Source organism: Suncus etruscus, chromosome 6 (assembly GCF_024139225.1).
Source record: "Suncus etruscus isolate mSunEtr1 chromosome 6, mSunEtr1.pri.cur, whole genome shotgun sequence".
NCBI classification, from domain to species: domain Eukaryota; kingdom Metazoa; phylum Chordata; class Mammalia; order Eulipotyphla; family Soricidae; genus Suncus; species Suncus etruscus.
In genome coordinates, this window is record NC_064853.1 from 30,659,977 (window position 1) to 30,732,065 (window position 72,089).

General features: G+C 41.6%; 1 protein-coding gene and 2 non-coding genes across 3 annotated transcripts; 2 read left to right on the forward strand and 1 right to left on the reverse strand.

The window, feature by feature from the left end:
* The first annotated feature begins 904 nt into the window (after positions 1 to 904).
* On the forward strand, positions 905 to 12,926 carry LOC126011409 (cytochrome P450 4A11-like). Its single transcript, XM_049775180.1, has 12 exons — positions 905 to 1,172; positions 3,987 to 4,128; positions 4,811 to 4,855; positions 5,247 to 5,374; positions 7,436 to 7,557; positions 7,843 to 7,997; positions 8,394 to 8,500; positions 8,763 to 8,953; positions 9,039 to 9,172; positions 11,623 to 11,687; positions 11,817 to 11,893; positions 12,395 to 12,926. The coding sequence occupies exons 1-12, from the start codon at positions 978 to 980 to the stop codon at positions 12,561 to 12,563; spliced, it is 1,530 nt and encodes a 509-aa protein (XP_049631137.1). The 5' UTR covers positions 905 to 977; the 3' UTR covers positions 12,564 to 12,926.
* A 20,566-nt stretch (positions 12,927 to 33,492) lies between these two features.
* Positions 33,493 to 33,555, reverse strand: LOC126012439 (U7 small nuclear RNA). Its single transcript, XR_007496912.1, has one exon. It is a non-coding gene; the product is annotated as a U7 small nuclear RNA (small nuclear RNA).
* An 8,717-nt stretch (positions 33,556 to 42,272) lies between these two features.
* LOC126012328 (U1 spliceosomal RNA) lies at positions 42,273 to 42,436 on the forward strand. Its single transcript, XR_007496843.1, has one exon. It is a non-coding gene; the product is annotated as a U1 spliceosomal RNA (small nuclear RNA).
* The last annotated feature ends 29,653 nt before the right edge of the window (positions 42,437 to 72,089 follow it).

Here is a 72,089-nt window from a genome sequence, read left to right on the forward strand (position 1 = left end):
CACACTGACAACTACTATGACAATGGTAGTGAAGGAGAGAAATAGAATGTATGTCTTGAATACAGGCAAGGGGTGGGGGAGGAGGGAGATAAAGGACATTGCTGGTGAGTATTGCACTGATGAAGGGTGTTGTTCTTTTTGTCTTATATATATATAATTATATAGTTATATATAACTAAAACCCAACTGCAAACATGCTTGTAATCATGATGATTAAATAAGTATATTTATTAAAAAAAATCACTCTTGGAAGGCCCAGGGGACCACATGGGATACCAGGGATTAACCAGCTGTGTAAACTCTCTGGCCCCTGTATCATTATTTTTTATAGAAATGGCAGTGATTGGGAATGGTTTGTCTGCATAGAAATATCAATGACTATTTTCCTTTCTTTTTAAGTAACTTCTCATCTCTGAAATGCAGGTAATAAATGAAACCACACATGCCTAAAAGATCTTTGGACAATGAGACTGTGAATTTCTTGAATTCAGGATCCATGACTGTTTTGCTTACAGCTAGAAGCAGACATCTAGAAGAATGGGGAACATACAGTGAGGTTCAAAGAATAGCTGCTGAGTGACAGGAGAGGGGTCAGGAGAGTGCAGGCAATTATCACTGCAACTGGAAAGCTCCTCCTCCACTCTTTCCTCGGTTAGAACTTCCAATTCTTGCTGAATACAGCAATTTGCAACAAAACCAATATTACTATTTATGCTTCCCCTACACTGTACCATGCCCAGCACAAAAGTGTTGTTTCAGTCTTGTCCCTGGGGTTCTTCTCTAGCTCCCTCTCTTAACCTCAGTCCCAGTCCTGACAATAAGACCTTAAAAACCTTTTCCAGCCTGTGAGCTTTGACCCCTACAGTCACCTCCCCAAGGTAGGTGTGGTCACCTTGCCATGAGACTGAAGTGGGCTGAGTGGCCAGGGACAGTCCGGGAGAGTACTGCTGAAGCAGCCAGCCTACAGTCACAGCATCATGGATGTCTCTGTGCTGAGCATCACCAGGCCCCTGGGCAGTATCTCTGGGTTTCTGCAAGTGGTCTCCCTGCTAGGCCTGGTGCTGCTGCTGATCAAGGCTGTCCAGCTCTACCTGCACAGGCAGTGGCTGCTCAAAGCTGTCCAGCAGTTCCCATCGCCTCCTTCCCACTGGTTCTTTGGGCACTCCAAGGAGGTAAGAAAGAGCAGGGAAGGTTAGAGGGAGGGTGAGTGGGAGGGCCAGGGGTGGCTTCAGAAGGATGCAGTCAGGAACTATTGGGAAAGTTTTGTTCAGGGTTTCAGGGGAAAGCCAGCTCACCTCTTAGGTCTCATCACCCCGGTCCAGAGAGCTTCCTTCTTCCAGGAAATGGGCTGGTGGTTCAGGTCCACTGGACTCTTCCTCCTGCATTAGACTAGTAGCTCTGTGCTGTACAGAGTACTGTACTGTGACTTCCTCAGTCTCCTCCTGGGCAACCTCAGCTGTTCCCACAAAACAGGGCTTCTAGATGCTTCCCTGGCCAGTCACTCAATCCATCCTCTAAACCAGATCAAACCAGTCACTGATGCATTGTGGAGTTCCCAGTGTAAGTATGATGTGGCAGAAACAGAGCCTTACCAGGCCACGGAACCCACAAGTCCTGTTTGACAGTACAAAGGATTGAGGTGTTTTCTTTTTCTTTGTCCAAATTATGACCACACATGAGGGATAGGGCACCAGGACTGCCAGGATGAGGAGGACTAATATTTGATTACACAGTATAATTGAATGTTTACCTCCCAGGGTTCATTCACCAGACTCTGTATTTGAAACAGGTAGTGTACTCTTCACCCTCACCTAAATTCTGTGAACTGAGTCCAAGGGTTTGCTTGTTTATGGCTTCACTTGTCCCTGCTTTGCTTCTCTCTATCCCACCATTTGTCTTTCTTCTTCTGATGAACTCACTTAGCATGACCTTCTGCTTTTATTTGGGTGTGTGTAATTTTCACTGTTTGTGTTTCTGGGGATTGAGTCAGTGTCACATATGCACAGCATGTCATCTACCACTGCATCACATTGCTAACCCAACTCTACTCAGACTCTGTCCATTCAGAGCCAGCATCAAATTCCATCAAGTGAGGATTGGTTCAGCTTTCCACAACTGCTCTTGTCTTCAGATGCCAGTCACCAAGTCCAGCTGTGTGTGTGTGTGTGTGTGTGTGTGTGTGTGTACTTCTGAGCAACTGAATGCAAGCCATAAGTTGCCATGACAACTTCCCAGGTTTAATGGATTTTCTAACTTTATTGGGATCACAGGAGAACCATGTTATTGGATATAATCACTGTTTTGTGTATAAAAGAAAACAAATTCATCTTTCCAGAATCAGAGAGGATAATCAAGGGGCTAAAGCTCTTGCTTTCCACTGGTCAACCCCAGTTTAATTTGTGACATCTCAAATTATACCCATGCAATGCTGAAAATGACCCCTGAGCCCTGCAGATAGTTCTGAAGACTGGTTCTCTATTTTCTCTGGGTGGAGCCAGTTATGTGCTGCTCTCAGTTGAGGAAAAATTTCCGTGAAGGTTATCACTTAAGGTTGGAGACAGTACAGGGGTTAAGGTGATTGCATAGGACATGTTTGGCCCTGATTTAATATTCAGCACTACATATGACCCCCCTCCCAATCACCACTAGGAGTGATCCCTGAGCAATACCAGCTTTGGACTCCAAATAAACGGTAAGTAAATACTTTAACTAGCATGCACCTATAGAAGCATGGAGTTAACTCGTGGATAATCTCTAATATAGAAACAGTGATAAGCCAACTAAAGAATTCAAAAGTAGGGCTGGGCGGTGGCGCTAGAGATAAGGTGCCTGCCTTGCCTGTGCTAGCCTAGGACGGACCGAGGTTCGATCCCCCGGCGTCCCTATGGTCCCCCAAGCCAGGAGCGACTTCTGAGCGCATAGCCAGGAGTAACCCCTGAGCGTCACCAGGTGGCCCAAAAACCAAAAAAAAAAAAAAAAAAAAAAGAATTCAAAAGTGACAAGGATTTTTTTTAGACAGACATTATGTTTCCTATATCCTGAGTACATAGGAAAACAGGTTTTGAGATCAGGTTTAATCTTGCAAACATGAGTGAGGAACATGGTGAAGAGCACAGCTCTGTTGTGGTCTGCACAGTTGCTGGCCTCATGCACTAGGCACTGAAACTTAGGCTCCATGACCTAAGGAAATAAATCCTTTCATTCTACTTAATAGATCTGCAAATTCATCTTCTCTGTACCCTCAAATGCAATATTTACAAATGCAAATTACAAAGAATTTTAAAGGATTCAAATCAAATCAACATCCTGCTGAAAAGAAACTGAAGCCCATGTCCCAAAGACAAAAACTTCTGTCTCTAAACTTCAAGCCCTAAAAGAACTCTCATTGCCTAAACTATTTCTGAAGCATACCCCCAATTTTCTTCCCTGCCAATTGGGAGAAGAATAAAAGTATCTTAAGAACTGGCAGGGCTTGGACCGAGGCCTTGTACCAAGAGTTAAACCTTACAAAGGCTTGTTTTGTCAATTCCCTATATACCCCATACAGTTCTTTGTTACCAAGTACTTAGATGTATGCTTGATAGTATTGCAAACAAATAATAACTAAAATTGTAAAAAAAAATTAATTTCAAAGTTGATTTTTTTCATTATCGACCTTACCTCTAAGTAAACATAGAATATAACAAAAATTGTTTCCCAGGTGACTCAAGGGGTCAAATTGTTCATGCAAATGCTGTAGCCATGGCTTCCAAAATTTTGTATATCAGGAAATCAGTTCCTAAGATATATGTCTACCCAGGTTTGTCTCCCAACAAGAAGACTCAATATGGTAAGCCTTGAACAACAATCGAGTATTGACCAGAGTCATAACAAAGTAGTTGTACTATTTAGTTCTGCTGATTTATTAAAAAAAAAAAACCATCTCCTTCGTGGTCCATTTTAATATCCCATCTACTATACATTTTTCTTTGGTTTGTCTTTGACAGTTCTCAGAGGAGAAAGAGCTATCACAGATGTTGAAAAGGATAGAGAAGTTTCCATGTGCCTCTCCTCGCTGGCTCTGGGGCACAAGGCTCCAGTTTATTATCTATGACCCTGACTACATGAAGGTGATTCTGGGGCGATCAGGTGAGAGAGAGCAAATCCTCTATTCACAACGAATGATGCTCCTCCTACATAGCTGCGAGGGGTTGAAGAGATAGTAAGGGGGTTAGTGTTGACTTGAACATTGCTGATTCTGGTTTGATCGTTGCACCATATAATCCCAAAACCAAACAGGAGTAACCCTAATCACAGACAAGTGTGACTAGCAAAATTCTGTGCGCTCATAACCTGGAATTTCAGGAAATAGTAGAGGATCAGAAAATAAAGCCTGAATCTCTATAAATCATCCTCCATGTCTGCCTAAACCAACAATATTTCCTAAAATAAATATAAAATTTGAGTGGCAATTTACTATTTTCTTTCCTTTCTTGTTTAACTAAAGTGACATCATTTATTATTTAAATTAGCAACCTTGATCTGGAACTTAGGAAATAATTAGTCATGGTGGCAAAGCCACCACAAATTATATAAAAACCAAAACCTTGTTCTTATTTTCTGAGTTATCTCTTGTCCAGATGTTCTAATGTTAAATGGAGTCTGAGTTCCAAGCACTATACATACCAGGACAGGAGCATTAAGGGTGATGAGTATAGCCTAAAACAGTCATTGGGAATGCACAAACTTCTAGTCTGAACCCCAACTCTGTCTGGAACTCCTGCTTTGTTGGTGCCTTAGGTAACTTATAATGCTCTTCCTTACCTTTCAGATCCAAAGTCTACTATTCCCTACAGATTCTTGGCTCCCTGGATTGGTAAGTGCATCTAACTTTCAGAAATACAGTCCTCTTGCTAGTCAGGTGCTAGAACTCTCTCTGACTCAAGAGAACAGCAGATGTTATGTACCTTGACAGCAGCCATTCTACTAAATCAAACCTCATTTCCATTTTCTAATAAAACCATTACACTTCTAAGGTACCTTAGCATTCTGCAAGTTTAGTTTTTCATGCTCAGTCCTCTCCAACACCATTAACCCAATTTTTGTTCAAATTCTTGTCCGAACTGACACATAATATTACTTTAGCCTTTATCCCTCATGATGTGCTCATGATGTGCCTTCTTGGAACACCCTTGGTTCTGCCCAAGGTTCCCTAGACCTTCTAATCACATCTCTTCTATCCGTGTGCACACCCCTGTCTGTTCCAGGTTATGGTTTGCTCCTATTGAATGGGCAGACCTGGTTCCAGCACCGGCGCATGCTTACTCCAGCCTTCCACTATGACATCCTCAAGCCCTATGTGGGAATTACAGCTGACTCTGTGCGAGTGATGCTGGTAAGTCTGTCTTTCTCTCACCTGCTCACCTTCAATCACAGTTCAGAGTCTACCTTCACACATAGTACCTTACATTTCCCTTAGACATGCTTTAGACTCGTTCATGCCGAAAAACAAGCCCATGTGAGTTGGTTATTCCCTAAACTGAATGAGTTGGGAAATTACTCAGGCACCAACTTGGAGAAACACTTGGTTCCTCACCTGCAAGGTTCATCATAAAGAAAAGTGCCTTTCTCTGCACCTCCTCATCTTTGACTTGATGGGTGGGTGATTGTCTATTGATGCTGACTAGATCTTGGGATTTGGTTAAATTAGAGAACTTCTTTGAGTCTTCTTGAGGAGAGTGGATGCACAGTCAGTGAAATATAAAGAAATGTGAACACACAATGTGTGTGGAGAAACAGCATTCTAAGTTTAATGTCTGGAACAGGTATATAAGAAGTAAATTGTCAGTCACAGGTATGAAAAAATGCTTATGATTACAAAAACACAGCTTAAAAATAAGACAATACATCAGGCTGAGTTGATAAGCAGTAAAAATCCCGAGTTACAAGGGAGAAAGTTAAGTTTCATATCTCAAATCAGTTCTTGGCAAGCTAGGTTCAGATGTAAAATAAGGGATTAGTGAGAAGCTGGAATTCTGAAGGAATTCTGTCTTTAATGGCGAGGCTGAATTGTTATAGAGTTCGAAGTGAAGGAGTAAGCTAAGTCTACAAAGATGAAATGATCAATTTCTGGGAAAAGTCAACAGCCCAAAATCTACATCATGGCCAAACCCTTGATTCCCAGAAGCAAAAACTGCAAGGGCAATTTGAAAAGAGAGAGAGAGAAAAAAAATATATATATTGTCTTTAATTTGGTGTCTTTAATCCCCATAACGGTATTTTAATCAAGGCTATATTTTGCCTGCGAATACACAGCAGAAGGGAGAATTAATTTTAGACCAAATATATATGATGGAAATATAATGCCAGTACCATAGCATGAATTTAATAAATATCTTTATGGAATTTTACCAACTCTCCTCGCAGGGGTGAGATTTTCACAGCGGGCCTTCTAGTAAAAGTCCCATGGGGGTATACAAATAACCAATCATGCTCAAAAATATGACATTTTATCTGGCTTTCTGTCCATCCTCTTTATAGAAATATTGAGTGCAACTTCTATCTCTGAATAGCTAGATGTATTGACCTGTACTGCTTTGGCTGTGGCCACCTTCAGTGGTTGGTTGCACTATCATAGAATGTTTTGCATGGGGATGAGCCTAAAGCTTCTTCAAAGCACAGAGCCATCCATGGAGGACCATGGAAATCTTCAGTTTGTATCTCAAAGCCACCCTGTGTTACAACTCTTCCCAGCGATTATGGGTTCTTATGCACCAGATCAACTAACAATAGATGAAAAAAGAAAATAAATCCACAGCTTTTTTTTTTTTTTTGCCAGAAAGCTGGGCTCACCTAACTTGCTCCTTCATCAAGCTTAGCTCTCAGGTCAGAAACGGTTTCCCTTTTGGCCTCCAATAAACAAAAGTTATTGGTTTTCAAAGAGAGAATATCATTATTTGTGTTCTTTTTCAAATAAAATGTTGAATATAACTGTTCTTATTTTATCATATGTTTATAAAAGGGTTAATGCTTATGGTTTGATGAATAGAGTTACCACACCTTACCATCACAAAATGCTCAAGAATCTCCATCAATGGCTATAAGTTATATCCAGTTCACCTCACTATTTTCTCCCAAATCACTGTCCACTTTACTTGGCATTCTCAATTCTATAACCCAAGGAAAAGTTTGCCATCATTTCATACCAACTATACCCTTGTCACACATAATAACTTGTCCTTAGACTTCAAAAAAACTGTAAACAAGTACAATAATTTAATAGACATTTTCAGTAAATAATTATCACATTACCAAGCACATATTATGTGCACATATTTTACCAAAACTTACCTGCTTTAGAGAAATAGAAAAGAGCCATCATAATATTTAGGGATAGGAAAGATGTAGCCTGTCAGTCCAGACCTTACAGGACACAAGAGCTATTTCCATCCTCCAGGACAAATGGGCAAAGTTCCATGAAAGTGACCCCATTGAGATAATTGAATCCATCTCCTTGATGACACTGGACACCATCATGAAGTGTGCCTTCAGCCATTCCAGCAGCATACAGACTGACAGGTCAGTGGCCACCACTATCAGGACCTGCTCTGCCCAGGTCTGGACCTAACTTTGAGGCCAGCAGGGCAGTTTGCATATAAACCAGAAAAAAAAAACAGAGTCTCTCAGGAGTCTTGGTCAGGGACAAGGACCACCGCATGATTCTAGTTCCTAGTCCTGATCCCTGGCTGCTCAAGTATTGTCAGACAGAAAAAAACTGTCTCCCTGTTGTTTGTTAAAGCCTACATTCAGATCGCTACTTCAATGCCAGGATCCTCTCCCATCACTCTGCCCCTCTCCCTGCAGGAAGTCCCAGTCCTACACCCAGGCCATCGAGAAACTGAAGGGATTCTTCTATTCCCGGGCGAGGAACGCCTTCCACCAGAATGACTTCCTATACAGCCTGTCCTTTAATGGCAGCAGTAACTCCAAGGTTTGTGAGGTTGCCCACGAGCACACAGGTGAGACTCCCACATCTGTAATGCTCCCCTCTGTCATCGACAACATATAAGGGATCCACAGCAATGTCCCCGGTATAGCTGGAACCTTGCTGGCCACTCAGAAAAGAATATGTATAGGTGTAAAGTGCTGGGCTGTGAGGATATAACAAGTATCTCCTCATCAGGGAGTATTGAAAGAGACCTTCCCCTAGCAGGACTCAGCAATGTCCCTGAATTCAGCACTGAGGAGAGACCTGAGCAAACATCATGAAGTTTTTGCTTACTGTGTACTCTCACTCCCACATTCCTCTGGTCCACGATACCCATACTCTTGGAGGATGGGTAGCTGGGGCTATTATGGAAATTGACCTGGTCCCCTATACTCCTCAGCTGTGTCTGAACATTCTATCTTGATAGACCACGTGATCCAGCAAAGGAAGATGCAACTGCAGAATGAGGGCGAGCTAGAGAAGATCAAGAAAAAGAGACACCTGGATTTCCTGGACATCCTGCTCTTTGCCAAGGTGTGTGTGGCGGGATGAGTGTGGAGGGGTTGAATAAGGAAGTTGTAACTGTGGAAAGAATAAGTGAGGAGGGAGGGGTTGAGTGTTGCAGGGGTGAGTTTAGGGAAGGATAAGTGTAGATGGGGTGAGTATGAAGGAAGGAAATCATGATAAAATGAGGGTGGAGGAGACAGCAGATGTGCCCACATGCCCAAAGAAGGATGCTGACTCTGTCTCTGTCTCTTTCTCTGTCTCTCTCTCTTTCTCAATTTGATGTCTGCAGACAGAGAAGGGGAGCAGCCTGTCTGACAAGGACCTGCGGGCAGAAGTGGACACTTTCATGTTTGAAGGTCATGACACCACAGCCAGTGGCATCTCCTGGATCCTCTATGCTCTGGCCATAAACCCTGAGCACCAGCAGCTGTGCAGGGAGGAGTTGCAAAGCCTTCTGGGAGATGGCACCTCCATCACCTGGTAAGTGCCAGGCATGGGGGACCCTGGCCAATCAGAAGAAGATCCTGAGCAACTTCGCTCACCCTCGGTCTGGGCCTCTACTCAGGGACCACATGGACAAGATGCCCTACACCACCATGTGCATCAAAGAGGCATTGCGAATGTACCCACCAGTGCCTGGTGTTGGCAGAGAGCTCAGCACACCAGTCACCTTCCCTGATGGGCGCTCCTTACCCAAAGGTAAGCCTATACCTGGCATGCTCACTAAGCCGCTATTTATTGAAAGAGAAGCAGGCCACAGAGCCAAAAACAGCCCTAAACTCTTTGGGGTGCTTCCCCTCAAGAATAAATACTTCAGGGATCAAAAATATATCTCAGTATATAGGGCACTTGCCTTGCACAAGGTTAGAGGTAGGGTTAGGGTTTAATATGTATAATTTCCCAAGCCTTTGGAAAGTCTGAGAACAAAGCCAGAATAGATCTTGAGCACTGTCATAATGCTCACCACCAAAGGACCACCACCAAAAAATATCAACACTCTATAATTAGGATAAGTCTATAAAACACTACCAAAGTACTTATCCCACAATGATCTAGTCAAGTTGTACCTGCCACTAAGTATGGCCTCACAACTTTAAAGCTATTTCCAAAGAATATGGATATTCCTCAAAAATAGAAATTGAGGGGCTAAGTACTAACACAGAAGTAGATCCTTTACCTTGCATGAGGTTGACCTCGATGGACCCATTCAATCCCCAGCATTCCATATGGTCCCCTCAGCTGCCAGATGTGACCCAAAAACCTAACGAACAAAAAAAACCACAAAGAAATTGACCTTCCATATGTCCAGCATTACTATCCTAGGAACACAATATAGAAAAGCCCTCTGCACTTCTATGTTCATCGAAGCACTGTTTACAATAACCAAAAACAGGAAACAACCCAAGAGCCCAAGAACAGTTGAATGGATAAAGAAACTATGGTACATCTACACAATGTAACACTACACAGTTGTTATGAAAAATGAAGTGATGAAATTTTCTAACACATGGATGGATATGGAGATTTTTATGCTAAGTGAAATGAGTCAGGGAGAAGGATAGACAGAGAATAATATCACTGATTGGTGGGATATAAGAAAAAAAAGATAGCATAATATGCAAAGACAATTGAAATGAAGGCAGGAGGACCAGTCCATGGTAGGAAGCTTGCCACAAAGAGCAATAAATACAGTTAGGGTAGATAAGAGTCCTTTATGACAGTGATAGCTGGAATTGATCACTCTGGACAAAAATTGGGTGCTGTTGGGACCAGAGCGGTGGTGCAGCGGTAAGGCATTTGCCTTGCAGGCACTGACCTAAGACGAACTGCAGTTCTATCCCCAGGCATCCCATGTGGTCTCCCAAACCAGGAGCAATTTCTGAGGGCATATCCAGGAGTAACCCTCCTGAGCATCACCAGATGTGCACCCCCAAAAAAAATTTAAAAAAGGAATTGGGTGCTGAACTGGGATAAAATGATATGCATGCTACACTTCATTAACAATACTGCAAAGCACAGTGTTGAAAATGAAAGGGGGGAGTAAAATGCTTGCCCCAGAGGCAGGTGTGGGGTGAGCAGGTGGGAGGGAAACTAAGGACTGGTGGTGGGGAAAATGCACTGGTAAAGGGTGGTATATATTCTATGACAGAAACTCAATCATGAACAACTTTATAACCATCGTGCTTAAATAAAATAATTATAAAGGTTTAAAAAAAGAAATATTAAGATGTAGAGAATTTTCTAGGGCCATATATAGCATAGGGGTTATGTTGTTTGCTTTGCATGGGGAAAACCTAAGTTCAAACCCTGTTACCACATGGTCCTCTACACACAGTCCTGAGTAACCAACACAAGTGCAGAGCTGGAAATAGCCTTCCCCACAGCACTACCCAAAATAAATCAAAATAGTCTTTTCCTGATCTGGCATGTGGTTCTCTTCTCAGTGAGGGAGTGGCAATTTATGCCATGGTCCAAGGGCCCAGTATCTGTGGGCTGATTCCCCTCAAGAAATCAAACTTCAGTGAAGATAGTGTCTATAAAATGCCACCATAGCTCCTGTCCCAGGAAAGTTCAATCAAAACAAGTTCTGACCTCTAAGTGTGGCCTCAAGGATTCAGCTACAAAATATTTGTTTACTAATTCAAAAGAGCTGGGTGGACAGAGAAAGGGAGGGACAGACCTGAGACCTCTCTAACAAAAGGAGATATCTTTCCCTTTCCACTCCCACCTAACACACACACATGCCTGGGGCTGAACCCAGCATTGTCAAATGAGCTGTGTGTTTGGTGACAAGTTGCTCAGACTCTCCTGAGCTAAGCAGCCTCATCTAAATGAAGATTTGTCCTTCTTGGAGACTGAGCAAAAAGTGAATTAATGCTTGGTCCCCAAAGGCTTAGGGAATAATCAGAAAAGTGAATGTTGCTGGAGTTTTTCAAAAGAAAAGCTTGCTCCCCTTTCCTGATCCTCCTCCTAATCTAAACACCAGGTATTTCCCCAGACTGCCTCACCCTCACTTTCCATTTTACATAGGATCTGCCAGGCAGAGATGTCACATGGCACTTCAGGGCACATGCAACTTATAGTTGCTGAGAGACTGGGACCCATTGGTAGGGGATATACTCAGCCTTCTCTCTCTCCCCTGCCCCTAGGTCTCTCAGTGGTACTCTCCTTTTATTTGCTTCATCATAACCCAAAAGTGTGGCCTGATCCCGAGGTATGATGTGGGGGCAGTGGGCTGGCCAAGGTCTCCTCGCTCTCACTCTATTTCCCCTCTATTGGGGCTGGTCCCTCCTAGACTGCAGATGTCTTGACGCTACTTATCTTTTTTTGTGCTTCTCTACAGGTGTTTGATCCTTCCCGGTTTGCACCAAGTGCTTCTCGGCACAGTCATGCATTTCTGCCCTTCTCAGGGGGCTCCAGGTGAGCTTTTCAGAGTTGGTAGGAGAAACATTACTGGGTGAACCCACATGCAGGTGACCTCCTATGTATATGTGGCCCTGAGTTGGCACCAATGATTTTTTTGACAATGACCACTGAACAGGCAAAGCAGTCTGGCAGCAGCAAAACTAACCCATGTATTTTGGCATTTCCCCCTTTCAAATCAACCTCCAGTTAATTGCTTTTTTCCCTAGAACCTCAGGTGGCTTGTGCCCACTCATCAGAGATCAGTGATGTTGGGTGTGTCGCAATTACACTGGGAGCCCTACAGGAAGCTCTCAGGATATTTTGGGGAGAATTTATACCTATGGTGTCTTTCCTCTAGGCTTCCACTAGCCACTTCCAGAAGGCTGCCAGGGAAGGGCAAGGGAGAACTAGAGAACTTGGAGGCCCTGGTTGCAGGTCCCAGAAAATCAGGCCTGATGACTGACTGTTCAGAACTGGCTCTGAGATCCCTTTTCACATGGTTATTCTTTCTCATAGAAACTGCATTGGGAAGCAGTTTGCCATGAATGAGATGAAGGTGGCTGTGGCACTGACCCTGCTCCGCTTTGAACTGGCTCCTGACCCCTCCAGAGTTCCCATACCCAATGCCAAACTTGTGCTGAATTCAAAGAATGGAATCCACCTGTACCTCAAAAAACTCGCCTAAGTATGGTGACAGGAATGCCTACCACCCAGTCTACTGCCACCTACTCTTGCCCTACTCCTGTCCACTTGTCTTTCTTGAGATCTGCTCAAACTGCATGCTCTCAGTGTTCCCATTCCCCATTTGTTTGACTGTTTCCCTGCCTTTGTCCTCTCATCTTCTCACTACCCATGGAACTACTGTCCACCTGCCTGTCCCGCCTCTCTCTTTGCATTTACAGTTTTTATGTCTGCTTGCCTGTCATTCTATGAGTCTCTTTTAGTGCTATAACAAATTACCCACATGTATACTTTTACAATGAAACAAATCTATACTCTTACAACTTAGGAACCAGAAATCTGCATGGGAATTGCTGAAAGGAATTCCTTCAGGGTGATAGTGGCAGATAAGGAGAGAGCCTTTTCTACCCTCTAGAACTTTTGCATTTTCTTTCTTTCTTTTTTTTTTTTAATAAAATCTTTATTTAAGCACCATAATTACAATCATGATTGTAGTTGGGTATCAGTCATAAACAGAACACCCCTTCACCAGTGCAACATTTCTACCACCAATGCCTACAATCTCTCTCCTTCCCCTCCCCTGCCTGTATTCGAAACAAGCATTATACTTCTCTCATTTATTAACATTGCCATGCTAGTTGTTCATGTAGTTATTTCCCTACCAGCATTCAACACTCTTTGTGGTGAGCTGCATATTGTGAGCCAGTCCTTCCAGCCCTTATCTTTATTACCTCTGGGATTATTACAGTAATGTCTTTACTTTTTTTTCTCATTCTTTTTTTATATAATTATCTTTATTTAAACACTGTGATTACAAATATGATTATAATTGTATGATTATAGTCATGTAAAAAACACCCCTCTTCACCAGTGCAACATTCCCACCACCAATTTCCCAAATCTCCCTCCTCCTCACCCCCCCACACCTGTACTCGAGACAGGCTTTCTACTTCCCTCATTCATTCACATTGTTATGATCGTTTTCAGTGTAGTCATCTCTCCAACTGCACTCATCACTCTATGTGATGAGCTTCATGTCATGAGCTGCCCCTACCAGCCCTCATCTCTCTTGTCTCTGAGATACTGTTAAAAATGTCTTTCATTTTTCTTTTTTTTTAATTTTTTTATTTTTAATTATGAGAACAAGGATGCAAAGAAAGAGGACAAGGTAAAGTTACAGTGGAAGGACAATCACCCATAACATAATTCTCAAAAGTCCCCTTGCTGATATCTTAACTTTGAAATTTCAGCCAAAGAACATTAAGATAAATAAGACAGAATCCATGTACAATTACTTTGTCCCTCAAGTCCCCAGATTGTAACACATTATAATATTTCTTCACAGCACACAAGGCAATCTAAAGCCATAAAACTTACATAACTCCTTAAAAATTACAGGCATAATATTTTTTTACATTTCCATATACAGGCATATTAGCTTAAGTTAACCTCAAATTTTAAGTGGGTTCTTTTTAAGGATTAGAGTCAAAGGAGCACAGTAAAAATGGTGTTAGAGTGGCAATTGTTGTTTGCATAGGCCCACCAAAATATGAGGGACATGGAAAGAAATAACCTTGGCCTAAATACAAAGAGACCCGACCCCTGAAGTTTCCTGGCACAAGACCAACTCTAGGCTCCAGGCAAGCTAGATCGCCCAATCCAAGACATTGTCTGTAGTGCCAACACACTTTTATTTTTCACACAGTCTCTGTTGGTATCATGTTTCTGCATTAAAGATCCTGGAATCTGCATATCTTACATTGAAGTCAGGATGTGGAGTGTCCTCTTGTTTCACCTCACAATCAAAGGGCAATGCAGGGAGCCCTGTCCTGTAAGCAGGTCGTTGTTGTTAAGTCTTCTCAGTGTTAAGGGAAGTCTCTTTTGAGCAGGTCGATGTCTGAGCAGTGTAGGGTCATCCGTGGTAGAGGATTGCTTCCAGGTGATGTTATAGACAAGCCTGGATGTTTTGTGGATGGCTTTCCTGGTTCAGGGGTGAATGGAAAATGCCCTTACTTCTGAGGTCTGTGCCAGGTCGTTATGTCAATGTTCAGGGTGTAAGGTCCCTTTGCACTACAAGATTTGTGTGTTCCAATCTCTATTAGATAGGATCTTATTTGTATGTATAGTATTTTCCCATTTTAATGTGCCTATGCAAAAAAGGAGCAATGCCACATGGTTTATTGGCGCATATGGGGGCCATAAGAACAATTCCAATGATTCCCATGATATGGTTCAATCATAAGCATTAAACTGGGGGACTCTTTCACCAAAATTCCTTGCTAAACAGCTCAAAAAGAGAAGATAAAAAGTGGTTAGAATCATCACTGTATAAGACAACATTTAGTAAGAATTATAGCTGTCAGAGAAAAAACACAAAATATTCTAAAGAAATACGTGTCCATTTTATGTATCTTGAAACAGTTTGGGGTTGTTACACACAATGCATGGCTTTGGTCTGTGATTAGGATTGTACACTACTGAAGTTAAAAAGAGTAATGTAGGTTAGTGACGTTTAGGGGAGGTTAGAGAGTTAAGAAGTAAAAAAGAGCTTTGTAGGGATGTGGGAAAGGGCAGAATACAAAATGAACATTCTGGCTACGCAAAACATAACATAAGAATAAGGAATACTCTTAATACATGCCCCACGCGGTTCTGTAGTTTTTGGATGCATAGGGAGGAATTTCTCACCCCCTCGCCCAAGGGCCCGATTAACCAGGCGTGGCCCTGAGGACCCGCCTGGTGTGGGGGGGATCTTGGTCCCCTGGACTAAGTGGTCAGCCCAGGGGGCCTATGGCTAGCTGTCCTGCCCAGAGCCCCCAACATACCAGTCAAAGGAACCCAGAAATCCTGGCATGCGGAGTGTTCTGAGCCCAGCTGTGCCTCTGTTTTCATTTTTCTTAAAGCCCAAGATGAGTGAAACCATTCTGCCTCTTTCTCTCTCCCTCTGACTTACTTTACTCAGAATAATAGATTCCATGTACATCCATGTATAGGAAAATTTCATGACTTCATCTCTCCTGACAGCTGCATAGTATTTCATTGTGTATATGTACCACAGTTTCTTTAGCCACTCATCTGTTGAAGGACATCTTGGTTGTTTCCAGAGTCTGGCTATTGTAAATAGCGCTGCAATGAATATAGGTGTACGAAAGGGATTTTTGTATTGTATTTTTGTGTTCCTCAGGTATATTCCTAGGAGTCGTATAGCTGGATCCTATGGAAGCTCAATTTCCAGTTTGTGAAGGAATCTCCATATCGCTTTCCATAAAGGTTGTACTAGATGGCATTTCCACCAGCAGTGAAAAAGAGTTCCTTTCTCTCCACATCCCCGCCAGCACTGCTTGTTTTCCTTTTTTGTGATGTGTGCCAATCTCAGTGGCATGAGGTGGTACCTCATAGTAGTTTTGATTTGCAACTCCCTGATGACTGGTGATGTTGAGCATCTTTTCATGTGCCTTTTGGCCATTTGTCTTTTTTCTTTTTCAAAGTGTCTGTTCATTTCTTCTCCCCATTTTTTGATGGGGTTAGTTGTTTTTTTCTTGTATAGTTCTGCCAGTACCATGTAAACTTTGGATATTAGTCCTTTATCTGATGAGTATTGGGTGAACAATTTCTCCCACTCAGTGGGTGACCTTTGTATTCTGGGCACTATTTCCTTTGAGATGCAGAAGCTTCTCAACTTAATATAGTCCCATCTGTTTATCCCTGCTTCCACTTGTTTGGAAAGTGCTGTCTCCTCCTTAAAGATGCCTTTAGTCTCAATGTCCTGGAGTGTTTCACCTACATGTTGTTCTATATACCTTATAGATTCAGATCTGATATCAAGGTCTTTAATCCATTTGGATTTTACCTTTGTACATGGTGTTAGCTGGGGGGTCTGAGTTCGCTTTTTTGCAAGTGGCTAACCAGTTGTGCCAACATCACTTGTTGAATAGACTTTCCTTGCTCCATTTAGGATTTCTTGCTCCTTTATCAAAAACTAGGTGGTTATAGGTGTGAGGAACCTTCTCTGAGTACTCAAGCCTATTCCACTGATCTGAGGGTCTGTCTTTATTCCAATACCATGCTGTTTTTATAACTATTGCTTTGTAATACAGCTTAAAATTGGAAAAAGTAATGCCTCCCATATTTTTTCCCAAGGAGTGCTTTAGCTATTCGAGGTTGTTTATTGTTCCAAATGAATTTCAGAAGTGTTTGATCCACTTCTTTGAAGAATGTCATGGGTATCTTTAGAGGAATCGCATTAAATCTGTACAATGCTTTTGGAAGTATTGCCATTTTAATGATGTTGATCCTGCCAATCCACGAGCAAGTTATGTGTTACCATTTCCGCGTGTCCTCTCTTATTTCTTGGAGCAGTGTTTTATAGTTTTCTTTGTATAGATCCTTCACATTTTTAGTCGGGTTGACTCCAAGATATTTGAGTTAGTGTGGCACTAATGTGAATGGGATTGTTCTCTTAATGTCCATTTCTTCCCTATCATTATTGGTGAATAAAAAGGTCATTGATTTTTGTGTGTTAATTTTGTAGCCTGCCACCTTGCTACATGAACCTATTATTTCTAGAAGCTTTTTGGTAGAGTCTTTAGGGTTTTCTAAGTAGAGTATCATGTCATCTGCAAACAGTGAGAACTTGACTTCCTTTTCTATCTGGATTCCCTTGATATCGTTTTCTTGCCTAATCACTATAGCAAGTAATTCCAGTGCTATGTTGAATAGGAGTGGTGACAGAGGACAGCCTTGTCCTGTACCAGAATTTAGAGGGGAAAATTTTAGTTTATCTTCATTGATGATAATATTTGCCACTGGCTTCTGGTAGATGGGTTTAACTATATTGAGAAAGGTTCCTTTTATTCCTATCTTGCTGAGAGTTTTCATCAAGAATGGGTGTAGAACCTTATCAAATGCTTTTTCTGCGTCTATTGCTATGACCATGTGATTTTTATTTTTCTTGTTGTTTATGTTGGGTATTATGTTGATAGATTTACGGATGTTAAACCATCCTTGCATTCCTAGGATGAAACCTACTTGATCAAAGTGAATGATCTTCTTGATGAGGCCCTGGATCCTGTTCGCCAGGATTTTGTTGACGATATTTGCATCTGTGTTCATCAGGGATATTGGTCTGTAATTTTTCTTGTTGGCAGCATATCTATCCTGTTTTGGTAGTAAGGTGATGTTGGCTTCATAAAAGCTATTTGGAAGTGTTCTTTTTTTTTTTTCAATTTCATAAAAGAGCCTGGCCAGGATTGGTAGTAGTTCCTCTTGAAACGTTTGAAAGAATCCATTCGTGAATCCATCAGGGCCTGGGCTTTTTTTTTTTTTTTTTTTGGGCAAATTTTTTATTACGGTTTTAATTTCCTCAATAGTGATGGGGGTGTTTAGATATGCTACATCTTCTTTATTCAACCATGGAAGGTTATATGAGTTCAAAAATGTATCCATTTCGTCCAGGTTCTCATATTTAGTGGCAAGAGTTTCCCAAAGTATTCTCTGAATACCCTTTGAATCTCTGCAGTATCTGTAGTGATCTCCCCCTTTTCATTTCTAATACGCGTTATCAAGTTTCTCTCTCTTGCTTTGTGAGTTTTGCCAATGGTCTATCAATCTTGTTTATTTTTTCAAAGAACCAACTTCTGCTTTCGTTGATCTTTCAGATTGTTTTTGGGTTTCCATTTCATTGATTTCTGCTCTCAGCTTTGTTATTTCCTTCTGTCTCCCTATTTTTGGTTTCTTTTGTTCATCATTTTCTAATTCTATAAGCTGCGTCATTAAGCTATTCATGTATGCTCCTTCTTCCTTCCTGATGTGTGCTTGCAAAGCTATAAATTTTCCTCTCAGTACCACTTTTGCTGTATCTTATAGGTTCTTGTAGTTTGTGTTTTCATTGTCGTTTGTTTCCAGGAAATTTTTGATTTCTTCTTTGATTTCATCTCGAACCCACTGGTTGTTCAGTAGTAGGCTGTTTAATTTTCAGGTGTTATTTTTTTTTCTTCTGTGTCCCTTTGTAGTTCACGTCTAACTTCAGAGCCTTGTGGTCAGCAAAGGTAGCCTGCAAAATTTCTATCTTTTTGATTTTATGGAGGTATGTTTTATGTGCCAGTACATGGTCTATCCTGGAGAATGATACATGTACATTGGAAAAGAATGTGTATCCAGGTTTCTGAGGATGGAGTGTCCTATATATATCTACTAGGCCTCTTTCTTCCATTTCTCTTTTAAGGTCTAGTATATTTTTGTTGGGTTTCCATTTGGTTGACCTATCAAGTGTTGACAAGCCTGTGTTTAGGTCTCCCACAATTATTGTGTTATTATTGATATCCTTCTTCAGATTTTTCAACAATTGTATTAAATACTTTGCTGGTCCCTCATTGGGTGCGTATATGTTTAGGAGAGTGATTTCTTCCTGCTGTACAAATCCCTTGATTAGTACATAATATCCATTTTTGTCCCTTACAACTTTTTTGAGTATACAGTTTGTGTCATCTGATATTAGTATGGCCACCCCCGCTTTTTTAAGGGTGTTGTTTGCTTGAATGATATCCCTCCAGCCTTTGATTTTGAGTTTATGTTTATTCTGACTATTCAGGTGTGTTTCTTGTAGGCAGCAGAAGGTTGGCATCAGTTTTTGATTCATTTCGCCACTCTGTGCCTCTTAACGGGTGCATTTAGTCCATTGACATTGAGAGAAATAATTGTCATGGGATTTATTGCCATCTTTGTGTAGAAGTTTGGTGTGTTTTTGTTCTGTCTTGTCTTTAGAATAGATCTTTCAGTTTTTATTTTAAGGCTAGTTTTGAGTCTGTAAAGTTTTTGAGCTGTTGTTTATCTGTGAAGCCATGTATACTTCCTTCAAACCTGAAAGTGAGTTTTGCTGGGTGCAGTATTCTTGGCGAAGCATTTATTTCATTGAGTTTTGTCACTATATCCCACCACTGCCTTCTGGCCTTGAGTGTTTCTGGTGACAGGTCTGCTGTAAATTTCAAGGATGCTCCCTGGAATGTAATTTCCCTTTTCAATCTTGCTGCTTGCAGTATTCTATATCTATCTGTGGGATTCATCATTGAGACTAGGATGTGTCTTGGGGTGTTTCTCCTGGGGTCTTTTTTAGCTGGTACTCTTCGGGCATGCAGGATTTGGTCACATGTTTTCTTTAGCTCTGGTAGTTTCTCTGTGATGATGTTCTTGACTATTGATTCTTCCTGGAGATTTTCTTCTTGGGTCTCTGGGACTCCAATGATTCTAAAGTTGTTTCTGTTAAGCTTATCAAAGACTTCTATTTTCATCTGCTCATATTCTTTGAGTAACTTTTCCATTGTCTGATCCTTTGATTTAAGGCTTTTTTCCAATCTCTTCTGCTGTGTAAAGTTGTTATGCATTTCATCTTCCAGCGCACTAATTCTATCCTCAGCTGCTTTTAACCTGTTGGAAAGCTCATCCATTATGTTCTTCAATTCGTCTACTGAGTTTTTCAGACCTGTTATTTGACCTGATATTTCAGTGTAGAGTTTTCTGATTTCTATCTTCATATTCTCTTGATTTTTATTAGTGTTCTGATTTATATTTTCTTTGAGTTCTGTGAGCAGCCTCCATATTTATTCTCTAAACTCCATTTCTGAAAGACTGCTTAGGTGGTTGGCCATTGTTGGGTCATCAGAGTTTCCATCTTCATTCTCTATGGCTGAAGTTGGTCTGTGTAGTTTCCCCATTGTCACGCTTATGCTGTGGGTTTTTCTACGTGTTGAGCTGGTATTCTTTGGCTAGGTGGAGTGTGCAGTCGCTCCACTTTGCGGCCGTGCTCCTCTTATAGATAGGCTTAAGGGGGCCAGCAGACACACCTCAGCTGAGGCACACCCTCAAAGGATTAATGCCGGAGAAGATCAAAGTTCCCAGGTTGAAGCACGCTGGGGGAGGCCCCAAAATGTCTGTCGAGCCTAAGTGGCCCAGCAGTCAGCTTTATCCACAACTCCAGCCCAGAAACACTCACCTCAGCTGAGGCAAGCCATCAGGGGATGAATGCTAGAGAAGATCAAAGTTCCCAGGTTGAAGCAAGCTGGGGAAGGCCCCAAAATGTCTGCCCTTTTTTACTTTTTTTTAAACCCATAGATGAGTGTGACTATTATGTGTCTATCTCTATCCCTCTGACTTATTTCACGCAACATAATAAATTTCATGTACATTCATGTGTAGGAAAATTTTATGACTTCATCTCCCCTGATGGCTGCATAATATTCCATTGTTTATATGTACCACAGTTACTTTAGCCATTCCTCTGTTGAAGGGCATATTGGTTGTTTCCAGAATCTAGCTATTGTAAATAGGCCTGAAATAAATATAGGTGTGAGGAAGGGATTTTTGTATTGTATTTTTGTGTTCCGAGGGTATATCTCTAGGAGTGGTACAGCTGGATCATATGGGAGCTCAATTTCCAGTTTTTTTGAGAAATTTCCATATCATTTTCTATAGGGCTGGACTAGATGGCATTCCCACCAGCAGTGAATAAGAGTTACTTTCTCTCCACATCCCCACCAGCACTGATTGTTTTTGTTAGTTGTGTTGTGTGTCAGTCTCTATGACATGATATGGTACCTCTTCATTGTTTTGATTTGCATCTCCCTGATGATTAGTGATGTGGAACATTTTTTCATGTGTCTCTTGGCCATTTGTATTTCTTCTTTGAGGAAGTGTCTGTACATTTCTTCTCCTCATTTTTTGATGGGGTTATATTTTTTTATTATTAAGTTCAGTCAGTACCTTGTATGTTTTTGATATTAGCCCCTTGTCTGATGATTATTGGGTAAATAGTTTCTCCCATTCTGTTGGTGGCTTTTGTATCTTTGACACGATTTACTTTGAGGTGCAGAAGCTTCTCAGCTTAATATATTTCCATCTTAGGGCCGGAGAGATAGAATGGAGGTAAGACATTTGCCTTGCATGCAAAAGGTTGGTGGTTCAAATCCCGGCATGCCATATGGTCCCCTGAGCCTGCCAGGAGTGATTTCTGAGTGTAGAGCCAGGAGGAACCCTTGACTGCTGCCGGGTGTGACCCCAAAACCTATATATATATGTATATATATGTATGTATATATGTATGTTTATCTCTGCTTCCACTTGTTTGGAGAGTGCTGTTTCCTCTTTGAAGATGCCTTTAGCCTCAATGTCATAAAGTGTTTTACCCATGTGTTCTTCTATGTACTTATGATTTCAGGCCTCATATCAAAGCATTTAATTCATTTGTATTTGATCTTTCTGCATAGTGTTAGATGGGGGACTGAGTTCACTTTTATGCAAGTGGCTAACCAGTCGTGCCAACACCACTTGTTAAAGAGGCTTTCCTTGCTTCATTTTGGACTTCTTCCTCTTTGTCAAAGATTAGTTGATTGTATGTCTGGGGAACATTCTCTGAATATTCAAGTTTATTTTACTGATCTAAGGATTTGTTTTTATTTTAGTACCATGCTATTGTTGATAATTATTGCTTTGTAATACTGTTTAAAATTGGGGAAAGTAATGCCTCCCATATTCCTTTTCCCAAGGATTGCTTTAGCTATTCGTGGTTATTTATTGTTCCAAATGAATTTCAGGAGTGCTTGATCCACTTCTTCAGATCCACTTCCACGAATGTCTTTAGTAGGATTGCATTAAATCTGTACAATGCTTTTGGGAGTGTTGCCATTTTAATTAAATTAATACTGACAATACATGAGCAGGGTATTGGTCTCCATTTCCTTGTTCCTCTCTTATTTCTTGAAGCAGATTTTTGTATTTTTCTTTGTATAGGTCCTTCACCTCTTTAGTTTAGTGGACTCCAAGATATTTGATTTTTGGGGGGCACTAGTGTGAATGGAATTGTTTTTTATGCAATTTCCTTCTCTATTATTATTGGTGTATAAGAAGGCCATTGACTATTGCATGTTAATTTTGTAGCTTTCTACTTTGCTATATGAATCTATTGTTTCTAGAAACTTTTTGGTAGAGTCTTTAGGGTTTTCTAAATATAGTCTTATGTTATCTGCGAAGAGTGAGAACTTGACTACTTCCTTACCTATCTGGATGTCCTTGATATCGTTTTCTTGCCTAGTTGCTATGGCAGGTACTTTCAGTACTATGTGAAATAGAAGTGGTGAGAGAGGGCAATGTTGTCCTGTATCAGATTTAGGAGAAAGTCTTTTACTTTATTTTCATTGATAATGATATTTGCCATTGGCTTGTGGTAGATGATCTTGACTATATTGACAAAGTTTCTTTCATTCCCATTTTGATGAGGGTTTATTTTAATCAAGAGTGGGTGTTGGACCCTATCGAATGCTTTCTCTGCATTTATTGATATGATCATGTGGTTTTTATTTTTCTTTTTGTTGATATGGTGTGTTATGTTGATTGATTTACAGATGTTAAACTTTCCTTGCATTCCTGGGATGAAACTGACTTGGTCGTAGTGAATGACCTACTTGATGATGTATTGAATTCTATTTGCCAGAATTTTGTTGAATACTTTGCATCTGTATTCATCAGAAATATTGGTCTGTAATTTTCTTTTTTGGCAGCATCTCTGTCTTGTTTTGGTATCAAGGTGATGTTGGCTTCATAGAAACTGTTTGGAAGTGCTCCTGTTTCTTCTATTTTATGAAAGATCCTGTAAAGGATTGTTAGCAGTTCCTCATGAAAGGTTTTAAAAAAAATTTATTATTGGAAAACCGGCAAAGCTTTGCAAAAGCCGGCTCCCTGTGTGTGACACCAGGCGGGGAAAATCCGCGAAAGTACACCAGCCCAGTGGGGCCCAACTGTGAAAACCTGTGAGTGTGACCTGTCTACGTCTGTCTACTGTCCTCTTGCGTGAAACTCTTGCGAGTGGGGCAAAAAGAGGCTCCAGAAACCTCGCTCGCCCAGACGCCATTTTCAGGGAGGGACTACAGAGCATGAAAACCGGCAAAGCTTTGCAAAAGCCAGCTCCCTGTGTGTGACACCAGGCGGGGAAAATCCGTGAAAGTACACTGGCTCAGTGGGGCCCAACTGTGAAAACCTGTGAGTGTGACCTGTCTACGTCTGTCTACTGTCCTCTTGCGTGAAAATCTTGCGAGTGGGGCAAAAAGAGGCTCCAGAAACCTCGCTCGCCCAGACGCCATTTTCAGGGAGGGACTACAGAGCATGAAAACTGGCAAAGCGACCTTTGGTCCTGGATCGGCTGCTTGCAAGGCAAACACCGCTGTGCTATCTCTCCAGGCACTAGAGAGTAGTTTTGAACTGAACTACTCATTATAGTAGGCATTTGATTGAGGTATATTAATTAAAGTGGAATAATTTTTACCTTTATGAAAGTTTCATTCTAGCAGAGGACTTACTAATGACTGTATTCAAAGTTTACTCCTGAGGAAGGGACTTCAGAGCATAAAAACCGGCTAAGCTTTGCAAAAGCCGGCTCCCTGTGTGTGACACCAGGCGGAGAAAATCCGCAAAAGTACACCGGCCCAGTGGGGCTCAACTGTGAAAGACTGTGAGTGTGACCTGTCTATGTCTGTCTACTGTCCTCTTGCGTGAAACTCTTGCGAGTGGGGCAAAAAGAGCCTCCAGAAACCTCGCTCGCCCAGACGCCATTTTCAGGAAGGGACTTCAGAGCATAAAAACCGGCTAAGCTTTGCAAAAGCCGGCTCCCTGTGTGTGACACCAGGCGGAGAAAATCCGCGAAAGTACACCGGCCCAGTGGGGCTCAACTGTGAAAGACTGTGAGTGTGACCTGTCTATGTCTGTCTACTGTCCTCTTGCATGAAACTCTTGCGAGTGGGGCAAAAAGAGCCTCCAGAAACCTCGCTCGCCCAGACGGCATATTCAGGGAGGGACTTCAGAGCATAAAAACCGGCTAAGCTTTGCAAAAGCCGGCTCCCTGTGTGTGACACCAGGCGGGGAAAATCCGCGAAAGTACACCGGCCCAGTGGGGCTCAACTGTGAAAGACTGTGAGTGTGACCTGTCTATGTCTGTCTACTGTCCTCTTGCGTGAAACTCTTGCGAGTGGGGCAAAAAGAGCCTCCAGAAACCTCGCTCGCCCAGACGCCATTTTCAAGGAGGGACTTCAGAGCATAAAAACCGGCTAACCTTTGCAAAAGCTGGCTCCCTGTGTGTGACACCAGGCGGGGAAAATCCGCGAAAGTACACTGGCCCAGTGGGGCTCAACTGTGAAAGACTGTGAGTGTGACCTGTCTATGTCTGTCTACTGTCCTCTTGCGTGAAACTCTTGCGAGTGGAACAAAAAGAGCCTCCAGAAACCTCGCTCGCCCAGACGCCATTTTCAGGGAGGGACTTCAGAGCATAAAAACCGGCTAAGCTTTGCAAAAGCCGGCTCCCTGTGTGTGACACCAGGCGGGGAAAATCCGCAAAAGTACACTGGACCAGTGGGGCTCAACTGTGAAAGACTGTGAGTGTGACCTGTCTACGTCTGTCTACTGTCCTCTTGCGTGAAACTCTTGCGAGTGGGGCAAAAAGAGGCTCCAGAAACCTCGCTCGCCCAGACGCCATTTTCAGGGAGGGACTACAGAGCATGAAAACTGGCAAAGAGACCTTTGGTCCTGGATCGGCTGCTTGCAAGGCAAACACCGCTGTGCTATCTCTCCAGGCACTAGAGAGTAGTTTTGAACTGAGCTACTCATTATAGTAGGCATTTGATTGAGGTATATTAATTAAAGTGGAATAATTTTTACCTTTATGAAAGTTTCATTCTAGCAGAGGACTTACTAATGACTGTATTCCAAGTTTACTCCTGAGGGAGGGACTTCAGAGCATAAAAACCGGCTAAGCTTTGCAAAAGCCGGCTCCCTGTGTGTGACACCAGGCGGAGAAAATCCGCAAAAGTACACCGGCCCAGTGGGGCTCAACTGTGAAAGACTGTGAGTGTGACCTGTCTATGTCTGTCTACTGTCCTCTTGCGTGAAACACTTGCGAGTGGGGCAAAAAGAGGCTCCAGAAACCTCGCTTGCCCAGACGCCATTTTCAGGGAGGGACTACAGAGCATGAAAACTGGCAAAGCTTTGCAAAAGCCGGCTCCCTGTGTGTGACACCAGGCGGAGAAAATCCGCGAAAGTACACCGGCCCAGTGGGGCCCAACTATGAAAACCTGTGAGTGTGACCTGTCTACGTCTGTCTACTGTCCTCTTGCGTGAAACTCTTGTGAGTGGGGCAAAAAGAGTCTCCAGAAACCTCGCTCGCCCAGACGCCATTTTCAGGGAGGGACTACAGAGCATGAAAACTGGCAAAGCTTTGCAAAAGCCGGCTCCCTGTGTGTGACACCAGGCGGAGAAAAACCGCGAAAGTACACCGGCCCAGTGGGGCCCAACTGTGAAAACCTGTGAGTGTGACCTGTCTACGTCTGTCTACTGTCCTCTTGCGTGAAACTCTTGTGAGTGGGGCAAAAAGAGGCTCCAGAAACCTCGCTCGCCCAGACGCCATTTTCAGGGAGGGACTACAGAGCATGAAAACCGGCAAAGCTTTGCAAAAGCCGGCTCCCTGTGTGTGACACCAGGCGGAGAAAATCCGCGAAAGTACACCGGCCCAGTGGGGCCCAACTGTGAAAACCTGTGAGTGTGACCTGTCTACGTCTGTCTACTGTCCTCTTGCGTGAAACTCTTGCGAGTGGGGCAAAAAGAGGCTCCAGAAACCTTGCTCGCCCAGACGCCATTTTCAGGGAGGAACTACAGAGCATGAAAACCGGCAAAGCTTTGCAAAAGCCGGCTCCCTGTGTGTGACACCAGGCGGAGAAAATCCGCGAAAGTACACCGGCCCAGTGGGGCCCAACTGTGAAAACCTGTGAGTGTGACCTGTCTACGTCTGTCTACTGTCCTCTTGCGTGAAACTCTTGCGAGTGGGGCAAAAAGAGGCTCCAGAAACCTTGCTCGCCCAGACGCCATTTTCAGGGAGGGAATACAGAGCATGAAAACCGGCAAAGCTTTGCAAAAGCCGGCTCCCTGTGTGTGACACCAGGCGGAGAAAATCCGTGAAAGTACACCGGCCCAGTGGGGCCCAACTGTGAAAACCTGTGAGTGTGACCTGTCTACGTCTGTCTACTGTCCTCTTGCGTGAAACTCTTGCGAGTGGGGCAAAAAGAGGCTCCAGCAGAGCACAGCCGCTCCGCTTCGCTACGCGGACGTGCACTCTTTCTAATGAAAGAACTCCATTGCAACAAGAAGGAAAAATCACACTAAGAACGGCGCTATATCACAGAAGCAAACATTTCTCTCCGAACCGTCTTCTCTGTTGCATGCTCGGGCCTAAGATTTGACCCAGAGTGAGGCTTCATCCACGGAGGACTCCCCTCCCTTAGAGGCAAGTCAGCCCATCCAGAAAGGGAGGAGCCAGAGGAGTGTGCTACCTGCATCATATAGACAATGAATACCACCACAACACGTAGAAAAACCCACAATACAAGTGTGACAATGGGGAAACAACGCAGGCCAGCATCAGACATAGAGAATGAAGATGACAATTCTGAGGACCAGATAATGACCAACCAACTAATCAACCTCTCAGATAAGAACTTTAGACTAGCAATATGGAAGATGCTCAACGGACTCCAAGAAACCATGGATAGAGTTGAACAGAACACTAATAAGAACCAAGAAAATATGAAGACAGAAATCACAAAACTCCAAACTAAAATAACATATCAACTAACAGGACTGAAAAAGTCAGTAAACGAAGTGAATGACAAAATAGATAAGCTCTGGGACAGGGTATCAGAAGCTGAGAATAGACTTGGTGCTGTGGAAGATGAGATACATAACAATTCCATACAGCAGGAGAGATTGGACAAAAAACTTAAAGCAAATGAGCAGACAATGGAAAAATTAGTCAAAGAATGGGAACAGATGAAAATAGAAGTCTATGATAAGATCAACAGAATCAACTTAAGAATCATTGGAGTCCCAGAGACCCAGGAAGAAAATTTCCAGGAAGAATCAATGGTCAAGAACATCATTAAAGAGAAACTTCCAGAGCTAAAGAATATATGTGATCAAATCCTGCATGCCCGAAGAGTACCAACCAAAAGAGACCCCAGAAAAACCACCCCAAGACACATCCTAGTCACAATGACAAATCCCACAGATAGAGACAGAATTCTGAAAACAGCAAGATCAAAGGGGGAAATCACGTTCAAGCAAGCTTCCCTGAGATTTACAGCAGTCCTGTCACCAGAAACACTCAATGCCAGAAAGCAGTGGTGGGATATTGTGACAAGACTGAATGAAATGAATGCTTCACCCAGAATACTATACCCAGCAAAACTCACTTTCCGGTTTGACGGAAGAATACATGGTTTCACAGACAAAAAACAGCTCAGAAACTTCACAGACACAAAACCAGTCTTAAGAGAAAAACTGAAAGACCTAATCTAAGACAAGACTACCCAAAAGACACACCAAATTTTGAAATAAAGATGGCGTTAAATCCCAGGACAATTCTTTCTCTCAACGTCAATGGACTAAATGCACGAGTTAAGAGACACAGAGTGGCTAAATGGATCAAAAAACTCAATCCAACCTTCTGCTGCCTACAAGAAACGCACCTGAATAGTCAGAACAAACATAGACTCAAAATAAAAGGCTGGAGAAAAATTATCCAAGCAAGCAACACCCATAAAAAAGCTGGAGTGGCCATACTAATATCAGATAATGCAAACTTTATACTCAGGAAGGTTGTAAGGGACAAAGATGGACATTTTATATTAATCAAGGGGTACGTAGAGCAGGAAGAATTCACTCTCCTAAACATATATGCACCGAATGAGGGGCCAGCAAAATATTTAATACAACTGTTGACAAATCTGAAAAATAATATCAACAACAACACAATAATTGTGGGGGACCTTAACACGGCTTTGTCAACACTGGATAGGTCAACCAGACTGAAACCCAACAAGAATATACTAGACCTGAGGAGAGAAATGGAAGAAAGAGGCCTAGTGGATATATATAGGACACTCCATCCCCAGAAACCTGGATACACATTCTTCTCCAATGTACATGGGACATTCTCCAGGATAGACTACATGCTGGCACATAAAACATACCTCCATAAGATCAAGAGGATAGAATTTTTGCAGACTACCTTCGCTGACCACAAGGCTCTGAAATTATTTGTGAACTCCAAAGGGCCTCAGAAGAAACACTTTAACACCTGGAAGTTAAACAGCCTCATGCTCAATAACCAGTGGGTCCGAGATGAAATCAAGGAGGAAATCAAAAGGTTCCTGGAAACAAATGACAATAAAGACACAAACTATCAGAACTTATGGGACACAGCAAAAGCAGTACTGAGAGGAAAATTTATAGCTGTGCAAGCACACATCAGGAAGGAAGAAGGAGCTTACCTGAGTAGCTTAATGACACAGCTAATAGAACTAGAGCATGCTCAACAAAAGGACCCAAGAATAGGAAGACAGAAGGAAATAACAAAGCTGAGAGCAGAAATCAACGAAGTGGAAACTCAAAAAACAATCCGAAAGATCAACGAAAGCAGAAGTTGGTTCTTTGAAAAAATAAACAAGATTGATAAACCACTGGCAAACCTTACAAAGAAAGAGAGAGAAACTTGATAACTCCTATGAGGAATGAAAAAGGAGAGATCACTACTGATATGACAGAGATTCAAAGGGTAATCAGAAACTACTTTGAAAAACTCTACGCCACTAAAAACAAGAACCTGGAAGAAATGGATAAATTCTTGGACTCTTATAATCTTCCACGGTTGAAGGAAGAGGATGTAGCATATATAAACACCCCCATCACCATTGATGAAATTAAAACAGTAATCAAATGTCCGCCGAAAAACAAAATCCCAGGTCCAGATGGATTCACTAATGAATTCTATCAAACTTTCCAAGAGGAACTACTGCCAATCTTGGCAAGATTCTTTCATGAAATTGAACCAACAGAAACACTTCCAAATAGCTTTTATGAAGCCAACATCACCTTGATACCTAAACCAGACAGAGATGCTACCAAAAAAGAAAATTACAGACCAATATCACTGATGAATGCAGATGCAAAGATCCTCAACAAAATCCTGGCAAATAGGATTCAGTGCCTCGTTAAAAAGATCATCCACTATGATCAAGTAGGTTTCATCCCAGGAATGCAAGGCTGGTTTAACATCCGTAAATCTATCAACATAATACACAACATCAATAACAAGAAAAATAAAAACCACATGATCATATCAATAGATGCAGAGAAAGCATTTGATAAGGTCCAACACCCATTCTTGATCAAAACTCTCAGCAAGATGGGAATGGAGGGAACCTTTCTCAATATAGTGAAGGCCATCTACCACAAGCCAGTGGCAAATATTATCTTCAATGGAGAAAAACTAAAAGCCTTCCCTCTAAATTCTGGCACAAGACAAGGCTGTCCTCTCTCACCACTCCTATTCAACATAGCACTGGAACTACTTGCTATAGTGATTAGGCAAGAAAAGGATATCAAGGGAATCCAGATAGGAAAGGAAGAAGTCAAGCTCTCACTGTTTGCAGATGACATGATACTCTACTTAGAAAACCCTAAAGACTCTATCAAAAAGCTTCTAGAAACAATAGACTCATATAGCAAGGTGGCAGGCTACAAAATTAACACACAAAAATCAATGGCCTTTCTCTACACCAATAGTAATAAGGATGAAATGGACATTAAGAAAACAACCCCATTCACAATAGTGCCACACAAACTCAAATATCTTGGAATCAACTTGACTAAAAATGTGAAGGACCTATACAAAGAAAACTATAAAACTCTGCTCCAAGAAATAAGAGAGGACACACGGAAATGGAAACGCATACCCTGCTCATGGATTGGCAGGATTAACATCATCAAAATGGCAATACTCCCCAAGGCATTATACAGATTTAATGCCATCCCTCTAAAGATACCCATGACATTCTTCAAAGAAGTGGATCAGACACTTTTGAAATTCATTTGGAACAATAAACACCCTCGAATAGCTAAAGCAATCATTGGGAAAAAGAATATGGGAGGAATTACTTTTCCCAACTTCAAACTGTACTACAAAGCAACAGTTATCAAAACAGCATGGTATTGGAATAAGGATAGGTCCTCAGATCAGTGGAATAGGCTTGAATACTCAGAAAATGTTCCCCAGACATACAATCACCTAATTTTTGATAAAGGAGCAGGAAATCCTAAATGGAGCAGGGAAAACCTCTTCAACAAGTGGTGTTGGCACAATTGGATAGCCACTTGCAAAAAATTGAACTTAGCCCCCCAGCTAACATCATGTACGAAGGTAAAATCCAAATGGATTAAAGACCTCGATATCAGCCCCAAAACCATAAGATATATAGAACAACACGTAGGCAAAACACTCCAGGACATTACAGGCATCTTCAAGGAGGAAACTGCACTCTCCAAGCAAGTGAAAGCAGAGATTAACAGATGGGAATATATTAAGCTGAGAAGCTTCTGCACCTCAAAGGAAATAGTGCCCAGGATACAAGAGCCACCCACTGAGTGGGAGAAACTATTCACCCAATACCCATCAGATAAGGGGCTAATCTCCAAAATATACAAGGCACTGACAGAACTTTACAAGAAAAAAGCATCTAACCCCATCAAAAAATGGGGAGAAGAAATGAACAGACACTTTGACAAAGAAGAAATACACATGGCCAAAAGACACATGAAAAAATGTTCCACATCACTAATCATCAGGGAGATGCAAATCAAAACAACGATGAGATACCACCTCACACCCCAGAGAATGGCGAATGGCACACATCACAAAGAATGAGAATCAACAGTGTTGTCGGGGATGTGGAGAGAAAGGAACTCTTATCCACTGCTGGTGGGAATGCCGTCTAATTCAACCTTTATGGAAAGCTATATGGAGTTTCCTCCAAAAACTGGAAATCGAGCTCCCATACGATCCAGCTATACCACTCCTAGGAATATACCCTAGGAACACAAAAATACAATACAAAACCCCCTTCCTTACACCTATATTCATTGCAGCACTATTTACCATAGCAAGACTCTGGAAACAACCAAGATGCCCTTCAACAGACGAATGGCTAAAGAAACTGTGGTACATATACACAATGGAATATTATGCAGCTGTCAGGAGAGATGAAGTCATGAAATTTTCCTATACATGGATGTACACGGAATCTATTATGCTGAGTGAAATAAGTCAGAGAGAGAGAGAAAAATGCAGAATTGTCTCACTCATCTATGGGTTTTAAGAAAAATGAAAGACACCCTTGTAATAATAATTTTCAGACACAAAAGAGAAAAGAGCTGGAAGTTCCAGCTCACCTCAGGAAGCTCACCACAAAGAGTGATGAGTTTAGTTAGGGAAATAACTACATTTTGAACTGTCCTAATAATGAGAATGTATGAGGAAAATGGAGAGCCTGTCTAGAGTACAGGCGGGGGTCGGGTGGGGCGAAGGGAGACTTGGGACATTGGTGATGGGAATGTTGCACTGGTGATGGGTGGTGTTCTTTACATGACTGAAACCCAAACACAATCATGTATGTAATTAAGGTGTTTAAATAAATTTATAAAAAAATTCATTATTGAACCCATCTGTGCCTGGGCTTTTGTTTTAGGGAAGATTTTTTTCACTATTTTAATTTCCTCAATAGTGATGGGGCTATTTAGACATGCTATGTCATTCTTATTCAATTATGGAAGGTTATAAGAGTCCAAGAATTTCCCCATTTCTTCCAGGTTCTCAAGTTTCATGGCATAGAGTTTCTCAAAATAATCTCTGATTGCCCTTTGAATCTCTGCAATGTGTGTAGTGATCTCCCCCTTATCATTTCTAACACAGGTTATCAATTTTCTCTCTCTTTGTGAGTTTTTTCAAGTGGTCTATCAATCTTGTTTATTTTTTTTCAAACAACAACTCTTGCTTTAGTTGATCTTTCTAACTGTTTTTTGGATTTCTACTTCATTGATTTCTGCTCTAAACTTTGTTATTTCCTTCTGCCTACCTAGTTTTGGTTCCCTTTGTTGATCACTTTCTAATTTTATAAGCTGTGTCAGTAAGCTATTTATGTAGGCCTCTTCTTCCTTCCTGATGTGTGCTTACAAAACTATACATTTTCTATCAGTACAACTTTTGCTGTGTCCCATAAATTCTGATAATTTGTGTCTTTATTGTCATTTATTTCCAAGAATATTTTGATTTCCTCTTTGATTTCATCTCTTACTGACTGGTTGTTCAGTAATAAACTGTTTAACCTACAGGTTTAAAAGTTTTTCTTCTGTGTCCCTTTGTATTTCATATCTAATTTTAGTGTCTTGTGATCAGAGAATGTAGTCTGCACGATTTCTATCCTCTTGATTTTATCGAGGTATGTCTTATGGACCAGCATGTGGTCTATCCTGGAGAGTGATCCATGTGCATTGAAGAAGAATGTGTATCCAGGCTTCTGGGGATGGAGTGCCCTATATATATATCTACTAGTTCATTTTCTTCCATTTCTCTTTTCAGAGCTAATATATTTTTATTAGGTTTCAGACTGGTTGACCTAATAAAGGGTGACAGGGCAGTGTTTAGGTCTCCCACAATTATTGCGTTTCTATTGATATCTTTTTTCAGATTTGCCAATAATTTTATTAAATACTTTGCTGGTCCCTCATTGGGTGCATATATGTTTAGGAGTGTGATTTCTTCCTGATATACATGTACCTTGATAGTACGTAATGTCCCTCTTTGTCCCTTATAACTTTTCTGAGTCTAAAGTTTGTGTTATCTGATATGAGTATGGCCACTCCATCTTTTTGAAGGGTGTTATTTGCTTGGATAATTTTCCTTCAGCCTTTGAGTTTGAGTTTATGTTTGTTCTGACTACTCAGGTGAGTTTGTCGCAGCAGAAGGTAGGATTCAGTTTTTTGATCCATTCTGCCACTCTGTGTTTCTTTTTTGGGGGGGAGCTTCTGGTGGAGACCAGAAGGCCTGCTGGACAAATTCTAAAACAGCTGTAACACTGGGGAACTCACTCTGTGTCTCTTAACTGGTACATTTAGTCCATTGACATTGAGAGAAATAATTGTCATGGGATTTAGTGCTATCATTGTGCAGAAGATTGGTGTGTCTGTTGGTCAATCTTGTCTTAAAGTAGACCATTCAGTTTTTCTTTTAAGGCTTGTTTTGAGTTTTCAACGTTCCTGAGCTTTTGTTTAGCCATGAAGCTAACATATCCTTCCTTCAAACTTGAATGTGAGTCGGGCTGGGTGTACTACTCTAGGCAAAGCATTTATTTCATTGAGTTTTATCACTATATCCCACCACTGCCTTCTGGCCTTGAGAGTTTCTTGTGATAGGTCTCTGTAAATTTTAAGGATGCTCCTTTGAATGTAGTTTCCCTTTTTGTTTTGTTTTGTTTTCGAGGTCACACCTGGCAGCGATCAGGGGTTACTCATGGCTCTGTGCTCAGAAACTGCCCCTGGCAGGTATGGGGGACCATATGGGATGCCAGGATTTGAACCACTATCCTTCTGCATGGAAGGCAAATGCCCTGCCTCCATGCTATCTCTCCAGCCCCTAGTTTCCCTTTTTTAATCTAGCTGCTTTCAGTTTTCTATCCCTATCTGTCGGATTCGTCATTATGACTAGAATGTGTCTTGGGGTGCTTTTCCTTGGGTCTCTTTTAGCTGGTACTTTTGGGGCATGTAAGATTTGGTTGCATGCACCATTTAGCTCTGGGAGTTTCTCTATAATGATGTCCTTGACTGTTCATTCTTCCTGGGGATTTTCTTCCTGTGCCTCCGGGACTCCAATTATTCTTATATTGTTTCTGTTGATCTTATCAAAAATTTTTATTTTTATGTGTTCTCATTCTTTAAGTACTTTTTCTATTCTTTGATCATTTCTTTAAGGCTTTTTTTCCAATCTTTTCTGCTGTATGGTGTTGTTATTCACCTCATCTTCCAGCTCACTGATTCTGTCCTCAGCTGCTGTTACCCTGTTGGAGAGGCTTTCCATTGAGGTTTTCAATTCTTATACTGAGTTCTTCAGACCTGTTATTTTAGTTTGAAAATTTCTGATTTCTATCTTCATATCCTCTTGATTCTTCTTAGGGTTCCATTCAACTCGATCTATGCTTTCTTTGAGTTCTGTGAACATCCTCCATATTTCTTTTCTAAATTCCTTATCTGAGAGACTAACTAGGTGATTGGCCATTTTGGGTCATCAGAGTTGCCATCTTCATTCTCTATGCCTGGTGTTGGCTTGCATTTTGTCCTATTGTCACTTTTGTATTGTGGATTTTCTACATATTAACATGGTATTCATCAACTAGAAGATGCACACTGCCACTAAGCGAAGTGGAGCAGTCGCACTCCTCTGGCTTCATCCTTTGTGAGTGGGACGACTCACCTCTAAAGAAAGCGATTCCTCGGGCCTGGAGAGATAGCACAGCGGCGTTTGCCTTGCAAGCAGCCTATCCAGGACCAAAGGTGGTTGGTTCGAATCCTGGTGTCCCATATGGTCCCCCGTGCCTGCCAGGAGCTATTTCTGAGCAGATAGCCAGGAGTAACCCCTGAGCACCGCTGGGTGTAGCCCAAAAACCTTCTTGCTTGAATAGTTTCAAATGGAAGATCTGGTTTGATTCTTATTTTCTTTCCTTTGTTCTTGAAGTCTTTTGTCTCCCTTATTGCTCTAAAGAGTTCATCTTTCTCTTTGTTTTTAGTCATTTGGATTACTAGGTGTTGGTCTACTAGGGTCTATTTTATTGGCAACTCTTTTCACCTCTTGGATTTGTACAGGTATCTCTTTCCACAGGGTTGGAAAGTTTTCTGCTATTATTTCCTTCACTACTTGTTCTTCCACTATCACTTTTTCCTCCCCTCTGGTATTTCTACAAATTGTAAATTATTTCTTTTCTTTGTTCATCAAGTACCTCACATTATCTTCCAATGTTTTGTCTCTCATTTCTTTGTTGACTTCTTTGTTGTTGCTGGCTTGTATTTTGTCCTCAAGTTCATCCATGTAATTCTCTGTGTGTAATTCTGTTAACGTAGTTTGCTAGTATGTTTTTAGTTCTCTCAGTTGAGTTTGTATGGACTTTCTCATTTTCTGATAGAGTTCTTTGATTTGGATGAACTATTCATCTATGAATTTCTTAATTTCTTTGAATTCTATTACTAGGACATTAAATGCTAATTTTATGTCCTCATCTATAAAGTTTATATGTTTTGGAGGACTTGGAAATCTTTTAGGATTTCTCTCTATATCTCCAGCTGCTACTGTCTTCCCTAGATTACCGATTGTTCTTTTCTGGGGTGGGCTAGGGAACTGGGTTTTCAGTCTTGTTTTTTTTAATGGTCTCTCTGGTTGTGTAGGAGGTGGTTGGAGGAAGATCCATTTTAGGGTTTATTTTCTCAGGGTGTACATGCACAATGAGCATGTCTGGAGCCTGTAGTTGTTTCCATGCATTATGCTTCTATGGTGAAGAAACACTGTATCTCCTAAGTCAAGGGAATTCCCTTCTTTTTTTCCATTAATATCTTTATTTAAACACCTTGATTGCAAATATGATTGTAGTTGTGTTTCAGTCATGTAAAGAACACCCCCTTCACCAGTGGAGAATTCCCTTTCTAATTTCCTCTACACTTACTGTGCCAATGCAGAAAAAAAACTTTGCCACGTCCTACCTTCCTGCCTTCCTTTTTTTTTTATTCCTCTTGGTGTTCTTTTGTTGCTGGTATTTTTATAATGTTGTATTTTTGTTGTTGCTTCTTTTGGCTTGTGTTTTTTCTTTATCTTTCCTCTTTTAAATCTATATTTATAACTTCTATACAAGCTCCTCACCACTTTTTTTCCCCAACAGAACCACAGAACTTGAATCATCTTGTTCTGCCTCAAAAATTGAAGGATAAAAGAGTGGATGGTATCAGAAGTAAACAATCAAATGAACATTGAGTGGAAATAAGAATTGATCAGATGTAAACACAAAACCCAAAGTCAAAGACAGCAGAATTAAGACAACCCAATCCACAACAAGCTATACACAAAGGGGACCTGTTGTGTTATCATTCCCCTGTGCAAGAGGTGTTGTATGTGATGCATGTTGGGAAGAGGGGTGGAGGCAAGACAACACTGGTGGTGGGAATGGCCCTAATTCACTGTCACTATGAACCTTAAATTTAACCATTTAAGACTTGTAATTCACATTGGTCACAATAAAAATAGTTAAAAGAATTGTGCTAAATTTGGACAATGAATTATACCTATATCTTCAGACAGTGTTTTTCAACCTTATTTGCGCAAAGACACATTTTTTTTCATGAAAAAAATCAGAAGGCAAAACACCATTAGAAAATGTTAAATAAAAAGGGGGGGCAGAGAGATAGCATGGAGGTAGGGCGTTTGCCTTTCATGCAGAAGGTCGATGGTTCGAATCCCAGCATCCCATATAGTCCCCTGAGCCTGCCAGGAGCGATTTCTGAACATGGAGCCAGGAGTAACCCTTGAGTACTGCCAGGTGTGATCCAAAAAGCAAAACAAAAAAAAAAAAAAAAAAAAAAAAAAAAAAAAAAAAGAACACCAAAATGTTAAAAAAAATTAACTCTGTGCCTATATTGGCTATATATAAAGTAATTCTCTTAAATAGTAATCAAATAAACACAAAGAAATTATTTTATAATTCTTCATATTTCTGTTCACTTACTCAGTGAGAAACCTGGGCCTATTTGGCTGAACACAATGCTGATATTATGACAGGAATTGAAGAAAAGCACACACATAGCTCTTCATCCACAGCTCTCAGTCTCTCTCTCTCTGTCTTTAGTTTTTATAGCAATCAGGCTTGAAAAGCTCATCTCACACAGATATGTAGTGGAAAATGGGAGCAATGTCAAAATAGCTTTGTTTGCCAGAACGGGTAACTTTTTGGCAGTATCCAACCCAAAACTGTCCAAAGGTAGATCAGCAAATCTTAGCTTGAAACCACAATTTTGTTTCAGTTCAGTTACTTCCTCCTGCTCCTGTAAAATCATGTCCTTCCCACCAACTGATGCTGAGCTATAAGGGTCCCTAATCCAGTCTAGGCATTCAGTGGAGACTGAAGAGAAATAAAATGACAACTTCTTCAGAGCTTTTAATGTTTGACTATTATATCACACAGTGCAGTAGTGTGAACACCTTGCCATTGCTTGGTGAATGTGAACATTTCAAGATTGCCACTTTCCATGTATTAAGGCCAGAGATGTACCTTTGAACAGAATCCATTTATTTTATCTTTAATTGTAAGCAGGTTTTCTTTTTTTAAATATATTTTTTATTTAAGTAACATGATCATATTTGGGTTACAGTCATAACCAGAACACCCCCCTTCACCAGTGTAACATTACTCACTTCCCCCTTCCCATCCCCTGCCTGTATTCGAGACAGGCATTCTACTACAGTTATTTGTTTTTAAGTTCAGTAAGTTGTATTTTTTTCCTTAAAGGATAAAAGTAAAAAAAAAAAGTAAAGGTGTGATAGTGGCAATCGCCTTTGTTTGCATAGGTCCAGAAAAATGGGGAAAATGAAAAAAAAATCCTTGACCTGATTACTAAAAAGGCCTCACCTCAGTTTATTGGCATAAGACAGACTCTGGGTTCCAGGCAAACCAGTCCGTCCAACTCCAGTCATTCTCAAGGTCCCTGTGAAACTTTTTCACACCTTAGCTGTGGTTGGTATCAGATTCTTATATTTAAAGACTCTGGATTCTGTGCATTTCTTTTATTGATGTCAGGCTGATGTGGAGCATCCTCTAGTTTCAGCATGCCATTAAATGAGGAGCGATCTGCTCTGCATGCAGACTGTTGCTGAGTCATCTGGATGTTGGGAGCACTCTTTGGAGTAAGTCAATGCCAAAGCAGTGGTAGGTCTTCCCTGGTAGAGGCTTGGATCCTGGTAATGTTAAAGACAATTGTGGTTGTTTCCATAGATGGTATCCATTGTTCAGGTGTGTATAGGCGATGCCCATTCTTCTGAGGCCTGAGCCAAATCTTTATGCCAATGTTCAGGGTAAAAGGCCTAATTACATTACCAAATTTGTGTCCCCATCTCTATTAGATAAGAATTTGTTTGCATATGTATTATTTTCCCAATTTAATGTGCCTATGCAAAAGAGAAGCAATGCTACAAGATATTGTTGGTGCATCTGGGGGCTGACGAATAAAGTCCAACATTCCCGTAACTTGGTCCAAACATGAAATCTATACAGAGATACTCTTCTACCAGTATTGCTTATAAAACAGATCTCAAAGGGGGAAAATCAAACAAATAACAAATCAAGTGGGCAAAATTATCACTATATGAGGATATTCGAAAAGAGTTATAGATGTTAAGGGAATACATCTGAGATATACAAAGGAGATACATGTGACCCTTTTATGTTTTAGAAATAGTCAAGAGGGAGGGGGTGTTTCTGAGACACCACTTTGGTCTGTGATTGGACAAACGAAGAGAGCATGGAGCCATGTCCACCACTTGTTGCCTGATGAAGCTTCCAATTCCCTGAGAGACTTTTGCTTCCTAATTGCTGAAAGTTGAGAGTTTAGCAGTCCCCCCCCAGACCCTTGCATGAACAAGGAAACCTGGGGTCTCTTTTAAATTGCACCTCACTGGAACCCACTTGCTGGGACCCTGAGCAGGTGTCCAGGAATAACCCTGAAACGGGGAGGAAGGAGAGAGAAGGCTGTGGGGGGCAACCGAGGCTGCATTTTCCCCTTATCTTGGCCAAAAAGCCTACAGCATGAAACCTTGCCGTGAGGCGTTGCCTGCTGAAGCTTCAGACTCTACCCAAAAATTACTGTGAAAGAGATGTAATCCACCTTGGCCAAAACAAAAATCATTAGTACAGAAAATGGTTAAATGTGGGGTAACAAGAGATGGGAGTGAGAGAGTAAAGGAATAAAAGGAGCGCATGTATAATGGTCAGATAAAGACTAGCAGATGAAACACAATGATATCCTATATTTCTTATAATGTTCCATGCGAGGGCACTAGCCCCCACGCAGTTTCGCAATGGACAGGTTTAATAAGGAAACTTCCCTGATAAGTACTAATGCCAGAACCTATTGTGACCCTATATGTGAACCCTATTGTGAGCCCCCTCCCCCAGACCCTCCCTTTGGAGGTGGGAGGGAAATGGGGCAAGCCTAGGAAAACCAATAAACCCCTCCAAGGGACCCACCTCGCTGGTTTGCCCCACCATGTGGCCAGGCAAAACTCTGGAGTACCGGAGGAAGGTGGTAGAGGGGTGCTGGGATGACCCATGTCCCGCACCTCCTTCCTAGGCCTGGTTAAAGCAGCCTTTGGCATGGCCGCGGGCTGCCAAACGCCATCCTGGCAGGACCTCGCAGCTCGGCTCCCAGGAAGGAAAGAGATCCTTCCTGAGCCGAAAGGCCGGGAGGTCAGAGCCCCCTCCCCCAGACCCCCCCTTTGGAGGTGGGAGGGAAATGGGGCAAGCCTAGGAAAACCAATAAACTCCTCCAAGGGACCCACCTTGCCAGTTTGCCCTGTAATGTGGCCAGGCAAAGCCCTGGAGTACCGGAGGAAGGAGGTAGGGGGGTGCTGGGGTGACCCATGTCCCACACCCCCTTCCTAGGCCTGGATAAAGCAGCCTTTGGCCTGGCGGAGGGCTGTCAAACGCCATGCTGGCAGGACCTCCCGGCTCAGCTCCCAGGAAGGAAAGAGATCCTTCCTGAGCCTGAAGGCCGGGAGGTCGGAGCCCCCTCCCCCAGACCCTCCCTTTGGAGGTGGGAGGGAAATGGGGCAAACCTAGGAAAACCAATAAACTCCTCCAAGGAACCCACCTCGCTGGTTTGCCCCGCCATGTGGCCAGGCAAACCCCGGGAGTACCAGAAGAAGGAGGTAGGGGGGTTCTGGGGTGACCCATGTCCTGCACCCCCTTCCTAGGCCTGCTTAAAGCAGCCTTTGGCATGGTAGAGGGCTGCCAAATGCTATGCTGGCAGGACCTCCCGGCTCGGCTCCCAGGAAGGAAAGAGAGGTAAGCAGATTTTCATTTCTGCCTTGCACTCGTGCGTTCAGTTCATTCAGATGATACAAAATATCTGTAAGGAATGCCAGCCTTGTGTACCACTCACCACTTGCAAGTACCTTTGCGTAATCTGACCTCTCATTTGTCAGAAACTCTGTAAATTCCTCCTGCAACTCATACACAGGAACCAAGACCTTACAACGTGACAACCACCAGACCTCCATATGAAACAGCAACGTTTTATGCTTCGTACCCATCTCCTCATACTAAGCTGCAAATATGCAACTTTTCACCAGTCGTGACTTTACAAAGTTTACCATGTGCACAACAACATCCAATGAAAGAACTAGGTCTGCTGGTAAAGTCTTGGCTATGAGGACCTCACGGTGTAAAAACAAAGCATAATAATCACATCTGGATTTCTTTCCTTCATTCTGCATGCAAAGCCTTTGGTGAGTCCAACCATGGCTGCAGCTCCATAGGTGCAGACACTTGTTTTTCCCAATTAAGTCCTCCTTGTTCAGGTATTCTGGTGTGATTTGAAAATTTTCTTCTCCTGTTGTTTTTCCTGGCAGTGCCTTGCAAAAAAAAGAAGAAGAAGAAGAAGAAGAAGAAGAAGAAGAAGAAGAAGAAGAAGAAGAAGAAGAAGAAGAAGAAGAAGAAGAAGTTTTTACTAATGCATTATCATCCACAAAATACACATTGGCCAAGAGTTGAGCATCTTCATTGATATCAGTAGATTCATCAAGTTGCAATGCAAATTTCTCACAGATATGGATCTTTCCCAAAACCACACTTTGATGTTTGCAGACATGTCATTAATATGTCTGAAAATTGTGTTCTCTGAGAGAGGGACTTTGGTTATTTTCTTAGCTGCTTCAGGTCCAAGCATCTCCTCTACAATACCTTTGCAGGCAGGAAGTATTAATGGCTCTGCCACAGTGTGTGACTTTTTTGACTTGGCTCTAAATTCAGCAACTTGAACTAGCTTTAAGAGCTCCTTGTGGTTTTTCTCGTGACAGTTGCCTGTTTCTCCATATTTTTACACAGGTGAACAAAAAAGTCCACATTCTTGTTTTGAAGAGAAGGGTGTTTCATTTGGAGATGGCATTAAAGTTTACTTGGGACCATAGCACTGTTAGATAGCTTTTCATCACATACCATGCACAGTCAAGTTAGTTTCTTTTCATCGCCGGTGAAGCTAAATCCAAATGAAATATAACTTTTGCTATATTGCCTTGTGCCAGAGAATTTGCTTGAGCTAACCATCTGCTTTCTTTTGATCCTCACTCATACTTGGGCTCTCATCTGGCTCCAAATTTTTTTCAGAGTCCAGTTCTTTCCATTTCAAAAACTTGTTCATCACTGCAGTATCTGCTCCTGTCTCACTTTCACTCAGTACTTACTGAATTTGTCTCCTCCAGATAGCCACTGTCTATCACACTCAGCACTCTTCTGCACATATCTCCATCCAGATCCATCAGTCAGCGCTCTTCTGCTCATGTCTCCTCCAAATCCATCAGTCACCACTCTCCTATGCTGCATCCACGATAATCCTCCAGAATCTAGATCCATTGGTACTCTTCTGCTCATCTGTGATCTACTGTGATGTCTCCTCTTGTCAGTGTAACAGTGACACTGGAGCCATATATAGTCCATAACATACACTTTGTCTCACAAATAGACCAATCATTAGAATCTAATTAGATGTACTCATACTTACCTGGCAGGGGCGATACCATGATCATGAAGGTGGTTTCCCCAGGGCGAGGCTCACCCATTGCACTCCGGCTGTGCTGACCTCTGCGATTTCCCCAAATGTGGGAAACTCGACTGCGTAATTTGTGGTAGTGGGGGACTGCTTGCGCGCTCTCCCCTGTATTAAAAAAAAAAAAAAGAATCTAATTAGATGTACTGATTGGCCTATTTGTGAGCCGAAGCCACATGTTATGGATGAAATTGGAATTTTTCCGATGGCACACCAGACAATATCTCACGGCACACTAGTGTGCCACAGCACAGTGGTTGAAAAATGCTGCCTTAAGAAACTCCCATAACCACATGGAAACAAAAAAGGAACTTAAAGCTTCCTTCCTGTGACTATGCCTACTGTCTCCTGCTCCTTGTCCATATCCTAATTTCTTCTTTCGTTACTGAGGAGAATATGTCTCTGTTTTTATGGGGGAATATGTTCAAGAAACCCTGGGACTATTCCCAGACACTCAGCAACCAAGCCCTAATGCTAAAACACAGGCCTCAGGATGCAGTGCTGTGCAGACTACAGATACTATTCTGGAAGTGCTCAGTGGCCTCACAAGCTACACTCAGTGGTACTCAGGGACCTCCCAGGAGTATATTCAGTGATGCATGAGGAGCTATCTTGAGGCAGGGATTGAAGTAGTTATGGCCAAAACCCTTTACTATCTTCCTGTATGATACATTCTTCTTGCTTTCTAGCTGACTGCTTCCTGATCTTTGACCTTTGCCAGTTATAATATCTCTCTTTATTATATCTGTCTTTTAGACTTCTGTTTATATATGTTTATATATATGTTTGTCTGCCTCTCTTTCTACACACCTGTGCATTATTACACTCCTATATATCTATATAGGTGTTCTCCTTTGTCTAAGAAAAGCAGAATAAACTGAGGTTTACATAGATATGAATTATAATATTACAATTAGGAAATCAGATCTAACATGTTTATGAAAAATACTGCAGAACTTCTAAAAGAGAACATCATTGTTTGCTTTTCCCAGATCTTAAACATGTATTCTTAAGGTCTTATAGTGAGTGTATTATAATGAGTGTTCCAGATTTTCTGGAAATAGTCATCTCTTAAATTGAATTACTGTAGATGTTAACTGAATCTCTAAATATTCAAACAGCTAAACTCATAGTCAGTTGAATAACTGGAAACCATATTCTATCCAAATCGGCATATAAAGCCAAATGCCCTTATCTACCTTCATCAACCTGTCATTCATATACTTTCTCCATAAATCATTTAATCTTCAAATAAAGATGATACTCTCATAACTGTGATAATGGCATATGTCAAAGAGTCTGGATGCAACCAGTGTTGGTGGGGTTGTGGTGAGGAAGGAATTCTCTTTCACTGTTGGAGGAAATGTCTGATTCAGCTTTTATGGAAAGCTGTATGGAGATATATCTGGAAACTGAAACTAAAACTACCATAAATCTATCTATACCACTTCGATCATTTAGCCCAAAACACAAAAGAAGTAATTAGAAAGGGAGGATGCACATCTATATTCATGGCCACATGTAGTACAATGGCCAATATATAAAAATGTACCAAATGTCCAAATACAGATAAATAGGTCAAGAAATTATGGTGTATATATGCACACAATGGAATGTTGTGCAATTGTGTGAAAGAACAAAATAATGCAATTTGATCAACCTGGATATAAATAAAGGATAACATGCTGAGTGAAGTCAGATTGGAGGAAATGGATAGATACAGAATGATTTTTCTTATACGTGAGAATTAAAGATATACAACAAGGTAAGCAACAAAGATCCAAAGGCAACAACTGGGAAAACTGATCCACACAACTAAGTTGAAGAAGGGAGTGAAAAAGAGAGAGAGGTGGGTACAATGGTGATGACTATGGCATTGGAATGGTGCACATAAGAAACTATTATAAATAGTACTATAAACCACAATATCTTTTTAAAAATATCTTTATTTAAACATCTTGCTTACAAAAATGATTGTGGTTGGGTTTCAGTCATGTAAAGAACACCACCCCCTTCACAAGTGCAACATTCCCATCACCAATGTCCCTTATCTCCCTCCTCCCCACCCTCCCCCCCGCCTGTGCACTAGACAGGCTTTCTACTTCCCTCATTAATTCACATTGTTATGATAGTTCTCAATGTAGTTATTTCTTTAACTGAACTCACCACTCTTTGTGGTGAGCTTCATGTAGTGGCCTGGAACTTCTAGCCCTCCTCTCTTTTGTTTCTGAAAATCATTGCAAGAATATCTTTTAATTTTCTTAAAACCATGGATGAGTGAAATGTGTCTATCTTTCTCCCTCTAACTTACTTAACTCAGCATAATAGATTCCATGTACATCCATGTATAAGAAAATTTCATTACTTCATCTCTCCTGACTGCTGCATAATATTCCATTGTGTATATGGACCAGTTTTTTGAGCCATTTATCTGTTGAAGAGCATCTTGGTTGTTTCCAGAGACTGGCTATTGTAAATAGTGCTGCAATGAATATACGTGTGAGGAAGGAATGTTTGTATTGTATTTTTGTGTTCCTAGGGAATATTTTTAGGAGTGGTATAGCTGGATCATATGAAAGCTCAATTTCCAGTTTTTGGAGGAATCTCCATATCGCTTTCCACAAAGGTTGGACTAGACAGCATTCCCACCAGCAGTGGATAAGAATTCCTTTCTCTCCACATCCCCACCAGCACTACCTGTTCTCATTCTTTGTGATGTGTGTCAATCACTGTGATGTGAGATGGTACCTCATAGTTTTTTTGATTTGAATCTCCCTGATGATTAGTGACATGGAGCATTTTTTCATGTGCCTTTTGGCCATTTGTATATCTTCTTTGTCAAAGTGTCTGTTCATTTCTTCTCCCCGTTTTTTGATGGAATTAGATGGGTTTTTTTTGTAAAGTTCTGTCAGTGCCTTGTATATTTTGGATATTAGCTCCTTATCTGATGAGTATTGGGTGAATAATTTCTCCCATTCAGTGGGTGGCTCTTGTATCCTGGGCACTGTTTCCTTTGAGGTGCAGAAGCTTCTGAGCTTGATGTATTCTCATCTGTTTGTCTCTGCTTCCACTTGTTTGGAGAGTACAGTTTCCTTCTTGAAGATGCCTTTAGTCTCAATGTCATGGAGTGCTTTACCTATATGTTGTTCTACATACCTTATGGTATCAGGTCTGATATCAATGTCTTTAATCCATTTGGATTTTACCTTCATACATGATGCTAGCTGGGGGACTAAGTTCGCTTTTTTTGCAAGTGGCTAGCCAATTGAAACCACGATATCTTAATAAAGATAACAGGGCTGGAGAGATAGCACAATGTTAGAGTGTTTGCCTTGCATGCAGCCAATCCAGGACAGATGGTGGCTTGAATTCTGGCATTCCATATGGTCCCCTGTGCCTGCCAGGAGCACTTTTCTACTTCATTTATTTCTTCATCCAATCAGTAGGCATGTACTGTGTTTCCAGTATATGGAAAGTCTATAAACACGAAAAGCCTCGTTACAACTTTCAAGAGTTTGGGATTGGGAAATTCTTTACTAAATAAGAAATGCTGACCATGCAGCCAGAGTATAGTGGGTGGATACTTGGCTTGCACACAGTTGATCCAGGTTTGATTCCTGGCATTTCATATGGCTCCAAGTAGAATCAGGAGTAATTTTTGAGTGCAGAGCCAGTGGTAAGCCCTGAATGTTGCCAGGTGTGCCTCAAAAACAACAAAATGAAACGAAACAAAACAAAAACAAGGAACACTGATTATAACCCAGCATCAGTACTCTACATTCTGATTTAATGACTTTTAAACATGAAATGAACCTTTCTTTTTTTTTTCTTTTTTTTTGGTTTTTGGTTCTTTTGGGCCACACCCGGCGGTGCTCAGGGGTTACTCCTGGCTGTCTGCTCAGAAATAGCTCCTGGCAGGCACGGGGACCATATGAGACACCGGGATTCGAACCAACCACTTTTGGTCCTGGATCGGCTGCTTGCGAGGCAAACGCCGCTGTGCTATCTCTCCGGGCCCGAAATGAACCTTTCTTATATCATTAAACTATTTACTAAACTTTTTCATAAATGGCTTAATTAACACTTTCTCTCAAAAACTAGTGAGGCTTGTTTATGTCAGCACGTGATGATGATACCCTGAAATACTTCCATCCTTGGATACAAGGGGCAAAACAGTGCAAACAAGATAAGACTCCCAAAAAGTTTAGGGACATCTATGTATGGCAAGAAGGTGCAACCAGATCTCCAGAGCTGACTGCCTGGGTTTTAATCCTGAATGTACCATTTACAATTAGGGTGAGCCGGAAGGTAGCTGATGTCTTTGTATTTTAGTTTTTGCACAGAGTACAAGAATTAAAAAATAATTTTTATAAAGTAATACACAAAACAATAAATTTATTTATAGAGTACTTAAGACATATAAAATATTTAATGTTTGATATTGCCAGTATTATAAACCCAACTATAAGGAAGAAACTTTAAGACTAAGAGAGAAAAATATACAACCAGAATTTAAACTCTGTCTATTCTGGTCTCTGTGCTGCTGATGAAAAGTAGGTGCTGAGTTAAGTAGGGGAAAGAGCAAGAGGTTAAAAGTTCTTAGTGTAGGGTGAAAGCACGTTGAAAAGTGATTATGGTAAAATATTGTTAATGATTACATGCTACTGCCCTCTTGCCTGGAAAGAAGCCCAGAATTTACATAAAAAATAAAAGGCCTCTGACCACAGGAATTGTGTAATGAAACTTCTGTCATGATGCAAAGAAGTTTTAGAAGTACAAGGTTAGGTACATGGGCAAAAGTCAGGACAAGGAAGGTTACCTACTTAGAAATTCTTCCTGAAATTTACCTTTTCTCTATGAATTCTGGTCCTTGGAGAAGACCCTGAAAAAGACATTAATGAAAACAATAAGAGGAATAGTGAATTAAAGATGAATTGATCTCCATTCCTTGGTCTGCCTTGTGTATGATGTTCAAGTATTTTTGAACACTGTTTTGTTTATATAGCACATTACAATTGGCAAATTATATATATTGCAGATGAGTTCTGAATGGATTTTCTTTTTACCCTAGGTGAATTATTCATTCAGTACATTATTTATTGTTTTTATATACATATTTATTCTTTTATTCGTGTCTTGTGCTAAACTGTGAGCTCGTTTTACTGCTTTCAGAAATAAAAGATGACACAATAAAATTGAGACACACACTTTGTTCCTGCATTGGGAGGATTACATAATTCAAATGGCAATACTCCCAAAGCATTGTACAGATGTAATGCAATTCCTCTACGTGTACCCATGTCATTCTTCAAAGAAGTAGATCAAGCACTCCTGAGATTCATTTGGAACAATAAATGCCAACAATAGCTAATTTAATCTTTAGGAAAAAGAAGATGGGAAGCATTACTTCTCCAATTTTAAATTGTATTACAAAGCAATAGTCATTAAAACAGCATGGTATTGGAATAAAGACAGACCCTTCGATCAGTGGAATAAAATTGAGTTTTCAGTGAATGTTCCCCGGACATACAATCAATTAATCATTGATAAAGGGGCAAGAAACACAAAATGGAGCAAGGAAAGCCTCTTCAACAAGTGGTGTTGGGTCAACTGGTCAGCCACATGTAAAAAAAGCAAACTCAGACCTTCATCTAACAACGTGCACAAAAGTCAAATCCAAATGAATTAAAGACCTTGATATCAGACCTAAAACCATAAGGTATATAGAAGGATAGAAAAAAACCATAGGTAAAATACACCATGACATTGAGACTAAAGCCATTTTCAAGGAGGAAATACCACTTTCCAAACAAGTGGAAGCAGAGATAAACAAATCAGACCATATCAAGCTGAGAAGCTTCTGCACCTCAAAGGACACAGTGACTAGAATATAAAGGCCACCCATAGAATGGGAGAAACTATTCACCCAATACCCATCAGATAAGTGGCTAATATCTAAGATATACAACATACTGATAGAACAAAAAAAATCTAACCCTATCAAAAAGTGAGAAGATATAGACTCTTTCTCAAAGAAGAAATAGAGATGACCAAAGGGCACATGAAAAAATGCTTCACATCACTAATTATAAGGAGGATGCAAATCAAAACAATGATGAGGTACCATATTATGCCACAGATACTGGTACACATCACAAAGAACAAGAACAATTAGTGCTTGCAGAGATGTGGGGAGAAAGGAACTCATATTCAGTGCTGGTAGGAAGGCTGTCTAGTCCATCCTTTCTGGAAAACAATATGGAGATTATTCATAAAAGTGGAAATTGAGCTCTATGTAATCCAGCAATACCACTGCTTAATCAAACATAAAACACAATACAAAAATGCTCTCTTCATGTCTATGTTCATTGCAGCTCTATTTACAATAGACACATTGTGGAAACAACCTGGATACCCAACAACAGATGACAGATGAGTTACTAAAAAAACTGTGGTACATCTACACAATGGAATACTAAGAAGAAATACAAATAGCCAGAAGGCACATAAAATGCTTCACATCACTAATCATTGGGGAGATGCAAATCAAAACTACTATGAGTTACCATCTCACTCCACAGAGTTTGGCACACATCACAAGGAATGAGAACAATCAGTGCTGGTGGGGATGTGGAAAGAAAGGAACTCTTATCCACTGCTGGTGGGAATGCCATCTAGTCCAACTTTTATGGAAGCAATATGGAGATTCCTCCAAAAATGAAATTGAGCTTCTATATGATCCAGCTATACCACTTCTAGGGATATACCCTAGGAACACAAATATACAATATAAAAATCTCTTCCTCACATCTATATTCATTGCCATGCTATTTATAATAGCCAGAAGCTGGAAACAACCAAGGTGCCCTTCAACAGATGAATGGCTAAAGAAACTGATACATATACACAGTGGAATATTATGCAGCCGTCAGGAGAGTGAAGTCATGAAATATTCCTTTACATGGATGTACATGGAATCTATTATGCTGAGTGAAATAAGTCAGAGGGAGAGAGATAGACACTGAATAGTCTCACTTATCTATGGTTTTAAGAAAAATAAAAGTCATTTTTTGCAATAATCCTCAGAGACAAAGAGAGGAGGGCTGGAACTTCCAGCTCACAAAATGAAGCTCACCACAAAGAGTGGTGAGTGCAGTTAGAGAAATAACTACACTGAGAACTATCATAACCATGTGAATGAATGAGAGAAGTGGAAAGCCTGTCTAGAGTACAGGTGGGGATGGGGTGGGGAGGAGGGAGATCTGGGACATTGGTGGTGGGAATGATGCACCAGTGAAGGGGGTTGTTCTTTACATGACGGAAACCCAACTACAATCATATTTGTAATCAAAGTGCTTAAATAAAGATATTAATTTTAAAAAGAAAAACAACAATAACAAAACCAATAAAATAAAGTCACAAAATGTGCCTATATATGGATAGACATGGAGATTATTATGCTAAGTGAAGTTAGTCAGAGGGAGAGAGATAGATACAGAATAGTATCACTCATTTGTGAAATTTAAGAAAAATAAAAGACAATATGTTAATAATACCCAAAGACGATAGAGATGAGGGCTAGAAGGACCAACCCATAATATGAAGCTTACCACAGAGTGGTGAGTGCAGTTAGAGAAATAACAATACTAATAACTATCATGAAAATGATAGTGAGAGAGAAATAGAATGCCTGTCTCAAAGACAGAAACCAAACTACAAACTTGTTTGTAATCATGGTGCTTAAATAAAAATATTTATTCTTAAGACTTAGGAGCCAGGAGGATAAAAATTAAATTAAAAATAATAAAGATGTTGAGTTATTTTCGTTCTCTTTGTTGTTGTGTTCTTATTATGATCAGGGGTCACACACACTTAGTTGTGGCTCTCCTGGGGGGTTACATACTTTAATTATAATACTCACAATACTTAGTTGTGATGTGCCAGAGATCAACACTTTTGTCAGGGCACTGGAAATTGTTCTTGGTTGTGGAATAGTGTCAATGGTCAATTTTGTGGTAACATGCTTACAAGCCAGAAACTCTAACTCTGAGTTCCCTGGGCCCAAAAGATTAATTGATTTTGAGTGAATGACTGACTGATTGAATAAATACTCATTGAGGTATTAGAGAAAGGATTATCATCCTATTATTATTAGTTTCCTGGGGAAAGTGTAATAGCTAGCCAGAAAATAGCCAACTTAAAATAATAGAAGTAAGAACTGGTGAGATGTTTCAAAGATCTGGGGCATATGCTGGGTACAAGAGCTCCTGATTTGATCATCAGCAACTCATGGTGTCCTGAACACTTCTCCGTTCACCCTCAAGTGCCATTCCAGGAGTCACTTTCAAGTACCACTGGGTTTGATCCCCAAACAAAACAACAATAACAATATAAGTTAATCTCTTATATTTATGAATAGAGCCTAATATTTTTGTCATTAAACCAAAAAAAAAATTTTGACAAGACCAGACTCTTTCTGAGAATTCTAAGTTGAGTTAATTCCTTTTATCTCAATTAAGGTTTCCAGAAACTGCTAGAATCCCTTGTCCTATAGTCAAATGTTATAAGCTAAGAAGATGCTTCAAAATGAGCATCTTCTAAATTCTGTCTCTCAGAACCTTCGTGTGTGTGTGTGTGTGTGTGTGTGTGTGTGTGTGTGTGTGTGTTTGTGTGTGTGTGGTCATGATCTGTCTATCTTCAAATATGGAGAGATGTGATTTTATTTAGGACTACTTCATTTATGCAAGATAAGTTCCCTACCTTAAATTTTTTAATACAATAACATCTTCACAAATTTTTCCCTTATGAGGCAATAATCAAATTTTACCTACATGTTGTTCTATATACCTTATGGTTTGGGGTCTGATATCAAGGTCTTTAATTCATTTGAATTTGACCTTTATGCATGGTGTTAGATGGAGGTCCAATATCACTTTTTTTTCATGTGGCTGACCAGTTGTCCCAATACCACTTGTTGAAGAAACTTTTCTTGCTCCGTATTGCATTTCTTGCCCCTTTATCAAAATTAATTCCCTCTCCCTACTCTACTGGGGAGGGGCACGGGAAATAGGGTGGGCAGATATCTGGCTTCTGGTTCCCTCTTTGATTCTGGAGACCAGCTCTTGCCAGGGATGGGGTTTGGGGACGCCTCATGCCGTAGGCCTTCTCCCTAGTTTGGGGAGTGCTGGGAGGCTCGGCAGGCCCCCATCCATCCCCCTCATTCTCCTCTGGGCTCCAGGCCTTCCCTGGGTGCCAACCCAGGTGGATTCAATAGGGGTCCTCAGACTTTCCCCCTCCTTCTCCCAACATTAGAGAGGAGGTGCATGGGAAGAAGAGTGGGTCGATGCAGCACTGATTTATGTTGGGACAGTCACTGGCAATTTTTTTCTCATTGGTCTCCATTTTAAAAACCATGTGGGGCCTAGCGCCCCCACACATACAATATATATTAATAGTATTGTATCCATATATTTTATATATGCATAATATCCATCTTGTATTGTGACCTTGACACTGCACTACAAAGGTCATTTCTAGTTCTTTACTGTCTCAGTCCCAACCATTATTTCCCCCCATTTACTCATTTTGCCTTCAATACCGTACAGGTCAATCACAGATCAAAACGTTTCACTGAATTTAATGCCCCACTCAACTATTTCAAAATTTTCCTTCTATTTCTCTGTCCTTCTCTTTGTTATTTGTTAAATAAGGAAGTCTGTAGAAGTGTCCCTCCATTTAAAGTTTATGTTAGAACCAAGTCAACAGGATTGTTGGACTTGTTCTAGCATCCCCGGAGGCACCAATGCCGTGTGGCATTGTGCTTCCTTTGCATAGGCACATTAAAATGGGAAATTATATACAAACACATTCCTATCTAATAAAGATGGGAACATACAAATCTTGTAATGCAGTGGGACCTTACACCTTGAACATTGTCATAAAAACCGGGCTCAGGCCTCAGAAGAAAGGGCATTGTCCATTTACCCCTGAACCAGGGATGCCATCTACAAAACAACCACTGTTGTATACTACATTATCCGAAAGCCATCCTCTACTAGGGAAGACCCTACCACTGCTTTTGCATAAACTATTCAACGGAGACTTCCCTTTAACACCCAGAGGAGTTAACAACAACAATAACCTGCTTTCAGGACTGAGCTCTCTGCATCACCCTCTAATTGTAAGTGAAGCTAAAGGATGCTCCACATCATCCTGACTTTGATGTAGGATATGGACATATTCCAGGATCCTTAGCTACAGAAACCTGACACCACCAACAGTGACTGTGTGAAAAATAAAAGTGTATTGGCACTACAGAGAATGACTTGGGTTGGACAACCTAATATGCCTGTAGCCTAGAGTTGGTCTTATGCCAGAAAACTTCAGGGGTAAGGTCTCCTTGTATTTAAGCCAAGGCTTTACCTTTCCATGTCCCCTATATTTTGCTGGGCCTATGCAAACAATTGCCACACTAACACCGTCTTTGCTGTGCTCCTTTGACCCATCCTTAATAAAATAATGTATTATGATCAACTGTGTCAACAATACTATAGCCTTTGATGTTAAATAAGTTGCATAGACTTCTGGCCTCCCAGCTTCTTGAAGGATCTCTCCTTCCTGGGAGCCGGGAGTCCAGCAGGAGGAGGTTTAGCAGGCCCCCGCCATGCCGGAGGCCTTCCTAACCAGGCCTAGTGGGGGTGCGGGACTTGGGTAACCCCAGCACCCCTCTACCGCCTTGCTCCAGATCTCCAGGGCTTCCCCGGGCCACGTGCCTGGGCAAGCCAGTGAGTTGGGCCCCTTGGTAGAGCTTGAAGGTACCCTAGGCTTTCCCCCATTATCCATTCAGCTCCTTAGGGAGGGTCTGGGTGGGGCTCTGAACTTCTGGCCTCCCAACTTCTTGAAGGATCTCTCCTTCCTGGGAGCCGGGAGTCCAGCAGGAGGTTTAGCAGGCCCCCGCCATGCCGGAGGCCTTCCTAACCAGGCCTAGTGGGGGTGCAGGACTTGGGTAACCCCAGCACCCCTCTACCGCCTTGCTCCAGATCTCCAGGGCTTCCCTGGGCCACGTGCCTGGGCAAGCCGGTGAGTTGGGCCCTTTGGTGGAGCTTGAAAGTACCCTAGGCTTTCCCCCATTATCCATTCAGCTCCTTAGGGAGGGTCTGGGTGGGGCTCTGAACTTCTGGCCTCCCAGCTTCTTGAAGTCACTGGTAATCTCTGTCCAGTCTATATTTTCAAAATCGCGGGGGTGGGGGGCTATCGCCCCCGCGCGCACAAGAAACATTAATAGTACTCACTATCATTGAATTATGTTTTTATGTATGCAGAATGTTCATTTTGTACTCTGCCCTTTTGCATACCCCTTCATAAGATCATATTTCTCTTTAACTTTCTTAACTCCTATCATCATTACTCCTCATTTACCCTTTCTAACTTAAGTACTGTAGAGTCCTAAGTCACAGACCAAAGTGGTGCCCTGGAGTTAACACCCACCTAACTATCTTAAAAGGCATAAAAAGGACACATATCTTTTCAACATTTTATGGGTGTTTTCTTTGACGGCTATAAACTTTTGCTGAATATTTTCTTATACAGTGATGATTCCCCCCACACACACATGTTTTTTATCTTCTCTTTGTGTACTGCTCAATATGGAATTTGGTGTGAAAGAATCCCTCAGTTTAATGCTTATGTTTGAACCAAGTCATGGGTATTGTTGGAAATGTTCTTATGCCCCCATATATCTGATAGCACCACGTGGCTTTATTTCTTGTTTGCTTAGGCACACTAAAATGGGAAAATACTATACATACCAATAAGGTCTTATCTAATAGAGATGGGAACACACAAATCTTGTAATGCAATGAGACCTTACACCCTGAACATTGACATAAAGACCTGGCACAGGCCTCAGAAGAATGGGCATTCTAAATTCACCCCTGATCTACAGAAGACATTTACAAAACATCCAAGGTTGTATATAACATCACCTGGATTCCTCTACCAGGGAAGACCCTACAGCTGCTCTGACATTGATCTACTCAACAGAGAGTTTCCTTAACACTGAGAAGACTTAACAAGAATAATGACCTGCTTACTGGACATGGCTTGCTGTATTGCCCCTTAATTGTGAGGTTTGTCTATAACATCACCTGGAAGCAATCCTCTACCACGGAAGACCCTTCCACTGCTGAGACAGGAAGACCCTACCACTGCTCAGACATCATCCTGCTCAAAAGAGACTTCCCTTAACACTGAGAAGACTTAACAACAACAACCTGCTTACAGGACAGGGCTTCCTGCATTGCCCTTTCATGGTGAGGTGAAACGAGAAGACACTCCACATCATGACTTCAATGTAGGATATGCAGATTCCAGAATCTTTAATACAGAAACATGATACCAACAACAGAGACTGTGTGAAAAGTGTGTTGGAACTACGGACAATATCTTGGATCAGACAATAACTTGCCTGAAGCCTAGAGCTGGTCTTATGCCAGGAAACTTCAGGGGTAGGATCTCTTTGTATTTAGGCCAAGGTTACTCCTTTCCATGCCTCTCATATTTTGGTGGGCCTATGCAAACAACAATTGCCACTCTAACAACCATTTTTACTGTGCTCCTTTGACTCTAATCCTTAAAACGCACCCATTAAAACTTGAGGTTAACTTAAGCTAATATGCATGTACATGGAAATGTAAAAAATACTATGCCTCTAATGTTTAAGGAGTTATGTAAGTTTTATGGCTTTAGATTGCCTTGTGTGCTGTTAAGAAATATTATAATGTGCTACAATCTGGGGACTTGGACAAAGTAATTGCACATGGATTCTGTTTTACTTATCTGAACGTTCTTTGGCTGAAAGTTCAAAGTTAAGATATCAGCAAGGGGACTTCTTCTGAGAATTATGTTATGGGTGATTGTCCTTCCACTGTAACTTTACTTTGTCCTCTTTCTTTGCACCTTTTGTTCTCATAATTCAAAATAAAAAAATTTTAAAAAAAGTTGCATAAATTTTTGTGGCTTTAGATTGCTTTTTGTAATGCTAAGAAATATTATGATGTACTAAAATCTGGGAACTTAAGGGACAAAGTAAATGTGCATGTGTTTTGTTTTATTTTTCTTAATTTTTTGGCTGAAAATTCAAAATTAAGGTGTCAGCAAGGGAATTTCTTTTGGGAATTCTGTTTATGGGTGATTGCCTTCTCACTGTAACTTCAACTTGTCCTTTCTTTGCATCTTTGTCTTAAATAAAGAAAAAAAAAGAAACCAAAAAGAAGTAGATCTCTAAAGTGGAGATTATTTTTATCCTATTCACTGTTGTATAGGCAAAATGGAAATGTACATAGAAAAGTCTGCAAACTGTAACCTGATTAAACACAATCTACTCTCAATTCTTAAAACCAGAATTTCTCCCCTTCTATAACCAATATTATACATCAACTATATGGTCCATCATGTATGGTGTCAAGACGAACAATTCTTCTCACTTTTCAAATTAGTCTATTAGTAATTAGATTTGGTCTTTGGCAGTCCTTGGTTCCTGAATTTGGGGCCAAAAAATTTAGCCATCCATCTAGTTGTTTGAGATGTTTAATAGCTGCTTTAAAATAAAAATGAATATATTCAATCTTCCTAAATCAAATAAATAAGGCACAGTGGAAAATATTCACAGTGAATAAATATTTGAAATAAAGGCATTTCATGCTTTTTGTAAAATGGATTTTAGCAAAGTATTTAATCTCTATGATCCCCAGTGTTCATTATTATAACCTCCAGTTCCTCACTCCAGAGAATCTGAGAAAAGTTATGATAAACCCTATTTATACAGAATGCTAGCCCATTAAACAATTATGGATCAAGCTGCAAAAGAAAAGAAAAATAGCTTGGAACCAAGGTTATAAAACAGAAATGTATTTTCCCCCCACAATTCTGGAGTCTAGCAGTCCAAGATCAAGGTGACTATAAATTCAGTTCCTGGAGGATAATAGGTTTCATAGAATGTATTTTCAGGCTCTGGCTTTGTAGTTTTGCTCTGTATTTATACCACTCAATTTTTTTGCCATAAATGATTAGATTTGATTTTCATCAGGAATTGCTTTCTCTTTGAGGTCATCTTCAAATTTTAAGTTACAAAAATATGAGGGGCTCTAAAAATTCTTTCCATAAAATAAGATTAATTGATTGTATATCTGGGGAACATTCTTTGAATACTCAAGTCTATTCCCCTGATTTCAGGTTCTGTCTTTATTCAAATACCATGCTGTTTTAGTGACTATTGCTTTGTAGTACAATTTAAAGTTGGGGAAAGTGATAAAGTGATGCCTCCCATCTTCTTTTACCTAAGAGTTGCTCTAGCTATTCATGGGTGTTTATTGTTCCAAATAAATTTCAGGAGTGTTTGATACACTTTTTTGAAGAATGTCATGTCTACCTGAATTCTTACCTGAGTCCTCCATTTTATATGAAAACACCAGGTGGTTATTTTAACAACACAAAATTTAAATGATTTTTCCCTAATCTAGTCCACAAAATTTTGTACCTGATTCTTGCAAAAGAAACAAAAGATTTAAGAACTTGGTTGTGTCTGTTTCTATATGCATATATGTTATAAATATGATGATTGTGTATCCTAGATGGTATTGGTAAAATTAATTTGTAAAAGAGTTCTATTTAATCACTGTAAAGAAAGTAAGATTTTAGGACTGGAACAACAGCACTGCGGTAAGCATTTGCCTTGCACACAGCCAATACAGGACGGACCCTAGTTTGAATCCAAGTATCCCAAGTGGTTCCCCGAGCCTGCCAGGAGTGAGGGCTCTGAGTGCAGAGCCATGAGTAACCACTGAGCACTGCTGTGTGTGACCCCCCAAAAATGTAAGCTTTTAATATAAAATGACAATTCCTAAAATTTCAGATATAAAGAAACTAATTTAAATAGTTTTGAAATTAGCATTATGATCATTGGGTTTATACAGACAGAAAACCTTTTGGTTTTGTTTTGGAGCCATCTTAGATTTTTTCTTTCTGTTCTGGCTCTCTCCTCTAATACTCTGTAGTAAACTGTCATGTTTGAGAGTAGGTGATCAATTCTTCCAGCTTACTTGGGACTGAACCAGGATGCAGAACTTTCAAAACTAAAATCAGGAGGCAAGGGGATAAGAGATAGTATGAGGGTTAAAATACATGTTTTGCATGTGGTCAACTCAGGTTTGATCCCTTGCACCACATGCTATTTCAAGCAACACTGTGTGCAGTCCTAGAGGCCTCCAAGGACCATGAGATGGCCCAAGCAAACCCCATTTCCCAAGGGCCAGAATCACATCTCAGGCCCTCACATTGAACTACTGAACCAGTTAGCTGAGAATAGCTGGAAGAAGACCTAGGCCTCAGAGGAGCACCTCTTCCCCCAAATAGAAGGCTGATATAACAGACAGTCCTAATTGCTTCAATTTTCACTAGAAATTAAAATTCCCAAGGATTAAGAATTATAATTACTATATCAATCAATGAAAGTTAACAGAAAGAATTCTTTATGCAAATAAAATAAAATGTGTGTCTTTGGTAAAAGAAGGTGTAAGGAATGAAGATATGTTTTTATTGATGGAAAAGAAAGCTATCATGTCCTAAAGTAAGGCTGGTTGTTTAATAAGGCTGGTATTTAAAGACCTAGAACAAAAGTGATATTTTAAATGGGAAGTCATAGAAAATTTATGTGGGAAAAGAATCTTAGAAAAAAAATTGTGTGAAATCAAATTGACTAATATTGTAGTATTATTCTAAGAATCATAAAGATATAAAAAAGGAGCTCCCCTGATTCAATGTTAATATGTACCTAAAATATTACTGTGAAAGGTATGTTATCCACTTTGGTCAAAATAAAAATTATTATAAAAAAGAATCTTAAAAATAAGCTTTAATATTAGTGATATCCTTAGGCAAACCTGAAACTTAATTTTCAATTGTCTGTTCAAAGGACTAAGTCTTCTTGCACTTTATTCTACCTCTTATTTTTGTTTTCGGGCCACACCTGGCAGTGCTCAGGGCTTAGTTCTAACAATGCACTTAAGGATCACTACTGGTGGGGGTTAGGGGACCATATGTGGTACAGGAGATTGAATTCAGGTTGGCCATGTGCAAGGCAAGTGCCTTACCTGCTGTACTTTCTCCCCAAACCCTTTATTCTGCTTTTGTTAGCAAATTGTATGGGGTCTTTCTTTACCTTTATGTGATATACCTAGAAACAAAGATGTTACATTTTATCAAAACTATTATCAGTACTCTTTATCATCAGTCTCTGATTATTTAGGCAAATCAAATTCTCTAATGTTAAAAGAACTAAGGGTATTTTTGTTTTGCTTCTTTTTCATAATTGTGTAGCCTTCTACGTTTGCCTTGGAAATCTTGTCATTCTGATTAAGGATTAACTAGATATTGCTTCACAGTGACCTCTGATCTTTTGACCGAGTTTAAAACGTTTTTTTTTTTCCTATTATTTTTTACAAACTTCTTGAAATTAAATTCTTAAAAGTTGGTGGTTTTTGTTTTTGTTTTTTGTTTTGGTGGTGGTGATGATGGTTAAATCTGATAATCCTAGGCCTGGCTGGGTGGGTTTAATGGTTCAATGCTCAGTTCAGGAAAGTGGTACAGTTCCAGCTATTGATAGTGGGTGCCATCAGGGCCATCCAGTCCTGATCAAGGGTTAATATGGGACTAAGAACAAAATTTGGGGGCTCATACATGTCAGTCAAGTCTTCCAACCTTTAAGCTGTCTCAACAACCTTAAATAAAATCCTATTTAAAATTAATTACTTGGAGGGGAATGGGACCACTCCAGGTGATATTCTATTAACCAGTTCAATGCTAGGGCTCTAAGGATGTGGTGCTGCTTAGGTCCTGTGATGATGGGGAACAGAGGAGCCACCTTAGTGATTCTTGAAGGACTCCAAAACTATACCTGGCAACACTCAGGTGGTCATGTAGTATGGAGGAATCAAATTTAGGGTTATGCACAAAACAGAAACAAAAAAATAGAATAAAGTCTATCCTTTATACTTTCTCTCCTCTGGTTCCTTAAAACTAATTTTAAACTTTTCCAACGGATCCTTGGAAAATAACAACAAATTTTTTTCTGTTTCCTTATTAAAAGATTCATTAGTTATATTTAATATTGTAAATTACATGAGAGACATCGGTAAATGAAAGTAATGTTGAGAAGGCTCAGGGAGACTCCAGTGGCAGAACACCTGACTTGCAAGAATAAAGTTTTGGCTCAAATGCCTGGTTCAGGAGCTGGAGTGATAGCACAGCCAGTAGGGCATTTGCTTTGCATGATGCTGACCCAAGTTTTATCCCTGGCATCCATATGGTTCTCTGAGTCTGCCAGAAATGATTTCTGAGCACAGGGCTAAGAGTAACTCCTGAGCACCATTGGGGCAATCCTGGAAGCATTTGAACTAGGTGTATAATCTTCAACATGCACAGCCAAGTATGTGGCCTCCATGAGTTCCTTCCCAGTGTGTAAGTACAACAACCAAGTGGGTGTGATATATGGTCATTGCAACCACAAAAGAGAATGAAACGGTGGGTGAAAGATGAATAATAATCCTTCTTTGTATTGTATTTGTCTTATATCTAGTTATTCTATAAATTATATACTATCTCTAATAATCAAACACTTTATATAAAGTTATCACTTAGCATTATATTATTCTTAAGTATTGCATGTGCCAGACATAAGCAAATTTCCTTATTCATTGCATTATAATACAATCTAATTAGATCTTTGGTCATAATCACTTCTAAATTTTTGCCATTTACAGAAATTATTGTAATATGCTGATGTTTTTATAACTCTATTTCATCTTTAGAGTGATCAATAGAAAAGACACAAGTACTCTAGAATACAGATTTTGTTAACTTGAAGATCATAAAAATGAATTGTGTACAATTTTTGGTAATGTAGGGAAAATTAGGGCTCAAAACTAAAAATTAGGGTTGGATAGCTCAATAATAGCTGACAGAGCACCAATGCATCTTTATTTCAGACTGTGCTGTGTAAAAGGTTACTAGTATTAATATTTCTGATTTTATTACTGAAAGTTTAGATTGAAGGTTTTCAGAGAAAGTATCTCTGTTGCCCTCAATTTCTTAGGGAAGCAAGTTTTATTCGACTCCACACAAGGTGGTGTGAAAAGTTAGACTCAGCTAATTAAAATGAACTCATGAATATCTATTAGGTGTCACTTTTCAGTGTCAATGTTTTCTTTATTCTGGTATGCTGTCAGCAATGCTGTAAAATATCCTTAATTAACAAAAAAGAAGCGTTTCTTCCATTTTTTTATTTAGCTATTTTTTTTTAATTTTTATTTTTTTATTTAAACACCTTGATTACATACATGATTGTTTTTGGGTTTCAGTCATGTAAAGAACACCACCCATCACCAGTGCAACATTCTGCAGTGACCAGAAACCCCCCAGGGGGGACCCGGCCAGCAGGAATTAGCTGGGAAGGCTTCTCAGACGACTGCACTCCTATTTTGCTGAGTAGAAGAACAACCACACTGTAAAAAATCTGAGAGAGGTTAATAATAAAGACCCAAGGCAGCGTCTCACTGGTCAAGGGTGTCTTTATTGGCTACAGTTCCTTCTTAAATAGTGAAGGAGAAAAAGGGGCAGTACAAAGGTGATGTCAATCATACTTTTGGCGCGAAGGCTCATAAGGAAGTGGGCAGTGGGCTAGGGGCTGGATGACCTTTAAGCTATACTGAACGTGCTGTTTCAATGGAAACTTCTAGTGTCCTTCTAGCTGCATTCCTAATTGCTTGACTATCAGGAAATGGTGCAATATGTGCTTGCCTAAGTGATCTTGAACAGACAATATAGCATATACTTATTGATAACAGCCTAAATTACTCCGGAATGTGGTCTTAAGGAATGGGGCCTAGTTTCTGATAACTGGACCAGGCGGTTTTTTCTCTCCTCCGGGCTTATAGCTAAATTAAGTCCTGCAGCTACATTCTTTTCTCTTAGCTCAGAGATTTACAGCAAGACTGCATATTGCTTTTAGGTGAAAAGCTGGGCTATGGCAGAGAGAACAGCAAAATGTCCTCAAACAAGTCAGTCCCCAACATCTCCCCCTTTCTCTTCTAATAAAAGAAGGAAAGTCGTGAGCGGGTGGAAGAACCGTGTCTTAGGCATACAAGGTTTGACCAGGTCGGACACGGCCAAAGCCGCATTTAAAAGGTGGCTACAAACGCCGTGGGTGTGCGCAGAGATCCGAATTATACGTTGTAGCCTTTTAGGGCCGTGCCCTAACTGGGACCTTGCTAATCCCGTCGTAGGTGTCTCCACAGCCGAGAGCACAAGTGCCGGAGCGAGCTCCGTCTGTTAGCTATGCGCTCTATCTCCTGGAAACTTAGTGGCTGGATAGGCGGCTTGGTGACTAAAGCCAAGTTTTCACAGGAGTCACGCGGGGTTAGACGCTGGTAGTTAACCTGAATAGAGGTTTTTGCCTTTTCATCTACCTGGTTTTTAATAAAGGCAGTAATTTTGCGGAAAATCCATGGGCCAAGAGAAAAGAGCAGCATGAGGCTAATAAGAGGGCCCACAACGGTGGACAAGATTGTGTGGAACCAAGGGGAAGAGAAAAACCAATCCTGGTACCAACCTTGTTCTTCATCGAAATGTTTTTCAAAATCTTTTATACCATCACCAATGTGTTGAACGCTATCTCTAACTAAACCTGTTTTGTCTTTAAAAATACAACATTGTTCCTTAAGGGCTACACAGACTCCCCCCTCTTTCATAAGGGCAAAATCTAAAGCACGACGATTTTGGAGAACAACATCAGCAAGGGAACTAATAGTATCTGTGAGAAATTGCAGACTAGTTTTGATTTCATTAATGTCTTGCTCTACTGCTTGAGTAAGAGTGCAGAAATTGGATTGAGAAGATACAAGAGAATAGATACCAGTGCCAGCGCCAGTAGCGCCAATAGCAAGGAGAACTGCAAGTGTAACAGAGGTGAAGGGCTCACGGCGTCGTCGAGAGAGAGATTGAGAAGAATATGAATAGGGTGAGGTGGCAGGAGAGGGAAAGGTATGTTCTGAGTGAATGGTGATTTTTGGAATGAGAATAACGAGGACACAGTAATCATGTGAAAGGAGAAAAGAAGAACGAATGATAAAGGGAGTAAGGCCAGAAGCACAGGCAAAATAAGTACTATTGGGAGCTAACAGATAGGTTTTTGAGGAGGAAGAGTTGTAGATGTCAATAGTTTCGTTGCATACATCAAGTAATTGGCTAGGGAGCAGGGAGTCATTAGGCTTAATGCAAAGGCCAGAGCCTACGACTTGACCGACTGTAATGCCATGTTGAGGTTGTGTGTTCCAACGGAGGTCAGAGGGGTTGGAGGTAGAGGAAAGGTTGCCAAACACTGCAACACCTTCATAGAAGGGCGGTTGAGGAGAAAAACAAAGCCAACATCTTTCATAGGCAGGATCTGTAAGGGCAAGAGCAGAAGCATTCATAAGATTGAGAATAACTTGCGAGGAGGGAGAAGGACCGGAAGGCATAGTGAGTTGTCTGAGAGAAGGAGAGGCAGATGGAAGAGGAGAAGGAGGAGAAGGCATGTGTGATGGACCTGAATGAGGATGAAGAAAGGTGTTAGGACCAACGGCGAGGGGGTGAGAATTCGGCAACTGTTTAAGCAAACGGAGGGAAAAAAGAAGTCCAGGGTCGGTACGCCTAATGTAAAGTCTGAGTCCCCATTGTACGGTTTGAGTCCAGTGATGCTGACGTCCAGCAGCAGTAAATTCGATGATGAGGGGGTTACACCAACCACGGGTAGAGGAGGATGCATCACAGCTGGGAAGAGGATGAGTAAGTGGGGGGCGAGAGACGGTGATAAAGTCCCAGGAAGATGAAGGTTTCCAATAGGTAGTTCCAGTGGTCTCACAACCCCATGAAGCGCAGAAGTACTGGTTATGATCGCCACATTTATGGTCGATGGAACGGGGGCGATGATGTCCTGGGCAAACATAGAAGGTGGAGAAGTGATATCTTAAATAGTCACGGCGAACAGCAGAATTGCAACCAGCGGTAGGGGGGGCGTAGGAGTTATAGCTGTCAATAGCGCGGGGTTGAGGTAGATGAAAATTAGGGGTGCCCCAGTAAGAGTTGGCACCCATGGCTAAGGCACAAAAATCGACGTGCAGAACAGGCCAAGGAATGGAGGTGGAGAGGATGGAAGTTTGGTTAGCGACGTCGCCAGCCTCATTGATGATCTGCCAAGTGTAGTTGAAGACTTGGTAGCGTTTGTTATTCTGGGAGTGGCAGACAGATGGGAGCTGGAACAACAACAGCAACAGGAGGGCACGCATTTTGGACGGTGGTGGATGAAACAACGATGTTAGCGGCGATAGGTTCTGGAAGAGAAGGAGGAAGGGGATTCTCAGGGCTGGGAGCCCTGGGCACGTTATAATGTTTGACCAGCCGGTCTGGAAGCCAGCGGGTGTTGCCCGTGTCTATGTCATGGACACAAGCATGGCCTTTGCCCCAGATGAGGACGGGGTGTGGCCCTTTCCAGAGTCCAGTGTGAACATCTTTCCAGAGGACTGACTGGAAATCAGAGGCAGTGTTGGGATGCCAATATCGATCAGCCGCAGAGCGGTTTTGAAGATCGAGTGACAAAAAGTTAAGCACAAAGAGTGCATGGGCAAGCAGGAGACGGTGCCTGCCGTGGCGAGCATACAAGATTTCACTCTCGCCAGAGAGCTTTATGAGCATGTTCTTTAAAGTTTGATTAGCTCTCTCCACAATGCCTTGACCCTGGGGGTTATAGGCTATTCCTGTCTTGTGCTGGATGCCAAACTTAGCACAAAAGTTTTGAAATTTTTGGCCAGTATACCCTGGGCCATTATCAGTTTTAAGAACTTTGGGCACCGCAAGCGTGGCAAAGCAGTGCAGCATGTGAGCAATAACATCAGCAGAAGATTCTCCAGTATGCAGGGAGGCACAAATAAACCCACTGAAGGTGTCAACAGTGACATGAATGTATTTAAGTTTGCCAAATGCTGGATAGTGTGTGACATCCATTTGCCAAAGTTCACCAGGCACAAGGCCGCGAGGATTAACTCCAACGTGAGGTTCAGGAAGAAGGGAAAGACAGGATTTACAAGAGCGAACAATTTCACGAGCTTGTTCACGAGTGATAGCGTACTTAAGACGTAAGGTTTGAGCATTGAGATGATGGAGTTTATGGGCAAGAGTAGCTTGTTGCAGAGTGTCATGTATAGGAGCTGGAGGGGTGGTGGAGAGAAAACAAATAGCTGAAGAGGTGGCACGGGTGGCTTCGTCTGCAAGGGCGTTGCCAAGCGTAAGGGGGCCAGGCAAACCCGAGTGTGCACGGATATGTGACACGTAAAAGGAATTGGTTCGTTGTAAAATGAGCTGTTGAATGTGGGAGAAGAGTGTGAAGGCAGGAGTAGAGGGTTTAATAAAGGGTACTGTTTCCAAAAGTGGCAAAGAGGAAGCAATGTAATGACTATCAGTGTATAAATTAAAGGCTTGAGGAACAGAGAGAAAGACCTGATGAACGGCTTCCAATTCCACAAGCTGAGCAGAAGTGTGTGTGGTAGTGAGCGTATTGGTTGTTCCATCGACTGAAAATGAGGCAGTCCCGTTAGAGCTACCGTCTGTAAAGGCAAGAGAGGCAGAGGGAATGGGCTGATGTTTAGTGAGCCTAGGAAACACAACAGGATGTTTATTAAGGAAGTGCAACAGTTTGTCAGCTGGCATGTGTGTAGATAGGGTTCCTTGAAAGTATGTGAGAAAGAGGAGCCAGGCTTGATCCATGTTTGCTAGCCAGGCCAATTGATTGTGTGTGTATGGAAGAATAATTGTGTCAGGGTGTTTAGCGAAGAGTTTGAGGGATGTTTCACAGCCTTGATGTAAGAGCTGGAGGACAGAGGAAGTGTATGTAGAAAGAACTTTGGAAGGTGAGGAGGGAAGGTGAATCCAATAAAGGGGGGCGGACTGCCAGAGAGCGGCGGTGGGTGTGAAAGCTGTGGAGCAAACAATGAGCTGAAGATCAATAGAAGGGTTATAGTAAGTGATAAGTTGGTTTTGGATGGCATGATTGACAGAATCAAGTGCGGCACGAGCTTCTGGAGTGAGAGAGCGTGGGCTGGAGGGGTTGGAATCTCCTTGGAGGATGTCAAAAAGGGGTTTTAGATCGCCTGTGGTGAGTTTAAGGTAAGGGCGGAGCCAATTGATGTCACCAAGAAGGCGCTGGAAATCATTAAGTGTTTTAAGGTGGTGGGTGCGAATTTGCACCTTTTGAGTTTTTACTTGAGAGGGTAGTAATTCAAATCCAAGAAATAAGTGAGGTGGAGAGGTTTGAATTTTGTCTGCTGAAATTTTAAAACCTTTTGAGGATAGGAGAGAAATTAATTTAGTAGAGACTGAATGCAGGAGAGACTCATTAGGACATGCGAGAAGGATGTCATCCATGTAGTGAAGGATATAAACTGAGGGATAAGAGTCACGAAAGGGATCAATAAATGAAGCAACAAATTTTTGACATAGTGTAGGGCTATTACACATTCCCTGGGGTAAAGATTTCCAGTGAAATCGTGGACAGGGACCAGCACAATTGGGAACTGGGAGAGAAAATGCAAAACGTTTACAATCTTCTGGGTGAAGGGGAATAGAAAAGAAACAGTCTTTGAGATCAATAATTATTTTGAAAGTGTTGGAAGGGATGGCAGACGGTACGGGCAGTCCGGCCTGAGCAGCTCCCATGGGAATCATAGTTTTGTTGATGGCTCTAAGATCATGAAGGAGGCGCCATCTGCCGGATTTTTTGCGAATAACAAAGATAGGTGTATTCCAGGGGGAGGTGGAGGGTTCTATATGTCCAGCCTCAAGTTGTTCCTTTACAAGAGCTGAGGCGGCTTGGAGCTTTTCACCGGATAAAGGCCATTGGTTTATCCAAACAGGGGCATCAGAGCGCCAGGTAATTTTTTCTATAGGAGGCATAGGGGCGTTTTGAACTGATACAGTATAAACAGAACTGAAACCAAGACCTTGACGGCCAGGATTAGGGGAGGGCTGAATGGGTTTAGAAATGCCCTGCAATGTCTTTCCTAGGCCTTTAGAGGGTGTATACCCCTGTTTCATCATTTGAGCGAGAGCAGCAGGATTTTTGCACTTTACAATATAGACACCCATCTGTTCCATGATATCTCGGCCCCATAAATTAATGGGCAGGTCGGGAACTATGTACGGACGTACAAGTCCAGTGTCCCCGTCTTCGTCCTGCCAGACCAGCTTATTGGCGCTAATGAGGACTTGTTTGACTGTGCCCGCGATTCCAGAGACAGAATCAAAAGAGGCTGTGGTGGGCCAGTCTGGGGGCCAGTCAGTAGGAGAAAAGCAGGTGGTATCAGCGCCAGAGTCGAGAAGACCCGTGAAGGGCTTGCCTCCAATAGTGATAACCAGAGGGGGCCTAATTTTACACATGGCTCGTACCCAGAAAATGTCTGAGGAGCCAGGATCCGAATTGCCACGGGTTTCCGGAAGAGAAGGCAGGTTGACGTTAAGGGGAAGTGGAAGGGCCTGAGCGATACGCTGCCCAGGTAGTACCTGAACTGGATAATAGGGGGCGACTGCAAGAAGTATAATTTCTCCAGTATAGTCATTATCCACAACGGAGGGCTGAATAATGAGGCCTTTAATAATAGTTGAAGCACGCCCAATGATCATAAAGAAGTGACCTGGTGGTGGAGGGCCAAAAATACCTGTGGGGATTTGATAAACGCCATGCTCAGGAGTTAATAAGTGGGGGGTGGAGGGACACAAGTCCAGTCCGACGCTCCCTGGGGTTGCCCTGACAAGGGAGGTTGCTGGGGTGGGAGCATATTGGGGGGCACCAGAGGTTGCTGTTGGCAAGGTGTTTGGTGCTGAGAAGGCGGCTGTTGCTGCTGGTAATAAGCCTGGGGGGCTGGAGTGGGCTGTGCCGGCTGACTGGGCTCCGAGGCCGGGACAAAACGTTGGAACTGACGGCTCGGGGCCCGGAGCTGGCCCCTGCTCGAGTTTTTTTGAGCCGGAGAACGTTGGTTAGGTTGCAGGGGATTGCCATGTATGTCTTTAGTGGAACGGCACTCTGCGACCCAATGGCGGCCGCGGCGACAGCGCGGACAAAGTGGAGGACGGGGAGAGGTCGTGCCTGTTTGCATAGCAGGGGCTTGGCGTTGAGGGCAGTTGTTAGCAAAATGGCCAGGCTGGCCGCAAGAGAAGCAAATGCGGCCTTTATTTTGTCCTTGAAAAGCAACTATGGCGCCAGCCACCTGGGTGGCAAAAGAATGGGCATTTTTGCAAAGAGAGATCATTTCCTCAAGGGATCGAGACGGCTTAGGGGATTTTAAAATTTGACGGCAGGCGGGACTGGCATTTTCAAAAGCAAGTTGCTTAACAAAAGGATTGGAGGTGTCTGTAATGCCAGTGGTTCGATCAATAGCTTCAAGAAGGCGAGAAATAAAGGCATGATAGGGTTCATCGTCAGCTTGTTGAATTTTAGCAAGAGGAAGAGTAGGGGCAGAGGAGGAGGAAATAGCTTTCCAGGCTTTGAGACCGGCCTGGGAGGTGAGATTAAGCACTTGATACGAGAGGGGGCGCTGTTGTTGTATGGTGTCATAAGGCTTAGAGCCAGAAGCTTGAAGGAACTCAAGCTCGTTATCATGGGTGAGCTCTCTGCAGTTGTTAATAAATTCAGCTTCCCAAAGAACAATATGTTCAGGCTTAAGGCAACGGCGAACAATGATGCGCCATTCAACGGGAAAAAGATTACCACCATAGGAGAGACTATCTAAACAAGAGAGGGTATAGGGGGCTTGAATGCCATAGTCTAAAACAGCTTTGCGAAGCTCCTTAAGGGAGGTTTGATCGAGATCTCGAATTTCTATATTCTCACGAAAAATTAAACCAGGGCCACGGTGGTGAGAGGGTGCAGGAGAGGTAGGGGGCGCTAAAGGTGCGTCATCTGCTGCCTCAAGGGCAGGGATGTTTTCGTTGTCTGCAGCCTCAGCTTCTCTCGCAGAGAAAGCCGGAGCTAAAGGACAGGAGGGAGTGCCTCGAGCAGCATCTATGGTACGAGAGGAACGCTGCCCTGCAGCTTGTGAGCGGGTGACCATAGGATGAAAGGAAGCAGAAGAGGAAGCAGGGGAGGCCTGAGAAGGTTGTGGGGCAGCCGACAGGGCAGGGACGCCCGAGGGAGGATGCAAGATTGCGGGGTATGCTAGGGTTCCATAAGGTTTTGCTGCTTGAAGCAGCTCAGCAAGGTCTCTTTTATGGATGGTAACATAATGTAAAGGAGTCTCACCCTCCGGAGAATTAGCATTGCGAGGCTGGGCGTCTTCTTCTTCCACATACGAATTGAGCTGACTGGAATCAACCGCTACAGGAGCTGTGTTCACAGCGGCTTGTGCCTCGCGATCACTCTGCGCCCTCTCAAGGGGGCGGGGATCAGCGAGCGGAGGGAGGGGTAGGTTAGAATGAGGAGGTAGAGACTGCTGAGGTGAAGGCGGGGGAGGGTCCTCGCCATTAGGAATGAGAACAGGAAATGTAGCAGTGTGAGCAGGTTTTTGTTCACGAAATTGATGAAACTCGTTTGCGAGTTGTGAAATCATGGATGTAATAGTAATGAGATGAGAATCTAAAGCAGTAGGCTTAGGGGGATCAAGAAAGGCACATTTAGGAGGAGGAAGAGTTTGTGTGGCTTGTGTGATTAAGGAGCTGTGACAGGCAGAGGTCTGTGTTTCTGGAGAATTAGGTTCCTGAGGTGGAGCAGAAGCATGGACAGAAGTAAGGGAGGGATATAAATGAGAAGCATTAGAGAGATCTTTAAGAGCATTATTTACTTTGGAGACAAAGGTAGAAGAGTCAGTGGTGGAGGGAGGACAGGGGGAAGGATTTTCAGAGGGAGAAGGGAGATGAGAGACAGAATTAGAACGAGAAGGAGTCTTGGAACACTCACGGGAGACTTGCTGTACATGAGATTCAACGGCCTGAATGATGTCTTTGGCAGTTTTGGTATCTTTAATTACAATGACATCTCTTAACAGGCTCCAAAATTGAAACATAATTTTTTCCTTTTGTGGTTCATCATGATTTACAAAATAATCACTCATTTCTTGTCCTACTTTGTCCCAAGTGGACGCAACAATTTCTGGACATGAAATGACGAGCCAAGGACATACATTATGAATGAACATAAGAAAATTACAAATATCTTTTTTGGTAACCTCGACATGTCTGGCTTTCAACTCAGACTGAATATCAATAATGAATTTAAGCTCAGTACTCAAAAAATTACCCATGGTAACGTATCCTATGGGCTAAACCCCAAAAGCCAATCAGGGGCGGCGATCAGAACGACTGGAAAACTGCAGTTTAAATATTTTGATTAAGGCTAACTCGTTTTCAACGCTTACCCTGATAAGGTATTCCTGCGATTTATGAAAAGAGCTCCGGACACGCCGACCTGTAGTCGTTCGGAGTGTGGCAGTGATCTTCGTGCCCCGCGTTGGGCGCCAAAATGCAGTGACCAGAAACCCCCCAGGGGGGACCCGGCCAGCAGGAATTAGCTGGGAAGGCTTCTCAGACGACTGCACTCCTATTTTGCTGAGTAGAAGAACAACCACACTGTAAAAAATCTGAGAGAGGTTAATAATAAAGACCCAAGGCAGCGTCTCACTGGTCAAGGGTGTCTTTATTGGCTACAGTTCCTTCTTAAATAGTGAAGGAGAAAAAGGGGCAGTACAAAGGTGATGTCAATCATACTTTTGGCGCGAAGGCTCATAAGGAAGTGGGCAGTGGGCTAGGGGCTGGATGACCTTTAAGCTATACTGAACGTGCTGTTTCAATGGAAACTTCTAGTGTCCTTCTAGCTGCATTCCTAATTGCTTGACTATCAGGAAATGGTGCAATATGTGCTTGCCTAAGTGATCTTGAACAGACAATATAGCATATACTTATTGATAACAGCCTAAATTACTCCGGAATGTGGTCTTAAGGAATGGGGCCTAGTTTCTGATAACTGGACCAGGCGGTTTTTTCTCTCCTCCGGGCTTATAGCTAAATTAAGTCCTGCAGCTACATTCTTTTCTCTTAGCTCAGAGATTTACAGCAAGACTGCATATTGCTTTTAGGTGAAAAGCTGGGCTATGGCAGAGAGAACAGCAAAATGTCCTCAAACAAGTCAGTCCCCAACAACATTCCCATCACCAATGTCCAAGTCTCCCTCCTACCCACCCAACCCCCGCCTGTACTCTAAACAGGCTCTCCATTTCCCTCATACATACTCATTATAAGGAAAATTCAAAATGTAGTTATTTCTCTAACTAAACTCATCACTCTTTGTGGTGAGCTTCCTATGGTGAGCTGGAACATCCAGCTCTTTTCACTTTTGTGTCTGGAAATTATTATTGCAAGAATGTCTTTCATTTCTCTTAAAACCCATAGATGAGTGAGACCATTCTGCGTTTTTCTCTCTCTCTCTCTGACTTATTTCACTCAGCATAATAGATTCCGTATACATCCATGTATAGGAAAATTTCATGACTTCATCTCTCCTGACAGCTGCATAATATTCCATTGTGTATATGTACCACAGTTTCTTTAGCCATTCATCTGTTGAAGGGCATCTTGGTTGTTTCCAGAGTCTTGCTATGGTAAATAGTGCTGCAATGAATATAGGTGTAAGGAAGGGGTTTTTGTACTGTATTTTTGTGTTCCTAGGGTATATTCCTAGGAGTGGTATAGCTGGATCATATGGGAGCTCGATTTCCAGTTTTTGAAGGAATCTCCATATCGCTTTCCATAAAGGTTGAACTAGACGGCATTCCCACCAGCAGTGGATAAGAGTTCCTTTCTCTCCACATCCCCGCCAACACTGTTTGTTCTCATTCTTTGTGATGTGTGCCATTCTCTGTGGTGTGAGGTGGTATCTCATCGTTGTTTTGATTTGCATCTCCCTGATGATTAGTGATGTGGAGCATTTTTTCATGTGTCTCTTGGCCATTTGTATTTCTTCTTTGTCAAAGTCTCTGTTCATTTCTTCTCCCCATTTTTTGATGGGATTAGATGTTTTTTTCTTGTAAAGTTCTGTCAGTGCCTTGTATATTTTGGAGATTAGCCCCTTATCTGATGGGTATTGGGTGAATAGTTTCTCCCACTCAGTGGGTGGCTCTTGTATCCTGGGCACTATTTCCTTTGAGGTGCAGAAACTTCTCAGCTTAATATATTCCCATCTGTTAATCTCTGCTTTCACTTGCTTGGAGAGTGCAGTTTCCTCCTTGAAGATGCCTGTAATGTCCTGGAGTGTCTTGCCTATGTGCTGTTCTATATATCTTATGGTTTTGGGGCTGATATCGAGGTCTTTAATCCATTTGGATTTTACCTTCGTGCATGATGATAGCTGGGGGTCTACGTTCAATTTTTTGCAAGTGGCTATCCAATTGTGCCAACACCACTTGTTGAAGAGGCTTTCCCTGCTCCATTTAGGGTTTCCTGCTCCTTTATCGAAAATTAGGTGGTTGTATGTCTGGGGAACATTTTCTGAGTATTCAAGTCTATTCCACTGGTCTGAGGGCCTGTCCTTATTCCAATACCATGCTGTTTTGATAACTATTGCTTTGTAGTACAGTTTAAAGTTGGGGAAAGTAATTCCTCCCATATTCTTTTTCCCAATGATTGCTTTAGCTATTCG

Coding starts and splice junctions, on each gene's coding strand:
- LOC126011409 (XM_049775180.1), top strand. CDS start 978: ATGGATGTCTCTGTGCTGAGCATCACCAGGCCCCTGGGCAGTATCTCT. Junction 4,129..4,810: donor GGTGATTCTGGGGCGATCAG/GTGAGAGAGAGC, acceptor CTTACCTTTCAG/ATCCAAAGTCTACTATTCCC. Junction 4,856..5,246: donor ATTCTTGGCTCCCTGGATTG/GTAAGTGCATCT, acceptor TGTCTGTTCCAG/GTTATGGTTTGCTCCTATTG.